Source organism: Quercus lobata, chromosome 2 (assembly GCF_001633185.2).
Source record: "Quercus lobata isolate SW786 chromosome 2, ValleyOak3.0 Primary Assembly, whole genome shotgun sequence".
NCBI lineage: Eukaryota > Viridiplantae > Streptophyta > Magnoliopsida > Fagales > Fagaceae > Quercus > Quercus lobata.
Window position 1 is genome coordinate 59,482,370 of NC_044905.1, and position 72,089 is coordinate 59,554,458.

Genomic DNA, 72,089 nt, shown 5'->3' on the forward strand with positions numbered 1-72,089 from the left:
CAGTTCACTACCACCCCCACCACAGCCCACTCCACCACAACCAACCACTGTTACAAACCCACCACCACATGCCACCATTGTTACAAACCATTACTAATAACCAAAATCAACCAACTAACAACAACCAAAATCAACCAACCACTACTACAAACATTGCCACAAGCACCAAGAGAAAGAGAGATCGGCGAGGTGGAGAGAGGAGAGGTCGGCGGCTTTAGGCAAGGTGGCTCCAAGTGAGATCAGCAGTTCCAGGCGAAATCGGCAGCTCCAAGCAAGATCGATGGCTTCACGCGAGACAACTCCAAGCGAGATCAACAGCTCCAGGCAAGGCAACTTCAAGTGAGATCGTTGGCACGGCAGCGGCTCAAGGTCAACGGAGTAGATTGAGGATGAGAAAGGAAGAGAATGAGAGTGAAGAGGAAGAGATGAAGGCAGACAGGAGAGACAGCTTCAGAGGTGTGAGCGAAGAGAGGAGACAGGGAAGAGTTGATTAAAAAAGGGAAAAAAAAAATTTCCCACATTTGTCTAGGCCCACTGCAAATAAAAAAATAATATAAGTTTTGCAATTCATGAATAGTACGCTTTCAAATTTGAGATTGCATTGTTCATCCATGCCAAATATTTTGGCATTTAAAACACCTGATAAGAGTAGTTTTTTGGTGTTTGATGTGCCAAATGCCAAATATTTGGCATTTGACCCACCTGATGCTAGTGCTCTTACCTCATTTACCATTTTAACCATTTAAAGGAAATAAAGAGGATTGTATTCTCCATTAAAAAAATTACTGTATTTAAAAAAAAATTAAGGTAAATAGTAACTTACACTAGCCTCGCCTCTCCACGTATGTGCATGTGCATAGGGCTCTTTTTTTGGGTTTAGTATCTTAATTTTCTACTCATCTCATTGTAGGCTATGCATGGAGATAAAAATTCAAAATATTTTCATAGTCGGGCTACACAAAGGCATCGAAAAAATTCTATCTACAAAATAAGGAATTCAAATGGCAGGTGGTGTTCAAACTTGAAGGAAATGGCTAATACACTGGGAGATTTTTATAGAGAGCTTTTCACTTCAATACCCTTAACTAGCCTAATGGTTCAATCACTGGGAGATTTTTATAGAGAGCTTTTCACTTCAATACCCTTAACTAGCCTAATGGTTCAATCAATTCCATCCAACATATCATTACGGATGATGATGGTGGAAATCGTCAGTAAGCCACACGATACCCACGTGCTCGATACGATACCTACGAGAGAAAAACAAGGAAAAACCCTAGGAGAGTACTGGTGTGGTACCGGCCAAAGACCCTCTGAAAGTTAAGTCATAAAATATTTCACAACTCTAGAGTGCCAGAGTTGGGATGAATTATGCATACCTTGGTTTGTGAGGGTCTAGAAGTTTTTACAGTAGTGTAGGGCCGACCTTCGTTTCTTACGTAGGAAGGCGTTTCCTTATAGGGAAGATCATCATTAATGGGCGTATATTACGGACTCCTCCTCATGTTAGAATTCTATTCATATTGGGACTCTATAAGTTAGGGTTAACTATGAGACGCAAGTTGTTTCCATTTAGGATTCCTTGGAGATTACTTAAACCAGGTGGATGCTACATGGCCTCTAGACCCGTCCACCTTGTGCTTGTGCACTTTGGTTCCATCCACTATCAGCCTACTGATCCAAAGCCGTTAGGTTTATTTAAATGGATTCGTCACCCGTAATTTTACCCTCTTTAGTTGCCCCCTTACTCTATGGGTCTATGATCTTTGAGTGTACAGACCTATGGAGTGATGGTTTGATTTGTCTTCTGAGAAACATACCTAGCCTGACAAGCTGGCCTAGGGTCATTAATGTCGTAGGGACACGTGGCATTTACTTAGTAGTCCATCTCCTGGAACGAAGCATCCCTTTGTCTTCTGTGCCATTCCCTCAATATAAACCTACCTCCTCCTTACTCATTTTCCACTTTCCTCAGAAATTTTACGATTAGAGCCCTACTGTCACCCTTGTTAGATAAACATATCGTTCACTGGTGTATCTGTCATTTACACCTTTTTGCTGCTCATCTCCAAGTGGTAAGTAGCCTTCTCCTTTCGTTCAAATCTCTTGTCATCTTTTAGACTTTATAATGTCGTCATCTATTTTAGATCCGTCAATGTCTTAGGATGATTCTACTAATGGTCTAGTCGATGCTGAGCCCTCAGTCCAGTCCGTCATAGGTCCTGATGGACTTAGGGAGTTCATAATGCAACCCATATCGACGGTTAACAATTTTACTTCTACAATCAAAGAATCTCACTTCAAGACACTTAAGGAGAAGTACCAAATACCCGTCAACATACCCATGCTGACACCTTACATGTCGAAAAAGTGCTACTATGAAGGTGTCAGGGTCTATGAGCAGATGCTGAAGGCAAGGCTCAAGTTCCCTTTAAGTTCACTTCTCCGTCGCCTCCTTTAATACTTGGGTGTGGCCGTCACCCAGATCTCCCCAAATGCTTAGAGGGTCTTCCTCGCCACGGAGGTCTTATATAGGGCTATGTCCAACAGAGCACAGAGGTTGACGGTGGAAAAATTCTTCAATTATTACTGTCCGGCTGAGATTGCTCAGTCAAAAGGCATGTATAGCTTTGTGCCCAAGAGCCCATTGTTGAGGCTCGTGTATTAAACCCCCGACTCTAACAGAAACTAGAAGAGTTGGTATTTTTTCTTGGAAGGTGACAAGTGGATGTGTCATCCTGGTGACCATGAATACATGCCTGTCGACATGACATGGGGTATAATGCCCCCGTCCAGTATACGTCTGTCTATATTCAAGCTTTTAATTATTTGTGCTAGACGTTACTCTAACCGTCTTCTTTCTCTTTCCTGTACAGTTCAGGACCGTCCACAAGTCTCATTGGAGTAGTGGAGTTTTTTGGAGAAAATTTTCAATAAAACTAAGCTAGGGGAGAGGACGTGGGCTAAATTAGTCACCCTAAACACCCTCTTTTGGTACTGTGACGGACTAAAGCCCACAACAGCCACTCATCGTTATAATCTTCAAATTCTTCAGCGTAAGCCCGTCACCTAATATGTTTTTATTTTTATTTTTTTCAAACTCCTGACCTCTGTCCTCTTTGTGCAGAAATGGACGCTGCCAGGAGAAGGGTCTATATGCAAGCCGCTTTAAAGAAGCAACAGGAGTGTCAGACCCCTAAGGGGACGAGCTCGGCCAACTCGTCCACCAAAAGGAAACAGTCGAAGAAGTCTGATCGTCTTCCTAAGAAGCCCAAGACTCTCCTCAAGCTCGTTGTGGGGTTAAAGGCTGAAACCCAGAAGACGGTCACTCCCCTTGGCCATGGAAAGGGCAAGGGTTTTATGAAGGGCTCCTCTATCACTGAAAAACCACCTGTCCTCCTCCGTGAGGATTCAAAGTATGCATTGGAGTAGCTCTCGTCCATCATTACATCCGACGACTATGAGGACTTAAGCAACCATGCTACTGAAGCCATGGGGGAGACGAAGCTTTTTAACATTGCTCAGGTAATCATGTACGTCCCCTTCCTATTACTCTTTCCTTTGTCTTGCCTGGTTACACTAACCCATTTTTTTTCCAGGAGATGTTAGTGATAAAAGGATTAATGGGTCGTTGTCTAAACCATGAGACAGCACTGAACTGTATTAGAGCGAAGGTGAGCTCGACAGAGGATGAACTGAACGAGTTGAAGGCCTGGAAGATGGTCTAGGAGAAGAAGCTTGCTTTATTAGAGGAAGCCAGGGACGAGCTAGAGAAGCAGACGGAGCTATTAAAGCAGGTCCTGGAGGACAAGGAGAAAGAAATCCATGACGCTAGGGACCAGCTCCGTCAGGCAAAGGAAGAAGCAATACATGAGTATCATGATTCCGACGCCCTTCTAGCAGAGCTTGGAGGCTCCTTTGCTGAAGGCTTCGTTAAGTCAAGGCTTTTTATCTTAACCTGGACATATCTCATGTTAACATTAACGCCCAGGCCCAAACCTCAGTTCAACCCGTCCACTCCGAGAGCACGGACGAGTTATTCGCTGATGATGCCCCTGTCAATGACCCTACTGCTGAAAGCCAAGCTAAACCCATTGTAGATAGCATCCGTCATTCTAATGACGTTCAAGTAGAGGAGGAGAAAGAAGAAAACACCTCTGTTCAGCAATAGTATTTTTTTTTTTTTTGAATGTAAAGATTTTAAAGAACAGTTAATGTTTAATTTAATCGTTGTCTTCTATAACTAAACTTCTTCCTTTATGGGCTTCAGCAATATTAGATTACCCATTCTGTATTGTCCATCTACTTTTATTCTTATGGATAGATCCGTTTAGTTTATGGCTATGTATGGATATAACCGTCTTTAGGATGAATCCGTCCTCTTTTGGACTTGTAATGTCAATGCAACGTGTTGTTGAACCTGTCCACTTCGTGGACTTTATAATTGTCATCTTCTCGGATGAACCCATCCTCTTATGGACTTGTGCTTTCAATTCAACGCGTGGTTGAACCCGTCCACTTTATGGATAATTTTAATTCAACATGTTGTTGAATCCGTCAATTTTATGGACTTTACCATGTCATCATCTTCTTGGATGGACCTGTCCTCTTGCTTTTAATTCAACGCGTTGTTGATTCCATCCATGTTATGGACTCAATTATACTCACCCTCATGTGATGGACCCGTCCACTAATGTATACTTGTGGACTTAATTATACTTCCCCTCATGGGATGAATCCGTCCACTAATGTATACTTGTGAACTTAATTATATTAACTCACCCTCGTGGGATAGACCCGTCCACTTATGGACTTAATTATATATCCGTCCACTTGTGGACTTGATAATTTCAAAGCATCCTTATAGGATGAACTCGTCCACTTATGGATTTAATAACGAAAGTAGTTCAGTAGAGAAAATATAAATAGCTTGTATTTGAATAACTCCTCTTATTTTTGGTAAACGCATGCATAAGTAAAAGATTGTTCTCAAAAAAGATAAAAAAAAACTCGCCCTTTGGGCTTAAGAAGTAGTAAGCAAAAATATGACTAAAAGAAATAAACTAGAAATGAGGAGTGTCACTTCTTCATGTCATCTTCTACTGGTAGTACTTTCGGAGATGCTCTCTGTTCCATGGATGGTGTAACTTCTGTTCGTCCAATGTCTCCAAGTGGTAGGTGTCTTTCCTCTGCCATGACGTGATTCTATAGGGTCCCTCCCAATTAGGGCCGAGCTTTTCTTGGGTAAGGTCTCTAGCTGCACGCATTACCTTCCTCAAGACGAGGTCTTCAACCTTGAAGTCTCAGTGTTTGACTCAGGAGTTGTAGTGCTTGGCCATGAGGTATTGGAATCGTGCGAGTCTCTATTCAACTATTGCCCTGAGTTCGTCTAGTAGATCCAGCTGTAGACACATAGCTTCATCATTCCTCCCCTCATTATGATTATCCACTCTATAGCTGGTGAGTTCGACCTCTACTGGGATGACTACCTCACTTCCATACGTTAATCGAAACGGTGTTTCCCTGTAGGTGTCCTTGCTATCGTCCTATATGCCCATAGCATGCTTGGCAGCACTTCTGGCCATACACCATTTATCCCCTCGAGCCAAGTCTTGATGATTTTAAGCAAGGATCGGTTCGTGACCTCCACTTGCTCGTTGGCCTATGGGTGGGCGGGGGAGGAGTAGTGGTTCTTAATTCCTAATTGTGAGCAAAAATCTTTGAAGGAGTCGTTGTCAAACTGTTTCCTGTTATCTGATACCAAGACTCTGGGGATTCCATACTTGCAGATGATGTTACTCCAAACGAAGCTTCTTACGTTTTTCTCCTTAATGGTAGCCAAGGCTTCTGCTTCTACTCACTTAGTAAAATAGTCTATACCGACTATAAGGAACTTCAGCTGTCACGTTGCTATTAGGAATGGACCCTTGATGTCGAGTCCTCATTGAGCAAATGGCCACGGGGCTATTATCGGGGTCAATTCTTCTGTCGGTTGTCCGATGACGTTGCTAAACTTTTGACATTTGTCACATACTATGACATAAGTCTGGGCATCCTCTTGCATAGTAGGCCAGTAGTATCCAGCTCTAATTAGTTTATGTACCAATGATTGCGATCCTGAGTGGTTGCCAGAGTTCCCTTTGTGTACTTCTCTCATGACATAATCTGCTTCTTCGGGACTTAAATATCTCAAGTACGGTTGAGAGAAACCCCTCTTGTATAAGACGTCTTTCTTCACGACAAACCGCGCTGCTTGAACCTTCAACTTCCTTGCCACCCCTTTATCTTTGAGTAGTATGCCGTCTTTCGAATAAGAAAGTATTGGTGTAGTCCAATTGTTTTTTTAGTTTACTTCCTGCACGCTGATGTCATCTATCAAAGGTGAAATTTGAACAAAGGAAAGTACTTTACCTGGGAGAAGCATTTATTCGGCTGACGCAGCTTTGGCAAGGCGATCGGCCTGCTTGTTTTCTTCTCTTATGATTTGGAAGAACTTGGCTTCCAGTTTGTCGACACGTTTCCGCACCTAATCCAAATACTTCTTCATCCTTTCTCCTTTGCACTCGTAGTCGCCATTTATCTGATTGGTGACTACTTGAGAGTCACAGTATACGATCACACTTGTTGCTCTTACAGCTTTGGCGAGGTCTAGTCTTGCCAATAACACTTCATACTCTGTTTCATTGTTTGTTATGGGGAAGTCGAGTTGAACCATGCATTCGATCTTGTCTTCTTCTAGAAAGTAGAGCACTACACTAATTCCACCAATGTGCTTGTTAGATGACCCATCAATGTGGATGCTCTAGTGAGGAGGCTCTTCTGCCCCCTGGCCTTCCATATTAGTGAACTTCGCAATGAAGTCGACGACTGCTTGTCCCTTTATGGCAGTACGCAAGCAGTATTGTAGGTCGAACTTGCTCAATTCTATTGCCCATAGCGCCATCCGTCTGGCAACTTTAGGACTGCTCATTGCTGGTCGTAGAGGTTTGTCGGTCAGGATGACGATAGTGTGGGCCTGGAAGTATGGCTTGAGCTTTCGAGCTATTGTAACTAAAGTGAAGGTGAGCTTCTCCATTGATGGGTATCTTTCCTCTGCGCCTCGGAGCGCTCGACTTGTGTAGTACACGGGCTTTTGTACCCTGTCTTCTTCCTTGACTAAGGCTGCGCTGACGACTGCCAAGGATACTGCTAAGTAGAGGAATAGTTCTTCTCCGGGCTAGGAAGGACTCAACAACGAAGGGGATGAGAGGTAGGTCTTCAAGTCCTCAAATGCCTACTGACATTTAGGCATCCATTCAAAAGATTTCTTCAGCTTACGGAAGAAAGGTAGACACTTATCTGTTGCCCTTGGCACGAACCTGTTCAGTGCCGCTACCCTGCCGTTAAGGCTTTATACTTCCTTCACGTTCCTTGGGGGTGTCATTTCTATTATAGCCCGGATCTTTTCTGGGTTGGCCTCGATACCCTTCTTAGACACCATGAATCCTAGGAACTTTCCTGCCGTCACTCAGAAGGCACACTTACCCAGATTGAGCTTCATGTTGTAGGAACGAAGGGTGTCGAATGTTTCTCTGAGATCCTCCAAATGATCTTCCTCTCTTCGGCTTTTCACCAGCATGTCATCTACATAGACCTGGACATTTCTCTCAATCTGCTTTGCGAACATCTTGTTCATGAGCCTCTAATACGTCGTACTCGCATTTTTGAGGCCAAACGACATTACTTTATAGCAGAAGAGAACCTAGCTAGTGACGAACGAAGTCTTCTCCTAATCTGCTTCATTTATTCTGATCTGGTTATAGCCTGAAAAAGCGTCCATAAAGCTTAATAGCCGGTGTTGAGCCATAAAGTCAACTAAGATATCAATCTGTGGGAGGGGATAGCTGTCTTTGGGGCATGCCTTGTTCAGGTTGGTGAAGTCTACACACATCCTCCACTTCCCGCTTGCTTTCTTGACCATTACCACGTTTACCAGCCAATTGGGGTAGTAAACCTCCCTAATGATGTTCGCCTCCTGTAGCTTGTGAACTTCTTCTGCTATAGCTTGGTCTCGTTTTGGGGCGAATACCCGCTTCTTCTGATGAATGGGTGTAAAGGAGGGCGACACGTTCAGTCTGTGCACCATGATCGAAGGGTCTATCCCCGGCATGTCTTCACGGCTCCAAGCAAATATATCTCGGTTATCTTTAAGAAAAGTTGTAAGTGCTTGGCAAACCGTCGGGTGGGCGAGGGCACCAATCCTGGTCGTACGATCAGGGTTGGAGTAGTCGAGAAGTATCTCTTCAAGCCTTTTAACGGGCTCTATCACCATCTAGCGTTCTTCTATGTTCATAGCCTAGAGATGGTCGTCTATCTCTATCATAGCTATGTAGCATTTACGTGTAGCCACCTGATTTTCGCGCAACTCCCCTACTTCATAATCTATAGGGAACTTGATCATTAAGTGGTAGGTTAAGGTTACAGCCTTTCATGAATTAAGAGTGGGTCGTCCGAGAATGGCATTGTAAGCGGACAAGCAGTCGACCATAAGGAATGTTACATCCTTAGTGATCTGTTGGGGGTAGTCGCCAACCGTCACGGACAATGTGATGCGCCCAGGGGGAATACCCTTATTCCTCCAAAACCAGCGAGCGGAGCGTTCGTCGAAACTAGTTGCTCTCTGTCAATCCTCATTTGCAAGAATGCTGGGTAGTATAGGATGTCAGCTGAGCTACCGTTGTCAACCAAAACTTGGTGCGTGTTGTAGTCCCCTACCCATATGCTAACAACAAGTGCATCGTCATGGGAGTGGTGAACACGTCGAGCACCATCTTCTGAGAATTCAATAATAGGGTTGTCGACTCGCACCATCTTTGGTACCGACCCCGTCAGCTAGATGTTCTAGACCATTTTGAGGTAAGTCTTACGAGCCTTTTTATAGGACCTAGTAGCCGTTGTGCCTTCTACAATCATTCTTATATCTCCTATGGGTGGTTTAGGACGCTCGTTCTCCCTACGGGGAGCCTGCTCTTGAGGTGGATCCGTTCTCTCCTTGCAAACGAACCTTTGCAGCTTTCCTTGCTTGATAAAAGCTTCAATTTGTTGTTTTAAGTCATACCAGTCGGCTGTGTCATAACCATGGTCACGGTGGAAACGACAGTACTTGTCACTAGACCTCTTATTGGGATCTCTCTTTAACTTGCCGGGAAATGTCAGAGTTCCTTCGTCTTTGATTTGCATCAAGACTTGGTTGATTGGGGTAGTTAGCGGGGTAAAGCTCATGAATTTTCCCGTGCGGGGCTTGGAACACCTGTCCTCCCGCCGTTCTCCTGTCCTAGCCATCTTTTGCCCCCTATCCTGCCGTATGTCCTCTTGTCTTTTCCTTTTCCTTGGCTTTTTTCTCAGGCCAGCAACACATCTTCTGCGTTCATGTACTTGGTTACCTTGTACAGCACATCTGACATAGTTTTTGAGTCATTCTTGTATAGGAAAAACAGGAGTTTACCCTTCTGTAGTCCGTTCGTGAAGGCAGCCACGAGTATCTTGTCGTTTGCTTCATCAATCAAGAGAGCCCCTTTGTTAAAACAGGTGATGTGGACCTCAACGTCTCATCCTCCCACTGCTTAATGTTTATCAGGCATGCAGTGAACTTTTCATACCTGTGCCTACCGATGAAGTGTGAGGCAAACTGGGCACTTAACTCCTTGAAGGTAACAATGGAGTTGGGCGTTAGCCTGCTGAACCAAATCCTTGCGGATCCCTTCAGCATGGTAGGGAAGTCTCTACACATGATCTCGTCTGGCACCCTTTAAAGGTGCATCAAGGTCTTGAAAGACTCCAAGTGATCTAAAAGGTCTTTGGATCTATCATAATTTTCCACCTGCGGCATATGAAACTTCAGTAGAAGGGGGAATGAAGTGACGGACGCTGTGAATGGTGAATCAATTCGATAGACCAAGTCATCGAGGTCACTAGACACTCGTCCTCTAAGGGCATTCATCATAAAGTCCATCCGTTCCTTCGTCATCTGCATCTCGGTGACTATATAAGGTGGAACCATATCTATGACGGATGGGCAACTCGTGTCCTATCGCTCTGGCTTGCTCGGGACGTTACTACCTTCCGGCCCTTCTTGGTTCCTTCTCTCAACGTTGGTGCCTTCTTGGTCTTCCTTTTAGGTATCCATCGCTGCGTTATTCTGGCGCAGCTGTTCCTCTAGATCATGATTTTGCTTAGTGAGACATTCCACTGTTGTTGTGAGGGTTTGGACTTGCCTTTCCAGGGCAGTGGGTTGCAGTTCGTCGCCCTGATTGTTGGTGGTGGTTGTCATCGAACGGGTAAGTACCATGTAACTTTTTGTTCGGGAAGCGATGAATATGGCTTATCTCCTAATCAACGTTCTTCCCACAGACGACGCCAATTGATGATGGTGGAAATCGTCTGTAAGCCACACGATACCCACGTGCTCAATACGATACTTGCGAGACAAAAACAAGGAAAAACTCTAGGAGAGTACCGGTGTGGTACCGGCCAAAAACCCTTCGAAGGTTAAGTCAAAAAACATTTCACAACACTAGAGTGCCAGAGCTGGGATGAATTATGCGTATCTTGGTTTGTGAGGGTCTTGGGGTTTTTATAGTAGTGTAGGGCCGACCTCCGTTTCTTGCATAGGAAAGCGTTTCCTTATAGGGAAGATCATCATTAATGGACGTATATTACAAAATCCTCCTCATGTTAGAATTCTATTCATATTGGGACTCTATGAGCTAGGGTTAACCGTGAGACGCAAGTTGTTTCCATTTAAGATTCCTTGGAGATTACTTAAACTAGGTGGATGCTACGTGGCCTCTAGACCCGTCCACCTTGTGTTCGTGCACTTTGGTTTCGTCCACCATCAACCTACTAATCTAGAGCCGTCAGGTTTATTTAAATGGATCCGTCACCCAAAATTTTACCCTCTTCAACGGATGAGATGAATGCTCAATTATCTTATCCGCTCATGGCTTGGGAAGTTCAGGAAGCAATTATACAAATGGCTTTACTCCAAGCTCTAGGACCGAATAGCATGTCCTTTTCTATCAAACTTTTTGGAATTTACTAGGTGATGTTGTATCTCAATCTGTCCTTTATTTTCTTAATTCTGCTACTTTCCCAGCCCACCTTAACGACACTTTCATTACTTTTATCCCTAAGGTTAAAAGCCTAAAGCTCATGTCTAAATTTAGACCTATTAGCCTCTATAATGTTCTTTACAAAATCTTTTCGAAGGTTTTAGCCAACAGACTCAAAAAGTTTTACCAAAAATTATCACTAAGCACCAGAGTGCATTCACTAAGAGTAGACTTATTTCTAATAATATTTTGGTAGCTTTTGAGTCTCTTCACAATATGTAGAAGCACAAAGGGAAAGATGATTACATGGACATAAAGCTTAATATGGGCAAAACCTATGACAGAGTTGAAAGGTCTTACTTGAAGATGGTAATGAGAAAGTTGGGTTTTAATAGACAAGGAGACACTTTATCTCCTTTCCTCTTCTTATTATGCACAGAGGGTTTACATGGTCTTATTTCTTAAGCTGTTGTATGTAGAAATAACCCAAGACTAACCCACCTTCTCTTTATAGTTGATAGAATATTTTTTTTGTAGGGATTTTGTGCAGGAATGTCAAAAAATTCTTGATATACTAGATGTTTATGGCAGATGCTCCAATCAACAGATCAACAAAAGTAAAACAACAATCTTTTTCAGTAAATCTACTATAGAAGAGATGAGAGAACACATCAAGCATGCTTTGGGAGTTCCAAAAATAAAACAATATGAGAAGTATTTGGTTTTACCCTTCTTCGTGGGTAGGAGGAAGAAGGATAGTTTCAATTATATCAAGGAAAAGGTGTGGAGGAAATTACAAGACTGGGAAAAAAAGCTATTATCTCAAGTAGGGAGGGAGATCCTAATTAAAGCTGTTGTCCAAGATATCCCTACTTACACGAAGAGCTGTTTCAAAATTCCTTTGTGTCTTTACAATGAAATTGAGAGCCTAATAAAAAAGTTTTGGTGGGGATAAAGAGATAACTGGCAGAAAATTCACTAGGTTAAATGGGAAACTCTTAGCCAAAAAAAAAAAAAAAAGGAGGTATGAGTTTTAAGGATTTAGCTATCTTCAATAACGCACTCCTAGCTAAACAAGCTTGGTGACTTTTGCATGAAAAGCATTCTTTTTTTTTTTTTTTTCGTATTTTCAAGCTTAAGGGTCCATTTAGTTGGAGGAGTGAGAAAGTGGAAAGATGGAAAATATTTAGTTTTCCCTCTTGCGTGTTTGGTTGGAGGGGTGGAAAAGTGGGAGAGTGAAAAACTCTTTTGTTTGGTTAGAGAGAAAAAGGGAAGGATGGAAAATGTAATTTATATAAATTGACTATTATACCCTTGTTACATAATAGGTAAGAAATAGATTTATTTGTACTCATTAAATAATATAAAATTTACCACATCATTACTTTTACAAAACACTCACATCAGTTTATCTATTATACACACTTTTTTATTAAAATAATATTTTTTTCAAAATTTTTTTATTATTTCCCACCTAACCCATAAAGTGACTTAACTCTCACTTTCCCCTAACCCACAAAGTCTCCGCCCCTCTCTCATCCCTCAAGTCTCTGCACCTCTTTTTTTTTTTGACAGTTCGAAAACTACAAGGAAGAGAGAAGATGATGATGATGATGATAAAGAAGATGAAGATGATTGAAATATAAGGAAATCTCTCATCTCTCTCCTTAATTCTCAGATCCCTTAAGTCTCTACCACCATTGGGTTTGTATTTGATTTTGATTTTGGGTTTGGATTATGGGTTTTAAGTTAATGGTTTAATTTTGAGTTGATTTTTGGGTTTGATTTTGAGTTGATTTTGTTTTTGGTTGATTTTGAGTTGGGTTTGGAATGGGTTTTCCAATGGGGTTTGAGTTGATTTTAAGTTGTTTTGTGTCGATTTTGAGTTATTTTTGGGTTGCGATGGTGATAGTTGGGTTGTGCTGAGTTGGTGGTTGGAAAATTGTCTTCTTCTTCTTTGCTGAGTTCTTATGACTGTTGGGAAAGAGAGGTCATTTGTGTAAAAGTGCTATGAGAGCACTTTTCTCTCTAGCCTTTTCCTCTCGATTTAAGAGGATGAAAATTGTGGGCCTAGTAGAGAAAACTTTCTCCCGGCTTTTCCTTCCTCCCCATTTTCCTTCTTTTGCCAAACAATGGAAAACACTGTTTTCCACCCTATTTTCCTCCCTCTGTTTTCCATCCTCCCTATTTTCACCCCAACCAAACACAGTGTAAGTTTTTTCCAAATTGCTCTATTATGGAAGCTTCAAGTTCAATATCTGGATCCTACGATTGGCAAAGCATCTTGAAAGGCAAGGATGTGTTGATGAGAGGAGCTAAATGGAGAGTAGGGTGTGGAGATTCTATTAGTGTTTGGGTTGATGCATGGCTCCCTTCAGTGGAGCACCCATGAATTTTTTTCTACAATAATTGAGGGCTTTCAAGACATTTGAGTATGTGATCTCATAAACCCAAACCCTATATCCTGGAACTCCAAGCTGGTGTGTGGTTTATTTTGCCCTCAAGAGGCTGATTTAATTCTGAGTATCCCTTTAAGTAATAGACGTACAAAGGATAAATTGATTTGGTTTTTTAACTCTTCGGGATTGTATTCTGTGAAATTCGGTTACAATTTTCTTGTAAAAGAGAATATTTCTCCTAACCTGTCCATTAGAAGTCCGACCCCTCAACAAGATCTTTAAAGGAAAATTTGGGGAGCTATGGTTCCAAACAAAGTCAGAAACTTCATGTGGTGTTCATATAAGCAATCCCTGTGAAGCTGAATTTGGTTCATAAAAGAGTCCTATTAGAGGACATTTATGAGCATTGTCAAAATTGTGTTAAGACAGTCCTACACACTATAGGAATGCCATGAACTCAATTCTATGTGGGAATCAGACTCCTAATGGTTGATTTGTCGGACCATGCACTTTCATGGAATTAGTGCAACATATCATGAAGGAAGGAAAGAACCCGGAATTGTTTGCCACAATAGCTTGGACCATTTGGTATTGTAGGAATTACCAGTAGCTCAAGTTTTGGTCCATGCGTCCCAAGTGTTGCAAGATTTTCTTCAAGTTCTTCCTGCATCCTCAAGACAGAATGTAGCCCATAATCCTCGGTTGGTCAGATGGCTTCCTCCTCCAAACTCTCGATTCAAGGTAAATTTCGATGGGACTGTCTTTAGATATCAACAGAGGTGGGATAGGAGTGGTTATTCACAACCATGATGGCCAAGTTTTGGCCTCCATGTTTGAAACTACCCACCTCCCTCCTTTAACAGATGTTTAGGAGCTTTAGCTGCAGTCAAAGCAATTACTTTTGCTTTTGAACTGGGTTTTTCTAATATTGTGGTTGAGGGGGACTCCAAACAGTTATCAAAAAATTCACAAGTGAGGAGGAATCTTTTGCTTCTTTTGGTCATTTAATTTTTGTTGTTAGGCCAATAATTGATTCTTTTACTCAAATTTATTTTTCCCATATTCGTAGAGTAGGTAATGTTGTAACTCATAACCTTACTAGACATGTTAGTTGTTATTCTGTGTGAATGGAGGATGTTCCACCACACTTTCTTAATGTTCTATTGGCCGACTTTGGTTAATATTTTAATGAAAGTTCGAGGTATTCATTCTAAAAAAAAAGGTGTATGTTTGATCATATTATGCATTTAAGAAATATTAATACAGTTAAAAGTGTCATTAGGCTAGCCACAAAAAATAAACACCTAAAAAACATTGAAATCATATGTTCGTGTGTTAATGTGTTCATTTTTTAGAGCTAGCCTAATACACTCATGACTGTATCAATGTCTCTCAAATGCATAATAGGATTAAATATACACTTAAACCTCAAATTGAAATGAATAGAAAATTATGACACTAAAAAAAAAAAAAAAAAGGGCGCCTCATGCATACATGGAGCGCATGTGATGAGACTAATTTTTATAAACGACATTCTACTATTTCCATTTGAGATCTTGATTTACACAACAAATAACCTCTTATGAACATTTATGCCTACTAGTGTGAGCTGCAAGTGCACGTGCTTGCCAATACATTGGGTATTTGTAAATATATCCTGAAATTAAAAATTTAAAGTTAACGCCTTATTTTGGTATTAAATTTTTAATTTCCACCCCATTGTCTAATGTCTATATTAGTGTAAAAATTTAAAAGTGTAATGGGCAAATACCCAATCCAAAATAGCATTTTGATCCATTTGTATTAGCAATATATGCAGTAAAACAAGTCCTTAAAATCCCATAATAATCTATGTTGTAAACCCAAAGACCCCATAAAAGAAGAAGAAAACATGATTCTAGCTGATCATTGATGAAATTTAAAACACCTTGACAAAGTATCACTAGACACATCCATGTTGACACCTCATTTTGCAACCTACATTTAACCTCACCTCGAAATATGCATATTGATTCTGGTCATTAGATCCTTAATCTCATTTCATCAAAATGATTTTGATGTTGCAACGATCAAATCGACTGGTCATAAGCCCTAATCGGACCACTAGATTGAAAGTTATCATCAAATCAAGTTTTAATAGCTAAGATGCACTATCACAAATTGAGTCCGACTATATGTGATTATGAACAATTGATTTCAATTGGTTATAAGTATAATTAATTTGAGATCGATGATATGTCATAATTTGATTGGTTAGGACTACATTTTATGGTAGGGTTACACACATCTAATTAACTAGATAGTTAAACATTAACCATTCAATGAGTAATTTGTACAATTATCTTTTAATTAGGGTAAATTTAAAACTAATTAAGTCTGAAATGGGAGTGATTGGAGCCTATTAATGTTAATTGAGAGCTAATTTGGGACCTATTAATGTTAATTGTACTGAAATTATTTTCTTACAAATGACCTATGCTCACCATTTCATTGATATCTCTCAAAATATTTTGAATCTATGAATGAGGTTAATTTTCCCAGAAACTAGACATCCAGGGCTTCAATTTGAGCATAAGAACGAGACAATTCTAATCAGAATTGAGTAAGATATGATTTTTTGAAATTGGTTCTACAGATTGTTACAGTAGCTACAGGAAAACCGAACTTTGCTTGCTTCTCACTCTCACCAATCTCCATATTTGATGTACCAGATTTCCTCAAAGACTAAAATGAGGTCTTGGTTTATGATTCTTTGTCACCCCTCATTAAATGGCCTCTCATTCATATTTCCTCCACCACTACTATATAAACCCCCCCTCTTCTTCATTCTAAGACACAAAAAACCTCATTTCTTCTCTCTTGAGTTCTAATGCAGTAGACTAGTCTTATCATATCTTGGTCTTCCTGAGATTCAAGGTATTGAGTGAGACTCGCTCTTCCTCTCCTAACTCTTCTTCTCCTCCACCTTTAAGACCTCTACTAAGAGTCTTCTCCTCCACCGTATGAATGTTGCATGAAGGTATAATTCATTTCCCTAACTTGTTTTTTGTGTTGCCATAATGAGAATTTAGGATTAAAGCATGATAGTAATTATTTAAATTCTTTTGAATATGTTTGAATATTCTTAAATGTTCTTCACATGTTCTTGGTTGTTCACGCATGAACACTAGATTTGATCTTAAATCCACATCACAAATATGAAAAACATGTTTATTTCATAATTCTTTCAAATCTTTGAATCTAGGATATCACCATACACACACATTCACTAGAATATATTTTTCAATCCAAATGAAATGCTTAATAAATGGAATTAGGGTTTATCATATGCACACACTTTAAATTCAATATGCAAATTGATTGATAACATATTGGATGATGTAATATGAATGTTAGCTACCATAATCTAGAAGACCGGTTTCATCGGGCAAGGTGGGTGCCTAACACCTTCCCACCTTGTAACATAGCCTCCGAACTTAGATCAAGGGTTAGTAGAACAAATACTTATTCATATAATTTTTTATGATCAATGTAAATTCAATTTGAAATTAATAAAATGAGGAATTTTTCAATTTTGGTTTTCTTATTTATCCCAATAATTAAATAAGTGATGACTCCATTGTAAAACTCTTAATCTAAAGGGGAAAATATAACTAGTTGAACCTCTATTTTGAGAGCCAATAACATGACTCCACCCATTTACGTAGGTTTGGCCCAACATCCTATAAAACGGGTTTGGGGTGCGGTCTCTCACAATCCACTACCAAGCATTGTCTACCTTGTAATCATAGTTGACTTTAGCCAATGGTTCTTTACAAAATCAAACAAGGCATGTTTTCTAGCTAAATTCAACCAATGTAGAAACTAAGCTTTCAAATATGGCTCTATGCTAGTCTTACTAGAAGGTGATAGTATGTAATACACGTTAATATTCTAATGAGTTTGTTTATATCTCTAACCTTTAATAGCACAATACTAAGATTTTCTATCATTGTGAACCACTTGATTTCATTGCACTTCATCCTCCCACTCTTGTAGAAGACCAAAGCTTAGTATCAAGCCAAGGAAGGGTACTTCCACATCTACTATGAGAGGAATCTTCTTAATGGGGTCTTTCGGTGGGCCCCACTCATGTAACAAACTTTTCTCATAGACCAACCTCTCTTTCTCTACTTCACTCTGCCTCTCCCCCATAGTCGACTGACCTTTCTCTTTGCCTCATATTCGATCATTACTCATTCCTCTCAGACCTCCCTCTCTCTCTCTCTCTCTCAAACACACATAAACAATCCCAGACTCATTCCCTTCAGAGCTTTCTTTCTCTACCTCACACTTTATTCTTCTCAACTCAGCATCATCAGATATCTCTCTGCTATCTAAATCTTGTTTGGTAATTCTTCATCTTCTTCTTCTCCTTATTATCGTTATTTATTTTTTGGCGTAAATGCATTTTTAGTCCCTACATTTTGTACTTTTTCCATTTTGGTTCCTACATTTTATCTTTACCACTTTTAGTCCCTAAACCAATTAACGTCTGATATTTAGGTCATTTCCGTCACCCAACTAACAGCAAAAGCTGACGTGGCTGACGGTAGAATAAAAAAAATAATATAATCACTCACACATTAATTAATTAAATTAAAAATAAATATTAAAATAAATTAAAATTTTAAAAATTAAAAAAAAAAAAAAAAAACTCTAAAACTTGAAGATCACAAGAACTCGAACCTAGATCAATGAACTCAAGAACACACGTCTCTCTCTTCCTCTCTCTCTATCCATCATGCTCACGACTAGTAATCACCACCACCACCAACCCACCAAAGCCAACAACAACCTAAACTCAACCCAACCACCAAAAGCTAGCAGCCACCACCACCGAGACACCACATAATCCTAAATTTTTACAGATACCCACATAAAAAAAAACACATTTGATCCGAATTCCATCAACACACTTCCCAGACATCTTACAATGGAAATCACACACAAAAATAAAAACAAAAACATGTCAGCAGCTCAAATTTGAACCCAAAGACAGCAAAAAATAATAATAATATACAAGAAAATGAATTTTCTAGGAGTTGATAAATATTGTTAGCAAATCTGGGTTCGTGAAAGAGAGAGAGCAAATCTGGGTTCGTGGATATTGTTAAGGATTTTTGTTGTTTTTTATTTTTCTTTGTCTCAACTGGGTTCGGTTGGAAAAGAGAGAGCAAATATGGGTTCGTGAGAGAGAAATCGCGAAGGGAAAAAAGGGTAGAGGGGTTAGAGTGTTGGACTGAGCGGCGGCGGAGCAGCAACGAAGCATCGATTTGAAACCTAGAAAAACTCAGAACAAGCACAAAAGCATCGATCTATATCCAAAACCCATGCGAGCAAAACCCAGAACAACCAATCTTCAAGTCACCGCCGCTGTCACCTTTAGTCTTCAAGCCTCTGTTGTCGCTGCCATCGCCTTCACCGCTTTCATCACCCTTGCCGAGAAAGCGAGATCGAGAGGTAGAGATAGAGGTTTGGAGAGATTTAATGGGGACTGTGGAATAGCTCAGAGATAGGAGAAGAGAATTTTTTTTTTTTTTTTTGATAAGTAGAGAAGAGAAATTGGTTTATAAGGATTTGTTTGGTTTTAGTTAGGATTTGTAATTGGAAATGGAATTGGAAGAAAGAGATAGTCTGAACATGTTTCCAACCAAAGATTGGGGAAAAACACATGTTTTTTCGAATTTTTCAAATATTTTGTTTTTTTTAATTTTGTTTAAGATACTTTTTAGATCTTAATTTTAGTGATTTTTGAGTTTTAAAATTTTTTTTTATTTAGTTAAAATTAATTTTTAAAATTTTTATGCTGACACGGCATTATATTCTGTGTGATTATATTATTTTTTTATTCTACCGTCAACCATGTCAGCTTTTGCTGTTAGTTGGGTGATGGAAATGACATAAATGTCAGGCGTTAATAGGTTTAGAGACTAAAAGTGGTAAAAATAAAATGTAGGGACCAAAATGGAATGCAAAATGTAGGGACTAAAAATGCATTTATGCCTTTTTTTTTTTTGTGTTGTACTATTGTCTATATATGTTAGTTTGTATGGTAAAAAGTTACTCTGTTACATCTATGCTACATAAAATTTTGTTTAGCAGCCTAGAAAATTTTGAAAGAATTATAATTCCTTGATTATGTTAGATATTTCTGAAAACTTTTGGAACTTCATTTTGATTTTTTGACTTTCTCCTCCTAAGGTAAAATCTCTCTTTCTCATTCAGCCAATAGGTTTTGATATTCTTCTTCTTGTCGTGTTGTTTTTGTTATTTTTTATTTTTTTGTTAATATTATTCTTCTTCTTGTGTTCTAATCTAAATCTTGTGCGTTAACCAAGAAAATTTTAAAAGAAATATAATTCTGCTCAAAACTTGATCTAAATCTTGTTTGTTAACCAAGAAAATTTTGAAAGAATTATAATTTTACTCTCAAAAGTTTAACTAATGTCTATATATGTTAGTTTAATTTTGTTTGCTATTATCATTACCGATGGGGATGAGTAAGCTAGTATTGTGATATTGATATTCAATTCAATTCTTTTATTTACCATAGAATCAATATCACTAGAAATTTTTTATTACTCAAAATATTATTATTCAATTCTTGCAGATATAGATCGATGAATGAGAGGATGATAATCAAGTTCAAGATTTACTGGATGTGATTCATCCTATAGATCGGCCTTGGACCATCCATATTTCTGATCTGAATTTAGTTAAATGTTATTTGCTACACGAACATGAGGTTCAATTTTCACCATTTTTAGAGACAGTTCAAACTGAAATCCCAAATCCCAAAACCTTAGGTGGACCACTCTTAGAGTTTTTTGGTAAATTCGAAACTGTGTACTTTTCGGTTTTTGATTTCACAAATCTTCCCACCTATGGCGCCAATTTAGAGTGGTATGTTTGTGTAGTTGATGATTATGTACATGAGAATGACAAAGTATTGGCTTATAAAATCCTATACTTTCTGTTTGACCACATGCTGCAAACAAACATGAATTGGAAGTTTAAGCTCTTTGCAGATCCATCAGCTCCTAATTCCAATATTAGGTTGATAAAAATGTATAGAAAATCTGATCCACATCCGCAAGAAGGATTGGAAGTTTTGGAAGGCAATGCCCAGGGTGAGATGCATTTGGAAGGGTTGAGAAATAGGTTTGTTTCCGGTGACATTCAACCTAGATGGGAATGGGAGATGAGGTTACCTGTTTAGCGTCATTCTTATATATCATGACTATGGGAGAGGATCTTGATGGTATAGTTAGGTTTGGAGGCTCTCATCCTATAGCAGTTTCTCCCATTGTCTTAGTTCATCCACAAGATTTTTCCGGGGACCCTAGACAGTTCGAAGGAGATTTGAGGGACATATATAATCAGTTGGACATCCTAGATTTTTGTATGAAAGACAGTCCACAATTACATTATGCCAACTTCCATTGGCACAAGTGCGTACATGAGTACAAAATTATGGATGACAATGTGATTTTCTTACACATGACACAATACTATCAATATGATCGTGACAATAACTGGTCAAGTGGGTGGTATATAGATATACTTACCTTAGTACCCAGCCAGCTTTGGAACAATGTAGTTGATTCGAATTGGAAAATCATTTAAATATATAGGAAAGATGGCGAACTAATTGGGAGACATGAGTTTGGAGGAGAAGATGAAAATGAAGATGATCATGAGGAATCAGAGTTGGCTGAAGATGATTCAAGTGGAGATGATTCCAATCCTGAAGAAATTGATTCGAGTTCAGAAACAAGAGATGATTCCAATTCCGAAGCACTTGAAGAAGATATGATGCTGCCCTAGGTATTAGATTCTTAAATCTAAATCATGAACATGTTTGTGCTAGAGTGATATTGTTGTTCAAGTTGTTAATAATCAGTACATGAATAGAATGTAACTGCGTATAGTCACTAATCTTGTGATTGTTGTCAAACAGTTTGAATAAGAGAGGTAGATGGTCCATACATGTAGAATGAAAGGGAATGCCTTAGTTATAAGAACTTTTTGTCAACTTTGACCAAATTTGATGAGGGTTGACTTTTGAGGTGATCAAAAGTTGACTTTTGATCTAAACGTCTAATTGGGGTAAAACCAACATCATTGCAAAGAATATTGAATTCCCTTTCAAACAACTTCTCATGAGTTGAAATCGGACTTAAAACGGTTGAGATATCTAAAAATCCATGTTAGGCTCATCAGCTCGTTTCCCGAGACCATAACTTTTGATCCAACTGACTGATTTTCAAAATTTAAGTGATATAGAAATTAGACATCCATCTCTTTCTAGTGCCACCAAAATTAGGTCAATCGGAGTCTGAAAAGGCCTTCAAATGAGCAACTAAAATTGGAACTGTAAAAGCTAAAAAAGACACGATTGCTAACATCAGCATGACCACTCGGCTTACACTTAGTAGTGCATGCCGGAAGCCAAAACGTCACAAAATCAATATAAATACTCCCCCAGCTCTTAGATTTTTTTTTTTTAAAAAAAAAAAAAAAAAAAAAAAAAAAAAAAGGGGGGGGGGGGGAGGCATTAAAGCATTTTTTTGGAGCAATGCTCTCTCTTTTTTCTCCTAAATTATCTCCCAAACACACACAAATAAATCCTTGATTCTGTCATCTCTCATACATCAATAGGTAGTGTTCATGCTTCCATTTCCTCCTCCTTGACCCATTTACCTTGGTTTTGAGGTTGGCAGGGTGTAGATGTAGCTTTTTAGTTGCAATCTACACCCATTTAATTTCTAGCATGTTTTACTGTTTTATCTTCCTCCCTAGCATGTTTTATTGCCTTATCTATCTCTCTAGCATGTTTTTATTGCTTTGATGATGTTGGCCTAGTTTTCTTGGGCTAGGATATGCCTAAGTTTCTTGATTGTGCTCTTTATGCCATATCTATATGTTTGGATGCTATGCTTAAGTGCTCTATAACTTTGAATATTTGTTTATGCCTTTTCTTGTGTCTTTTTTCAATGGGTAGGATGTAGATCTTGATCTATTGCTCAAGGTCCACATCCAAACAGCCAAGTTTAATAAATGGTTTGGATTAGAGTCTTATTTGCATGTTTATGCTTGTTTGGTCTTTTTACATGCTTTTGTGTGTCTTTTTCATAGATCTCTCATTTTGTGTTGCCATGTTCGGATGCTCCATGCTTAGCTCTCTCTCTCTCTCTCTCTCTCTCTCTCTCTCTCTCTCTCTCTCTCTCTCTCTCTCTCTCTCTCTCTCTCTCTCTCTCTCTCTCTCTCTCTACACACACACATATATATATAAGTTGCAATGGCTTAAACCACGTGTCCCTCAAGTGTAAACTTCAAGGAGGTCTTTGTATATAGATTGTAATGTAGGCTAGGATTTGGGTGATGAAATGAAAGATATAAAAGACTCAAAAATGTCTCCCACAAAATGAAGTCTTAAATTTGCTTTCCTTCTTCTCTTACGGCAGTCATATGATTTTCATCTTTTAAGTTTCTATCAATTCATATTTTCCTCTCATATTTTTCCTTTTTTTTCGCCACTGTTAGATTTTAACATGAATTTCGTCCATTGATAGATTTTGTAGATGAGAGTCAAGACTTCAAACTTGTGAGAAAATTGATGGACTTTGTAGATCTGCTGTCTTATTAGCCCAAACGGCATGCTTATTTGGGACAACATTGGCCTTTGCCCATTTCTATTAAACAATCCAGCATTTTGCCCCCTTTCCCAAACTAATTAGGAAAATGCTCATCTTTTGAAACTCGACTTTCTCAAAATCAAGTTATAAAAAAATAAAAATTCTAGAGCCCTATAATGGTGTTTTAAAGAGCCTATAATAACGTTTTAAGGACCTATAGTGGCATCTTGGAACTCGAGTTCCATGCAAGTTTTTGTTTTTGTTTTTTTTTTTTTTTTTTTTTTTTTTTTTACCTATAACTCGAGTTAATGGAGCTTGAATTCCAAAACGCCACTATAAGCTCCTTAAAATGTCACAATAGGCTCCTTAAAATGCCACTATAGGACTTAACTCGATTTTGAGAAAATCGAGTTTCAAAAGAATGGCATTTCCCTAATTATTTTGGGAAAAGGGGCAAAATGCTGGATTGTTTGATAGAAAGGGGCAAATGCCAATTTTGTCTTGCTTATTGGTGAATGACTTAGGAGCTCGTTGAACAGAAGAGAATTTGGGCAAGAAAGTCCAAACCGATTATTTGGGCTCTTGAACATAAGTTTAGCCCAATGTCACAGGATTTTTTTGGCATTTAGCATAATTTTGCTAACAATTTTGTTAGTTGACAAGTTTTGCAAACTATTTTGTTAAGTAGCATCTTGAGCCTTAAAGCCCCAATTTAATAACTGAACTCAAGTCTCAAAGACTTGATTTCAAAGTAGTGGCAAAGTTGAGGTGGACTAAAAATTCATGTGGAACTCAAGTTTTAGAGACTCAAGTTCCTACAAAGCATCCCAAGAAATAATACAAGAAAAGATGATTCACATTAGTGGAATGGGGGACCAAGAAAGCTGAAGTAGGTAGCATGAGTTGTCAGTTGTCATCTAGAAAAAGACAAAAGTGAATCATTTGGCTAGGGACCAAGAAAGCTGAAGCAGGACAAACCTCTAGCTATTGATTTGTTGCTCTAGCAAGTTTGTTTTGATGGGACATCAAATTTAATGGTGGGACATGTGATGGGAGGCATGGACTTTTCTTCTTTTCTTAGCCTTTGAAAATTTTTTTCCTTTGTGGAACTCTAGTCTCAGAGTTCCATGTGATTTTTACCCACATCAGCTTTGCCACTTCTTGGAACTCGAGCCTCTAAGACTCGAGATCCTTCATGGAACTCGAGTTTTAGAGAATTGAAATGTTAGTTTACAAAATGGTTTCAAAAACTTGCCAACTAACAAAATTGTTAATAAAATCATGTTAAATGGCGAAAAATCCCAATGCCACACTTGTAGTGTAGCACGCATTGATTGGTGAATAAGAACATGCCACATGGCAAGAAAAAAAATGAACTCTAGGTTCGTGCATTGTGATTGTTAGATTAATGTCTTATCAACCTCTCTCTTTTTTCTTTTTCTTTTTCTTTTTTTTCAAGAGTCAAGAGTAGCTCATACTGAGAAATTGTCAACAAGTATGGTCAATAGTATGTCTAATTTCTCGAATAAAGTTTTATTTTAGATATTTCCTATAAACACAAAGGTATCAGTTGGAAGTCTCGTGAATTTAACCAACTTCCTTTTGAAAGTGAGCGTAATCTTCATTATTATTATTATTTTTAGGTGGCAAAATCTTCATTATTAATTTTAAATACCCATGACAAATAAATACAAAATATCTTATTGATCAAATATAATATACTATGTAATTAAAGTATATTAGAAGTTGATTCTCCAAAAAAAAAAAAAAAAAAAAGATATTAGATGTTAATAGCAATACATCCAAGAGCCTTGTAGTTCAACTTATTGGCCCCTCATGATGTTTCCAAGACATCCAAGATTCAAATCTCCCCTCTTTATAACTATCAAATTATCAACAACAACAACAACAACAACAACAACAACAAATAAATAAATAAATAAATAAAACCTACCTACCATGTAATTGCTAAAAATCTTGTAGCTTAATAGTTAACCAACTCTCTTTTATTAGAGAACCATTGTTTGAACTCCAACACAAAACCTACTACAAAACTATCTTTTTCCCAAAGCTGAAAACCATCTCACTTCTCGCCAAGCTTATTGGATGATTTTAGTGAAACTGTCTCCTCATTCCTATCCAACCATACCTTTGAGTAAAGGTAGCAATTTGTGTTAGCGTGTCGAGTTCATGCATGGTTTTAAAAACCGAACCGGGCATCAAACTTTTTTTTTTAAATTTTCGGTTCAACCTCGGTTTTTGCCCGATTTTTGACCGGTTGTTGAACGATTTTGGGGGGTTTTAACCGGTATGACCGATCGGTCCGATCCAATTTTTAAAACTATGGGTTCATGTCGTGTTAACTCATAAGTATCCAACAATATGAGTCAACACTAACTGACATGTTTATTAAACGAGTCAAGATTCCTTAACCTTAACACGACCCTTTTTATTTGTGTCGACCTGTTTATCAGATTTGATTGATACAGGAACAACAAGGTGGAAAACTGAAGTGATTGACAGCCTTTTTATTCCTCAAGAAGCTGAATTAATTAAGAGTATTCCTTTGAGTGCTACTCTACCAGCGGATAAAATTGTTTGGGCTGAAACTACCAATGGAAATTTCACTGTTAGGAGTGCTTATAAATCAGCGGCTAGTTTGTTTAAATCTACAACCTGTGGAACTACTTCTGATGGTAGTTTATTGAGGAAGTTTTGGAAGAAAATTTGGTCTTTGCCCGTTCCTCATAAGGTGCGACACTTTTGTTGGCGTGCTTGCCGTGACACTTTACCAACCAAAGTTAAGTTAAAGAGGCATAATGTCATTGCTGAAGACACGTGTGTTTGCTGTCATGAAATGGCTGAGACAACTGGTCACGTTTTTTGGGGCTGTACTAAAGCACAGGAGACTTGGGTTGCAACAAAATTACAACTTCTGCCTGCGGATGTTCATATTGACTCGTTTCAAGATCTATTATGGTTTGTCATGATGACTAATGCAGTTGGTGTGGAAAAATGTTCACAACTTGTAATTACTGCATGGGCACTCTGGAGTAACAGGAATGAGATTCATTATGGTGGTGAAGCCAAAACAGGTCCGGCCTTGGCTCTTTGGGCAGCAAATTATCTTCTGGAATATTGGTCTGCAGTGGATTTAGATACTGCTGTTGCATCAGACCGGATTTTGCACTTACCTGAAGCACAGCCACGGTTTGCAGTGGATTTAGATACTGCTGTTGCATCAGACCCGATTTTGCACTTACCTGAAGCACAGCCACGGTTTGCAGTGGATTTAGATACTGCTGTTGCATCAGACCCGGTTCTGCACTTACCTGAAGCACAGCCATGGTCTCTGCACTCGGCCTGGTTACCTCCTTCAGCGGGTTTAATAAAAATAAATGTAGATGGAGCTCTATTTACATCAAAGAAGCAAGCGGGAATTGGTGTTGTGCAGAAAAATTAAAGCTCCATTGGGGACACTTGAAGTGGAAACTAAAGCCTATTGAGGCAGATCTGTTACTAGCAAGAAATTTGGGGCTGCGAGATGGGGTGTTGGAAGGTGATTCCTTGACAATATCCAATGCTGTCAAACGATCTGCACTATTGCCCACCTCTGTTGCTGCTGTTGCGGAAGGCATTCATGAGTTAGGTGCTGAAATTGGTGTTGTCAATTTTTCTCATGTACGCAGGACTGGCAATAAGCCAGCTCACATTCTAGCAAGACAAGCTCAAAACCTTGTCAATGATATCATTTGAATTGAGGAGATTCCTTATTATATTCAACAAGCTCTTATCCAGGATGTTCTTGTATTGTGATGTTGTTCTAATAATAGTTTCAGTGTGTTTTTAATAATAATAATTAAAAAAAAAAAAAAAAAAAAACTTTGATATGAATTATTGTTAGGAGTCTTAATTAGGATTGCTAAATGTGATAACCTTTGCTATTTTAATTGGTTAAGTGCTTGGCTGCATGCTAAGGTACCTAATTAGCTAAGATAGCATAGGCAAGTATGTAGGAACTACAATAAGGCTATAGGGATGCTGGTACCCGAATCAGGTGTGAAGGTTTGGGAAGTTAGTTGTGACAGCTAGGACAGCTGGAGTGTGAGTTAGTTAGACAGCTGTAAGCACAGCCATGTGCAGCCACTTACCAAAGAGAATCCGGGTATAAGGAGGAGAGAATGTAACCATATGAGGCATGTATTGAGTAAAGCTCCATAATCTTTCTGTTATTTTATTCTTCTCTCTGTTACTTTCTCTTCTTCTCCATTCTTCATTCATCCAAGGAGGCTTAGCTAACCTCGAATTCAGCTATTATCACCTCATCAATTCAGCACTTAACAATTGGTATCAGAGCAGAGATTCTGTGACTAATGGCTGAGACACGATCAACAGCTGCCATGGCAGCCACTAATGAAGCTATTTCTTCTCTTCGAACTACCTCTGATCATCATGGCAAAAGCATACAGGAAATTCAAAAGATTCAGGAGATTCATACCAGAACAATGAATGAGATGAACCAACATCTTATTTCAATTCTTCAGAAGTTGAACACGGATGACAATAGATTACAGGAACCTTCATCTACAATTCATAATTCCTCAACAATGACCCTTGGCAAACCTGTTAGGCTTGATTTCCCTCGCTTCTCAGGTGATGATCCTGCTAGCTGGGTTTACAAAGCTAATCAGTATTTTGCTTATTACCAAACTCCAGCTATGGAGAAACTTTTGGTGGCTTCCTTTCACATGGACCAAGAAGCTCTGGTGTGGTACCAGGACGCAGAGGGTGCTGGAATTTTCTGTAATTGGGAGGGTATGGTACAAGCCTTGTATGTCAGATTTGGATCAACACCATATGATGATCCAATGGAGGCCCTTACCAGGTTGAAACAGACTTCAACAGTAGCTGTTTACAAAGCTGAATTTGAGGCCTTATCTAATCGAATCAAAGGCTTATCATCAACACACAAGATGAGTTGCTTCTTAAGTGGTTTGAGAGATGAAATCCGTTTGCCTGTGAGAATGTTAAATCCACCATCATTGAATGCAGCCTTTGGTTTGGCTAAGATTCAAGAGGAGTATTGGAGCAGTTGCAAAAGGAGTTCTAGAATCCAACAAGAATCGGGTAAGCCATCTATTTTGGGTCCTCCTAGAGTCAACACATTTTTAGAGGCCAAGTCTAGAATTCCAATTAAAAGAATCTCTCCTGCTCAAATGGAAGATAGGAAAAAGAAAGGATTATGTTATAATTGTGATGATAAATGGAGTCCTGGTCATAAATGTAAAAGTGCTAAGATATTTCTGCTTGAGGGAATTGATTTAGGACTTGATCCACAGTCGGGTGTCAAGATTACTGAGTTGGAAGAAGACAGGGAAGGTTCAATGGTTGAGGAAGAAAACACTAATGCCAATCCTGAGGAGGTTGAGATAACCTTATATGCTTTAATTGGTAACCCCACGCCTGGTACTATGAGGATTAGGGGTAAAATCAATGGAGTAAGTATGGTAGTGTTGCTTGACACAGGCAGCACCCATAACTTCATTAATGCAGCCTTAGTTCCTGGACTGAAACTAGCAGTTGACCAATCACAGACACTGGAGGTCAGGGTAGCCAATGGTGCCTTGATCAGGACTAAGGGATTCTGTGATCAAGTACCAGTTTGCTTGCAGGGAAGGGAGTTTTCTATTCAAATCCATGTGTTACCACTTGGAGGATGTGATGTGGTGCTAGGAACACAGTGGCTAACTACATTGGGTGATATTCAATGGAATTTTCAATTCTTAACTATGGAATTCTGTCATCAAGGGCACAACATCAAGCTGCAAGGATTGAAGCAAACTGATTCACATCTCATTGATGGTGACCAATTTCTTAAAACCCCAATCAAAAAGGGTTTGTTGGTTCATATTTCAAGCCCTTCATCACTGGAGAAACAGGCTGCATTACCTGAGGCAGTAACTGATTTACTGCAAGATTTTTCTCAGGTTTTTGATACTCCAGTAGGCCTGCCTCCTCTCAGGGGTCATGAGCACCATATTACCCTTAAAGATGGAGTTCAACCAGTCTGCCAGAGGCCATACAGGTATCCTTTTTATCAAAAGAATGAGATAGAAAAAATAGTTAAGGACTTGTTGAATGCTGGTTCTATAAGGAATAGTTGCAGTCCCTTTTCATCTCCTGTTTTGTTGGTAAGGAAGGCAGATGGTTCTTGGCGTATGTGCATTGATTATAGGCAGCTTAACTTGAATACCATTAAGGATAAGTTTCCAATACCTGTTATTGATGAATTGCTTGATGAGCTGAATGGTGCTTGCATTTTTTCTAAACTGGACTTAAGGTCAGGCTATCATCAGATTAGGATGAGTGAGGAAGACATTCCTAAGACAGCCTTTAGGACTCATGAAGGGCATTATGAATTTCTGGTTATGCCCTTTGGACTCACTAATGCTCCTTCAACATTTCAGTCCCTAATGAACCAAGTGTTTCGACCCTACCTTAGAAGGTTTGTTCTTGTGTTTTTTGATGACATTCTGGTGTACAGCAAGTCCCTGGTTGAACATGTTTCTCATCTCAAGACTGTATTGGAGGTGTTAACTAAGGAGAAGTTATTTGCAAAGAAATCCAAGTGTGTCTTTGCTTGTGAAGAGGTGGAGTACTTGGGCCACTTGATTTCTGGTGAAGGAGTAAGGACAGATCCTAGGAAAACAATGGCAATGCAGCAATGGCCTACTCCAAAGGATGTTAAGGCCTTGAGGGGATTCCTAGGTCTCACAGGGTATTACAGGAAGTTTGTGAGAGGGTATGGGCAGATTGCAGCCCCACTGACAGCCCTTTTGAGAAAGGATTCTTTTACTTGGACTGAAGAAGCTGAGATGGCATTCCAGAATCTCAAGTCTGCTATGTCCAATCCACCTGTCTTAGCTCTTCCAAACTTTGATAAACTATTTGTGGTGGAGTGTGATGCTTCAGGTGTTGGATTGGGAGCTGTGTTGATGCAGGAAGGGAGAGCTATAGCCTTTCACAGCCAAGCTCTTAAAGGCAGGAGTTTAGCTTTATCAACTTATGAAAAGGAACTGCTGGCCTTGGTCACTGCTGTGCAGAGGTGGAGGCCATACCTGGTTGGAAACTCCTTTTTGGTAAGAACAGACCAGCAGAGCCTCAAGTATATTCTGGAACAGAAAATTGGTACTCCAGCCCAACAAAAGTGGATCACCAAGCTGCTAGGGTATGCCTTTATTGTGGAATATAAGAAGGGTAAAGAAAATGTAGTAGCTGATGCCTTGTCCAGACAAGTCCCTAGTGATGAAGTCTCATCTCAAAATGGGGTTTTGTGCATGATTTCTTTCCCTACTCCTGACTGGTTAGCTCAACTTAAAACCAGTTATGCTACTGATGCCCATGTTAAGAGTATTTTGGAAGTTTTTTCATCAGGTAAGGAAGGTCCTAAGGGATTTAGTATGCACAATGGGCTGCTGTTGTACAAGGGTAGGATGTATGTGGGGTCATGTGAAGCCTTAAAAACAGCTATTCTGCAGCAAGTACATGATGGGCCATGGGGGGGACATTCTGGGGTCCTTAAAACCTTGCACAGGGTTCAAAGGGACTTCTATTGGCCCGGATTGAAGTCAGATGTGAGGAAATATGTTAGGGAGTGTGACACTTGCCAAAGACTCAAGCATGAAACATGTCATCCAGCAGGTCTACTACAGCCCTTGCCTATTCCTGAGAGACCTTGGGTGGCTGTGAGCATGGATTTTGTTGAAGGCTTGCCAAAGTCTCAGATGAAGGAAGTAGTGATGGTAGTGGTGGACAGGTTCACAAAGTTTGTTCACTTCATAGCCTTGTCACATCCTTACACTGCTTCTAAAGTGGCAAATTTGTATCTGCAACATGTGTTTAAATTGCATGGGATGCCTACTTCAATTGTGAGTGACAGGGACCCTGTTTTCACTTCTCACTTTTGGCAAGAACTGATGAAACTTCAGGGCATTCAATTGGCAATGTCCTCAGCATATCACCCTCAGACAGATGGCCAAACAGAGGTTGTGAACAAGAGTCTTGAACACTATCTGAGAGCTTTTGCAGCTGACAGACCAGCCACTTGGGTGGAGTGGTTGCCACTTGCTGAGTATTGGTTTAATACCAACTTCCACACCTCACTCAAGCTCACTCCTTTTGAAGCAGTGTATGGCTACCCTCCTCCACGATTGATGGACTACATTGCTGGTACAACAAAAATTGAAGGAGTGGATGCTCATTTGAGGACTAGACAGCAATTGACTTCCCTATTAAGGCAGAATTTAGTAGCAGCACTAAACAGAATGAAGCTATATTCTGACAAGCAGAGGACTGAGAGAAGCTTCTCTGTGGGGGATTGGGTGTTCCTGAGGCTCCAACCTTACAAACAGAAGTCCCTTAAGCACTATCAGTTGAAGAAATTAGCTCCTAAGTTCTATGGACCATTCCAGATTTTGCAGAAGGTTGGGGAGGTGTCATATAAATTGGATTTACCTCCAAATTCTAAAATCCATCCCACTTTCCATGTATCTTGCTTGAAAGCTAAGTTGGGTCAACATGTGGTTTCAATCCCCACTCTACCACCTACTGATATGGAAGGGGCAGTCATCACAGAGCCTGTAGCTGTGCTGCAGGAAAGGTCACACCAGCTTCGAAATAGGACCATCACTCAAGTCTTAGTTCAGTGGCAAGGAGAGGGTGTTGATGATGCCACTTGGGAGAACTTATATGTGATGCAGCAGAGGTTCCCTCACCTTGTGGGCAAGGTCTTTTAAAGAGGGAGGTATTGTTAGGAGTCTTAATTAGGATTGCTAAATGTGATAACCTTTGCTATTTTAATTGGTTAAGTGCTTGGCTGCATGCTAAGGTACCTAATTAGCTAAGATAGCATAGGCAAGTATGTAGGAACTACAATAAGGCTATAGGGATGCTGGTACCCGAATCAGGTGTGAAGGTTTGGGAAGTTAGTTGTGACAGCTAGGACAGCTGGAGTGTGAGTTAGTTACACAGCTGTAAGCACAGCCATGTGCAGCCACTTACCAAAGAGAATCCGGGTATAAGGAGGAGAGAATGTAACCATATGAGGCATGTATTGAGTAAAGCTCCATAATCTTTCTGTTATTTTATTCTTCTCTCTGTTACTTTCTCTTCTTCTCCATTCTTCATTCATCCAAGGAGGCTTAGCTAACCTCGAATTCAGCTATTATCACCTCATCAATTCAGCACTTAACAATTATGAAAAACCAAACAAATAAATATTTTTAATATAAAATTTAAAATTAACAAGTAACTGCATCACAAATAATCATTCTAAACTAAAACAAATCTCATTATCATAAATAATCAATCATAATATGTCAAAGAAAATAAACCACGACAACTAATAAATTTATATACCTCGGGCTTGAAGAGTAAAATATCATTTAATTAAACGGATTAGACAAGTTAAACGAATTCCATGTGATGGACACTAATCCAACCCGTTTATTAAATGGGTTAGTCGTGTAAACCCAAATATAACATGAACTCATTAAACCTCAACCCATAACCTGTTAATTTCGTGTTGTGTCATGTTGGATTCACAGGTCATGTCTAATTTTGCCACCCCTACATTTGAGTCTAAAATGTATCAAATGAATCTCAGGTTCTTTAAAATATAAGTGTTGAGTAGTGTCTAGGTTATTTGTCTATCATCTTTGCAGCTTGTGAGGTTGTGCCCACGCATGGAGCTGGTAATAAAATAAAGCAAAATAATGTGGTTGTATATTAACTGCGACAATTGAGTAAAAGAGATCTGTGTCAAAAAAACAGCATCGGATAATCTTAATGAAGATAACTTTACACACTTACATAAGTGAAAAGAAGTTTCTAATTTGACGCCCTAAATTTTGAATTTATATTGCCTGCAAAAATGACACTAACCATTGGTATAACATATCGCAAAAACCCATACTCAAAATGTTCCTAAAGCTATAACATATCGCAGACTCATTGGTAACAAAAACCCTAGTAAGGAAAAAAAAACAAAAAAAACCAATGGCTACAAACCAAAGTCCAGTTCAGCTCGCTTCAGCACAGATGTCACTCTCCTAAAAAATTCAGGTTCCTTTTCTTTGATATCATCAAGTGTGCTTGATTCATGCTCATCTGCCTAATTAGACAAGAAAACATAAAAAGAGAGTCATGAGATTTTCTAAAGCAAGCTCTTCAGGAAGGGAAAAAATAAAAAAGAAACAGCCAAATACTAGAACTGGCAAAAAAGATTGTCACACTGTAAAGAGAAAATCGGTGCAACATTTCCTATATTGGCAAATAAATTCAATTAGCCACTACATTCCATTTCGCATCACCTCAAATGGTGATTGATTTAATGTAGTTTGTAATGTCAATGCCTAAACAATAATGACCAAAACAATGTCACCCTCAACCTCTAGAGCTTAAATACTCTCCTCATGAGAGACAGAGACAGAGACAGAGAGAGGCATAGGGAAGGGTAAATATCTTTCCATTATATTGAGCAGAATAAAAATATAAGAAAATGATGACTATAAGATAATTGAAGCATAAGTCCCAAAAAAATAAGACCATTGTAAAATATAGTCCCCCCGCCCCCTCTTTCCCCCGGTCGATAAACCCATTGTGATATAGTGAGACACTTAAGTTTTCAGCTTTTAGGAAAATGAGTTAAGTGGCAAAACAGTAATAAAACACACAAAATGGAACCCATGCGGGTGACTTGTCTCGCTGAAGTCAGACAGCAGTAATTGTCACCAACAGCTCCTTGGTCCTGCACTCAAACTCATTTACTAACAGCCTAACACAGTAACACTAGAAGCAGAAACAGAGTCTCATTGATTTTGCTTCATCTCTCTTGGTCTATCATCTCCCTCCGGCTCTCGGTCTTTCAAAGTAACACATCCACCGGATCCTCCATTATTTGTATTTACCAGAAAACCCACAAACACATACACAACACTCCAGACAACCATTTTCATCCTCCAAAATCCACAAATCTCTTCTCCAAGTACAAGTCCACAACAATGCAATCTGCTCCCAACACACACAAAACCCAGAAGCAGGAAACCCACCAAACCTTTGAGGACAGAGAGAGAGAGACAATGAGAGAGAGTATCAATTTGGAAAAATCCACACCGCGGGGAGAGAGAAAGGGCTGCCTGGAGAGAGAAGCGGCTGCCGATCTGTGGGTCTAGGGAGAGAGAAACGCATTGCAGTGTGGATTTCTGTGGGTTTGGCTTCTTTGGTTCAGTGGGTTTCTGTGGGGAGAGGAAAGAGGCAGTAGGCATACATGCAGGTTTTGAAGATAATGGGCAAATAGCCATTCTGACTAGTGGGACCCACCAAGTGAGTTAAAGTAGCTTTTTTGAAAAAGAAAACCAAGGGGATTTGGAGTGCCAAATACACTGTGAATGAGTTAGGAGAAAATAGATAGGCTTAAGGGGGATGGAGAGCTGTCTTCGAATCCGGAGGACATAGCCGAGTGTATTTCTCGCTTCTATAGGCAGCTCTATTATGAAGATGTGGTTAACAGACCTGCCCTTGATGACATGGAATTCTCTAGATATTCTGAGGATGCTATTTGGTTCGATAGGCCGTTTGATGAGGAAGAGGTGTATGGGGTGATTAATGGTTTTAATGGTGATAAGGCTCCTGGCCTAGATGGTTTTTCCATGGCTTTTTTCTAGTCTTGTTGGAGTGTGTTGAAAGAAGAGATTATGGAAGTTTTTCAGAACTTTCATATTCAAGCCGTATTTGAGAAGAGTCTTAATACTGCATTTCTTGCCCTTTCCTAAAAAGGCAAATGCTGTGGAGATCAAGGATTTCTGGCCAATTAGTTTAGTTGGTGGGATGTACAAGATTATTTCGAAGGTGTTGGCTAATCGGTTCCAAAGGGTGGCATATGGGCTTATTTCAAATTCACAAAATGCATCTGTAAAAGGTAGACAAATCTTAGATTCCGTGTTAATTGCTTCTGAATGTATTGATAGTAGATTGAAGGCGTATGATCATGTGAATTAGGGTTTTCTAATCTATATGTTGCAATGTCGTGGGTTTTCAAAAAAGTGGAGAAAATGGATTATGTTTTGTATTTCTACTGTTAAATTTTCCATTTTGATTAATGGAAGTACTTTAAATTTCTTTGGAAACTCTAAGGGGATTATGCAAGGTCCTCTATCTCTGTTGCTCTTTGATGTTGTTATGGAGGCTTTGAGACATGGCTGCCATTGCTGGATAGTTTTCGGGCTTCTCTGTAGGTTCTACACCTAGTACTTCGATGTTGGTGTCTCATCTTTTATTTGCAAATGACACCCTTATTTTTTGTGATGCTAACCCTAATCAGCTGGTTACTTTGAGGGAGATTCAAACTAGATTTGAGGAGGTTTCAGGGTTAAGAATTAATTTGGGGAAGTCAGAGTCGGTACCAGTTAGTGAGGTACGTAATCTGGATGTGTTGGTGGGGCTATTGGTTTGTAGGCATTCTTCCCTTCCTTTGAAATATTTGGGATTTCCTTTGTGGGCTAAATTCAAGGAGTTGTCAATCTGGAATCCTATATTAGAGAAGATGGAACGAAGACTAGCAAGGTGGAAGAGGCTTTATTTATCTGGGGGGGTTAAGTAACTCTTATTAAAAGTACTCTCTCCTCCTTACCTACTTATTTCCTTTCCATTCTTCCTATACCTAGGAAGGTAGGTAATCGCATGGAGAAATTATAGAGAGATTTCCTTTGGTGTGGTGTGAGTGGTGATTCTAAGTTACATCTGGTGAATTGGGCTAAGGTTTGTAAGCCAATTCAGGTTGGGGGACTAGGTATTAGACGATTGAGAAGCTTTAACTCTGCTTTGTTGGGCAAGTGGTAATGGAGGTATGGTTTAGAGACAGATACGTTATGGAGGAGGGTTATAGGGGCGAAATATGTGAATACTTGGGGTGGTTGGTGCACAAAAAAGGTGACAAGTGCATATGGTGTTAGGCCTTAGCCTTTGGAGGTTTATTAGAAGTGGCTGGCTGAACTTCTCTAAACTCCTACGATATGATGTAGGTGATGGTACTAGAGTGAAGTTTTGGAAGCATGTGTGGTGTGGGGATTGTATCCTTAAAGAGGCTTTTCCAGATCTTTACTGACTTAGTAAGGCTAGGGACTCTTCAGTGGCGAAGGTTATGTGTTGGTCTGGTGGGAGAATTCATTGGAATTTCCACTTTTATCATTCACCGCAGGATTGGGAGGAAGATTCTTTTAATCGGTTTATGGACATTTTTTACTCTTCGAAAGTGCGGGGGGTTGGCCCTAATAAGGTTTATTGGAAGCCAGTAAGGATTAGAGGTTTGAAGTTAAAGGTTTCTATCTTTCTTTCTACCCACCTATTCTTTCTTTCCCTTGGAGGTTGGTGTGGCAATCGAAGGTCTTTTCAAGGGTGGCTTTCTTTTCATGGTCAGCTTCGTTAGGTATGATTCTTACAACTGATAACTTTCGTAAAAGGCATATTATTGGTCTTGATTGGTATTATATGTGTAAGAGGTGTAGGGAGTCGGTGGATCATCTTTTGCTTCATTGCCCCATTGCTTTTGAACTGTGGTCTTTGGTGTTTTGTATGTTTGGACTTGATTGAGTTATGCCACATAAGGTATTTGAGTTGTTTGAGTCTTGGCAAGATAAATTCGGGCAACATCACAATATAGATTTTTGGAGACTTGTGCCACATTGCTTGATGTGGTGTATATGGAGTGAAAGAAATGCTAAATGCTTTGAGGGATGTGACCGGTCCTTGCTAGAGATTAAGTCTTTTTTCTTACATACTCTCCTTGCATGGAGTGTGGCTCTATCGCATTTTTCTTATTTATCTTTTACTTGGTCATTGTAATTTTGGTTCTTGATTTTTGCCCCATAGTACATCCTCAATGTACTCAAGTTGGCTATTTTTTTTCTTAATAAAATTTTTTCATTACCTATCCAAAAAAAGAAAAAGAAAAAGAAAATTCTAATGGATAAAGCATTACCTTGAAACATCCAGATATAACACTATGACATGTTTTGCTAGAAAATTGGTGGCAGGCATAAGCCATCTGCTTAGTGGAGCACATTTAGAAAATTCAGGTCATGTACTTATTGCTCAAGCACCTACATTTTGAGCTTTAATAGTTATGTGTGCTTTGATATACGAAGTGACAAGGGAGGAAAAAAATGCAAGAAAAACACGACTAGGTAGTATTTTCTGTTTTTTGGGATGAGTTGCAATTAGTGTTATCTTCCATTGTATTAATGCCGCCAAAGTTACGTAATCTATTGATGGCTTCAAGATATCATGAGCACTCACTCATTCAATAAAATGTCAATAAATGATATATACCTCGCTAAACTTTAATAGAATTAAGTTTGACACTGTCGCGGGCTTTTCCTGATCCCACCTGAAGAAATGGAGACAAGCTCAAAAATGTCAGTGATAAAATAGTCTACATTCACCATCAGGGCAACATCAATTTCGATAAGAAAGATAACGCTACATGACAAACATGGTAGACATGGTGAAATTCAACAGGTTTAGATGATCATAGTTTAATAGCTCAATGCTCTTGTGCACATACTTAACCGCAATGTACTCTAGTTCAAATATTTGAGAAAGATTGCCTTAAGTAAAAATGATGGTATTTATGTTCAGAATAGAATCTAACTGCACCAAACTGCTCAATACAAGATTCCAAATCAAGGTGCCATAACTAAGAGAAAGACTGGAGAAAGGGCAGAACTCAGGTACACTTTCTTAGCTGCTGCATCATAGGTTCCTATGACAGCATTGACCAAGGCAGTACAAACAATATTACCATTTCCAATGACAATTGTTGGAAAGTAATGTAAATTTCACTTTCCAACAACAATAAAAGTCAATGCAACCATGTGTTTAAATTTAATTGGGGAACCTAAGGTATAACACCTAAGAAACTATACCCGAGTTTTACCAAAGAGAAATCAGCCAATGAAGTGAGAGAAAGAATGACAACCAGTGAATGAACAGTAGACAAGGCCCTGATAAGAGATAAATAGCAGAAAAGGAGTGGTCAAGCCAATCCTAATTAAGATCTTAGGCTTTGTTTGCTGAGTTGACTATATAGTTCATACACCAAAAGACTAATTTTATAACTTTAGTATTTCTTTTTAATATTCTCCCCCAAATGCTAGGCAAGGTTCAAAATGGTCAATCACATCCAATACAAATGCAAACTATACCTCACAAGCATTAATTCATTAACAGATCGCCACATTCCACGTCCGACATCTTTTGGAGACTGCTCTCTTGCACTTCGTCCATGCCACAACTCTTTTGCAACGTACATCACTTCTTCAATATCTACCTATAAAAAATGGCAATAGATTACACAAGCATTTAACCAAAAAGTTTAAAGGACTTTCCCATAAAATCAAAATTTAATAACTAGCATATGGTGCCATGACTCTTCTCATTTTTATAGGAGGCCAAACTCATTCCACCTTATACTTGTAACTTTTTCTTCCTGGTATCAAGTCCTTTGGCAACTCTTAAAAGAGGTATCAATTATTAAACAAAAATAAAAAAAATAAAAGATTGATAGCTAGAACCTTTTTTACTGACTAACTTGTAATTGGCCCCTAATTCTCTCCTAAAGTCTTGGCATCTCCTCCCTTTTATTTCAATAAGAGGAGGGTGAGCTCATATATTCATACAGGCAGGTAAAATGTATCTACCTAACCCAAGTGCACATGATGCATACAATAAATTTTACATAAAAGAATTAGAAGAGAGAGCTGATCACAAAATTTGGGACTAAGGCTTGTTGTGGTTGTTGATAAGAATTAGAAGAGAGAGAGAGAGAGAGAGAGTAAGAGAGGTCTTATCTGCTCCAAAGAACTAACAAACTTAATATTAAAAGAGCCTAAAAAGAGCTTTAGGAATTAGTCAGGTGCTAAGTGAACTCTAGACACCTTATTCGCAAATAAATAAATAAGAGCAATTTTGTTTAACAATAACTTATCAAGGGAAACTTCATACCTGGACTTCCATGGCTGTGCCATACAATGATTCCTCATGCTCAATAAGGCGTTGATGAAGCATCCGGTAATGATCCATGTCCAAATTTACCACAGGCTCTGTTTGGACTTGCACCCCTGCTAGTTGCGTCACAACATAGGAGGCCATTACTTGTCCAAAAATTGCAGGGACGGTTCCTAGAACAGGTATTATGCGAACCCTAAACCCTGGTACTATCTGATATAAGGATAAGAAGTTAGAATGTTTACAAATAGGGAGAAATTAATTAATTTTCTTGTACAATATCTAGTTTTGTTTTTTTCTTTTTTTTTTGGTTGATAAGTAAGGAAAATTTTATTTAAAAAAAAAATAAAAATAAAAAATAAAATAAAAACTAGGTACACAAGGGGTGCAATAAAAAAGAATAACAAACAGCTCTCAAACTACAATGCTCAACCAAATCTAAAAGAGGAAAAAAAGGAGTTAATTACTTTTATGGATAAATACGCCAAATATCAGAATTCTTTGGAGTAAATTACTTTTTTGAGGAAAAAAAAAAAAAGGAAAAGAAAAGGTAACATATACTTCAAACTAACAAGTAAAACATTTGCACCTGATAGTCTGAGGGATTTTCTTCTTCTCCACTTGCTCCCTTAAATGGAAGCAGTTTTGCTTTAGGTTTCTCGAGCGAAAACACAACAGGAATGCCACCGTCAATGCCATGATCTCTCCTTAGTCGGTGTCTTACCTGAAACAGAGATTTGGGAAAAAGGAGTTGCATATTAATGCCTGTAATAATAATAACCAAAAAGCATGCAATCTTCACCTAGTAAATAAATGAAGGAAAAAGTAAATTTGTCCCAATACTTTTATATAAGTTGAGCGCCAACAAAAGTAGTTAATGTGAAGTAAATGCAATCATAAACTGAAAATTATCATATACGCATATTACCAAGGAGCCTCCAATTTCCTTTTTTGTTTTTTGTGTGGAATAGAGGGAGGGTGGGGGTGGGTAAGGGGATTCCTTTTAAAGAAGACATATTTAGGTGATTCTCTTCTTTCACAACTTTTTTTATTTTACATGTACTTGAAAGATGCCTTGTCCTCCTCTCTTTTAGATTCTCCTCTCTTTTCAATACTCATTTCCTGTAAAAAATCAACACTACTTTATATATCCTTGGTACCATATGTTGATTAAAAAAATAAAGGGAAAATTACACTTCAACTACAAAAGGTTTGTGTCGAATTTGGTTTGCTAACTTGAAGTTCAACAAGTTGCACTTTACCCACTTATGGTCAACACCATTAGCCGTGTACACTCACTCATTCTCCAAAGTCCAGACATTAAAAAAATTGATATGAAGCACCCAAAGATAATCCCAGTTCTCCATCTCCTTCATGACCTCCAGTCCTTTTCATCAATGAAACTAATACGCTTCACAAGCGAGATCCTTACCAAGTGAACACTAACACCTTTTGTATATTTGAGCCTTTTTTTCTTTTAAATGGGAATCCTTTAATTTTAATTATACAAAGCTTTTGTAAATCTGTTAGTTGGTACTTTCAGATTTAGAGGAATTTGTGGTGACATGAAGGCCAGTTGATGAGGATGATAGGAATTTGTGGTTTTGATAGCTGGCCATCAAAACCACCACAGTCCAACCTTATAACCTGTCAAGACCCATTACCCACTGCTCATAAAACCCCTAATCACCACCCCTAGGCCCTATCATTGGTGGGATAACCCTGAACACCTCACTATCATCCATAGCTACCCTCCCCCCCCCCCCCCCCAAACAAAAAAAAAAAAACCCCTCACCGACAGCACCAAAGTTTCAAACACCCAACTGCAGCCAACACCATGGGCAAAAGTCACCATTATGACACTCACCGCCCGAAAATCCAACACCCACCACCAGCCAATACTCAGTTTCCCCACAACTCCATCATGGCACTAACACCATGTCACACCCATTTGTTTTGAAATGCAAACAAGAATTGCAACCTAGCAGCACTTGACCCCATAGTCCTAAATACCACCATGAACACATGGCCAACCACAGCAAAACACCGCCACCACCAGCAAACCAACATCATTGCCAAGTGTGCCAACCTACACTTGCTACCCAAAATCCATCACCATCACATCTACATTCTGAAAACAAACCAGCCACCAATCCAATGCCCACCACCAGCTGTTACTCAATTTCCCCACAACCCCATCATAGCACTAACACCACATTGCACTCTTTTTTTTTTTTTTTTTTGGAAATGCAAGAAAGAATTTCAAACTAGCAGCACTCAACTCCATAGCCCTAACACACCCCATGAGCCAATGTCCAACGACAGCGAAACCAACATCACCAGCTGCCTACGCCTGCTACCCAAATATATCGCCACCCATCCACAATAACAGTGGAGGCTTATGAGGCTTACAAGCAAATAAAGCTTGAGTCAAAAGCTATATTATAATGCCTATGGTGGGTGGTTCAAGGGTTCTGGTTTGTGGGGGCAATGGTAATAATCTTAGGTGGGGTAAAGAGCAAACTCAGACCATACCACAAGCAGAGAAAGTATAATTACCACAAAAATAAAATACATAAACAAGATGGCACATATCCATATTTAGGAAGTCTAACAGATAAATTATAGCACACCTGAGATACACAGAATACTTAAATCAAGTTTGTAACAAAGATACATGCATATGTACACACGGTGCACACATTCAAAAAAAAGAATTGCATTTACTTATTTATTTTTTATAAACACTCAAATACAAAGATATTGATTATATGTATATACTAAACGATTATTTCATTTTATTTTTTTTAATTGATAAATATGAGCTACAAAATATCTAAGTTCCAAAATGCATAAGACCTTAGTTTTCATGTTTTATAAATGGGCATCTTTTACGCAACATGGTTCTGCAAAAAAACAATCAGACAGAAGCATATTCAAAACTGCTGAACAGCTTAAAATTTGTTGATAAGAAAAATGAAAAAATCATTACCGCACGAGATAGCGGGTCATTTGTTGACTCTTTCAAATCAGCAACACGTATTCTTGTTGGATCAGCTCTTGCACCAGCTCCTGTTGCAGATAGAACTTTCAGACCCCTACGTACACATGCAGCAAGAAGTGCCACCTATTACATATAACAAATCAACAAATTGAAAATTGAAACTTCATTACTATCATAATTCTTGTTTGGAACACAGCAGTGAATTATAATGACAGAGGGGCGGCTGGAGAAAAATAATTTTTTGGCTTGTGTAGACTTGTAAAGACACTGTTTTCAGGTGCAGACCAAATTTTGTAGAAAATGTCCAATGTCATTCTCACATCATTGTCATATGCATCTAAATCAAGTCTTGCTAGCATGGCCCTTCCCAAAAAAATTAATCCATATACAAAAGGAAGAACCCATATCCACAATTCGGATACAATAGAATTTTTTTTATCAGTGCCTCCATATCATCAAATCATAAAATTTGCAAAATTTCTTACACTCAAGGCTGAAAACAGCATCATATTACATTGGATCAAATGATCATATAAAGCACATATATACGTACAAACCAATGTTACATGGACTCTGTGTCAGGTGCTGGCATGTCCCCAAGTGTATAACCCACTTAATAATCCAGTTAAAGTTACATTTCCTCTCTCTCTCTCTCTCTGCAAGGAGGTGTAGGGTTAGGGGGCTAGTATATGTTGAATTTGTTTGAAGTTCAGGTTTTATTTGGTTTTAAGTGTGAGTGAGAAAGAAAGGAGATTGGAGATGATGAGGAGGTGATTGGGATGGACATCCAAGCTAGGTAGAGGGGTACACGGATGTGGCTTATGGAGAAGTATTCAAATGGGATGGGAGGAATTTAGCAAAAATATTCGGTTCCAGGTAGGGGTGGGCAATAGAGTTAAGCTTTGGACAGATCAATGGTGTGGGGAGTCTCCACTTCAATTGTCTTTTCCGAATGTCTTTGGGGTGGCTTCCGATAAAGAGGCATCAGTGGCCTCTTCTCTTGAAAGATTGGGGATAGAAGAACGGAGAAGTTGGGATGTTCATTTTATTCGGAGACCAAATGATTGGGAAATGGGTGGTGTGGATGATTTTCTCCGCACCTTGGGTTCGAATCTACCTCCCACTGAGAATGGAGATCATGTGCGATGGAAGTTGACAAAGAATGGGGACTTTGATGTTCAATCATTTTACAATAAGTTAAGAAGTCCTTTGCCCATAACTTTTCCTTGGAAAGGTGTATGGAAGATTAAGGCTCCTCGGCATGTTTCCTTCTTTGTGTGGATTGCTGTGTGGGATAAGATCCTTACAAGTGGTAATTTGAGGGATAGAGGGATGGATTTTGTTGACTGGTGCATTATGTGCTGTTGTAATGGGGAAACGGTGGATCATTTGCTTCTTCATTGCGGTAAGGCTCATAGGTTGTGGAGTTTGGTGTTTAGAACTTTTGGGATTTCATGGGTCTTGCCAAGAACGGTTGCAGATACTCTATTTGGTTGGTGGAATTGGCTTGGAAAACATTCGTCTAGCATTTGGAATTTAGCTCCTTTGTGCTTAATGTGGTGTCTTTGAAGGGAGCGAAATTGGAGGACTTTTGAGGACTTGGAAAGCTCGGATGACCAATTATTGGCCTCTTTCAGAAGCTCCCTCTTTGACAGGTCTAGGGCTTGGGGAATCACCTCTAGTGACTCTCTCTCTATGTTCCTTAGCTCTCTCCTTTGTATTTAGTATCTTTTCCTTTCTTTTTTCTCTCTTCTTTTTCTTTCCTATCTGTATTTTTCTCGCTGCCTTATGTTTTTCTGCATAAGGCAGTGTTCTTGAATATATATCCTTATTACTTATCAAAAAAAAGATGATGAGGAGGTGAGGAGCTTTTGATAACTGTGAAGAGAGAAGAGAACCCCTAACTGAAAGAAAACACACACACACATATATTTACATATATTTAAGGGCATTTATGTAAATATACTTGAAGTGGGGAAACTAAAACCCATCCCTGCCTCACCATTGAGTCAATATATTTCACCTTGCCCTTACCCTGCCACTACATCAAATTGGGGAAAACCCGCTGCCTTCACGGGTGGAAGCAAGGGGAAAAATTGCCGCCCCCCTAAATGCACGTGTATATTACTAAGAAAAAACCAAACTATTCCTATTCATGCTTGCAACGATGGAATAATCTCAAAACTAATAGATTGCATCTTATAGTGTTCAAATATGATTTTTACATATGACGAAGCTCAATTTGCAACAATTGAATGAAAGAGTGTGTTCCATATAAGCAAAACTGGAAGATTTGTCTTTTATGCAAGAAACTTTGGATAAGTAGCAGTTGCTATTGTGGCTAAATATCTTTGCCAAAATAAAGTTGATCAAGAACTTAGATGTTTTAAGTTAGATATAATTTTATCCCGACCATTGTTGAAAAACATTGCACCCGTTACCCCTTCAAAATCTGATAGATGTGGCCCTGCCTAGTTGCTGTTAAACCAACTTCGATCGGGTGTTAGTTCAATGCAACAAGGAGTTGCACTAAAGAGAGAAATCCAGCCTTACATTTCACCCCATGTTTGATTTCAAGACCAGCTAAAAGAATGCATTACAAGGGCAACGGAGATCACAACTGACCAAGGTGAGCATAAGGTTGATCATGGAAAAGTCAAGACCATGGAAGATACTTAAGTTATGGCTATGGATCAATTCAAGAAGGATTTAAAGTTGAAAAGACTTTCAAGCATTGATTTTATTATTCCAAATGAATTTAATGATATGGAGTGAAAAATAGATTCTTTATCTTTAATGCTTCCGTAGGTGTTTGAAGAATGGGTGCAAGTTTCATGTTTAATAGTTAATACTTTAACACTTCAAAACCCAAGGCCAAGCTTTTCCCACCTGCGGAACAATGATGAAACGATAGAAGATTGATTTGCTACTACTTTGCATATTCACTAATTCAAGACATATTTATGAGTCTTTTAAGGTTAAAACAGTTTTTAATTTAGATTTTATTATATTAGTTATGGTCCATTTTGTATTCAAGGGTTAAACTATAATTTCTGCAATTCTTGTTAATTAAGGTCCAAAAACTAGTATTAAATTATTTGAGTATTCAACAGTAGTAATTTTGGTGCAGGTAAAACTAAATTCATGAATGTTAATCATAGTTATAGGCAAGAAAAGTTACCTTTGTATCAATGTTATCGATGCAGTCCAAAACAAAATCAGGGTTTCCCGAAAGAATTTCTTCTTCAGATGATGCATCATATAATAGCACTTTTGCATCTATATGGCACTCTGGGAAGATTGATAGGAAATGCTCTTTGAGGCACTGGGCTTTTGGAATGCCAACATCTGCTCTTGTTGCAACAGCGTGTCGGTTAAGTGATGAAAGTGATACCTTCTCATGTAATTAATGAATGAGTACATATATCTTATGAATCTAATCAAATAAATTCTAATCAATGCAAATATGAAAGCAAAAATCAATACTCCTTTTATTATTTTTTTTCTACTAATGTCAGTCTTCTATCATTACTAGCATTCTTAAGAGTTAGGAGGGACCATTTTGTCCACAACAAATAAAAAATTTATAAAATTACTGAAAAGTAATTAAAAGTAAAGTGCTTCATGGAACCAGTGTGCCGTATGTTCGGAATATTATCAAAACACGATTAATCATCCAGTTAATGCAAGCTATCATGTGAAAAAGTCATCTTTGCTGGTAGATTTGAACAGCTTTTACCGTATATCAAAATTTTGGTCAAAGTTTCATGTTCTGGATAGTGTTGAAAGAGCAATAAAGGTATGAAATTGAAACAATCAATTCCATAAATTTTTTCCAATTTTCCAACTTAGGGGGGAAAAAAAGTGGATGTGTTTTTTCCTTTTCTTATTTTCAAGAGTGGTACCCCGGGGGGGTGGGGGGGGGGGGGGGAGAGGAGGGAGAGAAAAAAATTATGAGAAACTGTTCTAGAGAAGCACTCAGAAATTCACAAGGTAGGGAGGAAAGTTTTAGTTCCTCTTCAGTTGGGTAGCTTAAATCATATCATATCATAAAGGAATCCTAAACAAATAAGTCAACTAGAAGTAATTTAAAGTTCACCTTCAAGTTAAACTATGACACTAATAAGGTAAAAAATCATGGATCTTATAGAGTACCATTTTTTTTGTAGTACATCACAACAATAAATTATCATCATTTAAGTGCATTTTAATAACTGGTTACTTTCTAGTTTGGGTATCAAAGATCCATGTCCTATTGCCAAGCTGGATGATGAATACACATCAAACGATTCAAACCACTATTTGATGCAAATATGCATTCATTAAAAACAATAATTAGCCAGTGGTTTAAATCCCTTCTTTACATTACAATTTCTGTAAAATAGACACTAAGGGAAATCTCATCAGATATTTCTCAGTTTAGTAAAATAAACTAAAAGAAAGCTTCATGTGTGGATTTAGCATAGGAGTAGACACACCAACATGGTGAAATGTGTATTATAGGGGTATGAAAAACAATAAGAGAAGACAAACATTAAAAAAAAAAAAGGGACAAAATCAAAGAGAGACATCACAGAATATACCTGGTCAAAGTCCACAAGGAGAAGCCTGCCAACCCCCGATCTCAGAAGCATAGATGCTGCATGACTACCCACCCCCCCAAGACCAATGACCACAACATAGGATGCAGTCACTTTCTGTTGAGACTCAAGGCCGAAGAATTGAATGTTCCTAATAATAGCAGAAAAGTAACAACTCCAATTATGCTAACAGTTAACAACATCAAAATAGCAATCCACTCAGAGAAAGACCCCACTCCCACACAGTTGCCATCGCATTCTATCCAGGCCTTCACATGTTGGTAAATTAGATAAAATCCTTACAATGAATTGATTGAGGAAGCATCACATCAGAGTGTTGGACCAGTGTTGTATGTGTGAAAAGAGCAGGGAAACTACAGATCGCTTACTACTCCATTGTGAAGTAGTCAATGAACTTTGGGATATGATCTCATGTTTACTTAGAGTGCAGTGGGTCATGCTTAGATGGGAGGTGAATTTACTCCCTTATTGGAAAAGAAAATTTGGTAGGCACCATAATGTAAACATGTAGAATGCCATTCCCTTATGCATCATGTAGTATATTTGGGGAAAATGCAATGTGTGTAATTTTGAGACTACAAGAAAACAAGTTTAAAGTAGAAGCTTTTAGTGTTGAAGACCCTCTATGATTGGAAAGCTGCTAATGGCTGTTTTCTTTTTCAAAATTGTTAGAAATTATCAATCTTTTTTTCTTTTCATGATTTCTTGGTGTTTATCTTGTATATTTCATGTGTACATAGGTTGTACCCCTTTGCACTCTTAACAAATTCTGTTTACTGGTAAAAAAAAAATAATAATAACTTAATTGGTGACACCAATAGTACCTGGTCAATTGTTCAGAAACTATCTCATCTTTTAGAAGGTTTAAACCAGCCATCCCATGGTTCTGATTCCCAGAAACTGTGCCGCCTTTAGCATTCTCAGATACAAGTCCATTCCCTTCGATAACAATTATAAGAAATATAGAATTACAGTTGATTAGTCACTAAAAAATAAAAATCACATATAAAAACCATGTAAGAAAAAATAAAAACCAGTTAGTTGTTAGTGACATAGAAAGCCACCATTTTTAGGTGATAAAGGTCAAATTAGGAATCTATCTTCGTGTTATTGTGCTGGGCTTTAGGATGGGAAAAGTTATGTCTTGGACTTTGTTATAGTGAGAGAAAGGCTTTAGGGTTTCTAGATTGAGTTAGGATTGGAAAATATATAATTTTGGTGACTGAAAAAGACTGGGAGTCAAGGTATCCACTCCCTCGTAATTCTCAAGAATCTCAACAGCAACAAGATAAGGATTTTAGGGTTGTTTTCAGGGGTTATTTGATGGCAAATAGTTAGAAAAAAAAAGTAGGCTTTTAGGGTTTTCACAAGGAGAGGAAAGGGTGTGATTTGGGTCAAAAACTGGGAAGAAAAGATAGAAATTTGTTGTAATTCAACTTATCAAAAAATAATTTGTTGTAATTCAGGGGGATGGACTGTTTTAACAATGACATGAACAATAGCAGCACACCAAAGAGGGAGAACACTTTAGGCACTCAACCTCAATCCATGAATCACTTTTGAAAAAATAAAATAAAATAAAAACTGTAAAAAAACCAACTTTGTCATTCCATATCAAACCACGAATTACTTTATATTCTATTAATCAAGTCTAAATTCTTTTTAACAGTGAATAATATTGATAACAACTCATTGACTCTTAATTTGACTAGCAAACAATAGGAAAACCCAATAAAATGTTCCTCAAACTATCATGAAAAATCTGAAAATAATCTACCCCAAAAATAAAATTATGCACATGAATTTATAAAAGTTCAAGATCTGCCCTTACACATAAAAATGTCTACAACTCGTAATTTTTTTTTATTGGTTCCTAGAACTCATAGATTAATAATTTAATAATCGTGTTAAAAGCAATTTTCACCTAGTGACTTGACTTCAAAATCATACGAGACTCATGTCAATCCAATTTTATGCTAAGCTTCACACAAGAAAAGCTTTAAGTCGCCAAAACTGAAATTTACTGCAACTTGACATTTCTTCCATGGCTGCATGATCAGGTCTTTGCACTATGTGTGGGCATAGGGGTTGGCTTGGGGGAGGGGGGAGGGTGAAGAAATAAACAAGAAGAAATACGATGCCAATTAGCTCCAACTCAAATTGCAAATCCTTCTTCCATGATAACAGTGATGGAAGGTGAGGTCCTATGTTCAAGGCCCACAAGGTGTGTGTGTGTGTGTGAAACTTATCAATTAAAGTTAAAAAATAAAAATCTCATACTCCTCCAAATTTTGGCATACATTATACCTAGAATTTTTTACATCCTTCTACTCTACTTCTACTTCTACTTCTACTCTTTAATTTTTTTAAATCATAAAAGGCATGCCAGAACGGTGTCAGTTAGTACTAAGACAACTCCTCATTGTTGAATCTTCTTTTCTTTTCTTTTCTTTTCTTTTTTTGTATAATTTTTCTCCAAAATTTACCAGTCATGTTCTTCCTAACTAAGATTTCACAGTTTTTGAAAGAAAAATAATACAGAAAACAGTTTTTACATGCAAAGACTGTAACTATTTCTTTACAAAACAACAAAGCTGTCAAAGTTCAGAGCAGATAAACTCTTTGTAATACACCAAACTCAAAATGCAATAATACCAAAATTGCTACATATCAAAGTCAAGCAAATACATGTCATACTCATAAATATAGGTTTCATCATATGCCTACATAGCACCATAAGCAACCAAAAATAAAGCCACTTTGACTGGAATATCTAAGTGCAAGGTAGCTCTACAATCTATATCTATTATAATTGCCAAACCTTTGTTTTCGGCAAAAGCTTCGCATAGAGGCCAAACCTATTATTTTAAATCAATTGAATAAAGTTAGTCACTAGATCACTTACTATTAATTTCAATAGCCTTTTCCTCCCATTGCTTTGCAACACTTCTGCAATGATACACAACCAACCTTAGCCAAAAGTAATGAAAATCTGCATATGATGCATAATATAGTAAATTTCTTGATTTTTATAGTTCTTGCAATGCTGGTAGTGCAATTATAAAAAATATAAAAGCAAACAAAATTTGGATCATTTTCTTTCCTATGAATATGATTTTGCCTTTTCTTTTAACACTGAATCGTGAAACTTCATTCAACAAAGCCAAATAGCTCCATTTAGTTTTTTTTCCCAGCAAACTGAAGTAAAAGAAAGAAAAGAGAAGAAAGTTTGTAATTTGATTTTCCTGAGTTTTAGGCTAAGGAAATGAAAAGAGTGAGAATTTGAAGAAAAAATTATATATATTGGCAGCGAAGCGGAGACAAAGTAAAGTAGTAAATGAATGACTAGCCTTGGAAGAAGCTTGAGAAGAAAGACTGTGGAAACAGAGCCCAAAACAACTCCAGCTCCCACCAAACCTAACCATTTTACTCTCTCCTCCATTTTCCTTCTCCTTTTCTACGATCCCAAACAAAGCTGAAAAGCAGGGGTTACTGCAATTGGGGCACTCTGAGAAATTAGTAGGGTTTTGAGATCGTACATGTCACTTATTCAAAAATAAATATATAAATAAGGCCAAAAGGAAAAAAAATTATATTATTAATTATAGTGTGCATTTGACATGTATGAAATTTGTTAATTTATTTTATTATTTAGTTTATTTTTGCTACTATTTATGAGTCTCACTATATTTTTTGGTATTATTCATGGGTCTCACTGTACTATTTCAACTAACTTTTACTTTTATATACAGTAATTTCAACAAAAAATTTTTAATTTCAGCAAAATAAACGAATTCCAAATAAGTCACAATTATTCTCACACCAATTTTACAATTTCTTGAGTAAGTGGAAGTGTTTGATGAAAAGTTGTGAATTCATATAATGATAATGGGCAGAGCACTTCGCTTTTAATTAGGGATGGCAATAGGGCAAGGTGAGTCTGAAGAATAGGGTCTTTGCCTCCGCCTTTCATAGTTTTGTTTTACTCCATCTTCGCCCCACCCCGTATGACAAGGAAAATTTTCTTGCCCCATCCCCACCTCTTGGAGCCCCATGAAGCCCCTCCCCACTTCATAAAACTCTACTTTTTGTTAATTTGCGCACAATTATTACAATTATTTTCAATAAAACATATTTCGTTAATAAAAATATACTTGAAATTAAAAAAAAATTTATCCCATAAAATTAAACTAATCTTTAGCAAAGATTGAATAATATTATTAAAGTATTTAACAAGACAATATCACAAAAAAAACAAAAATCTCATAATACAAAATCAATGATTCAATAGCATATAAATTTGTTTATAATAAAGACAAAAGAAAATGTTAAAATTTGTACCTTATTTCCAAACTTGCTAGGAAAAAAAAAAAAAAAGAGGCAGAAATCCTTATTGGGTAAAATAAAATAAGTTGATGATATGTTCGTATAAATAGTAGGGTTTTAGAGTATGAAAATTTTGCAATTTAACCATTATCAATACGGGGCAGGGCAGGGCGGGGCAGGTTGGGTTTAAAAATTCTAAACCCATCCCCGCTCCGCCTCGTGGTATGGGGCTAAAATCTCACCCTATCCCCACCCCATGACCTTTGCAGTGCGGGGAAAACCTGCGTGGGGCGAAGTGAGGAGGGGCGGGCAAAATTGCCATCCTTACTTTCAATAGCTTAACCTAGGGGTGGCAAAGTTCGATATGACCCGCAAACATAACATGAAATTAACATATTACTATTGTATAACCTTGTATATATGTACAAGTACAAATAAAAATAATTGAAATTATATGGTTTAAATTATACAATTTTTTTTAGAAGAGATTCAAATTATACATAGTATTAGCTCACACTTTTTTTAAACTATACATTTCTAAAATATGTAATGGTTTCTCATTATATATATAAATATATATAATTTAGAATTTAATTGGTTTTATACTCTTCGATTTTTGCACCTAATAATTTATTTGCGACAAAAATTAAAAACTTAAATGGACACGTGACAAAAAATTGGACTTTGATTGAAATCCAATTTAGAATCTAATTGGATTTGGACTCTTCGATTTTTATACTCAATAATTCACTTAACACAAAATTAAAAATTAAATAGACACATGGCGCAAGATTGAGAATCCAATTGAAATCCAATTGAATTTTCTCTGAGTTTTGGTTGTTAATATATATATATATATATGTATGTATATCTATATATATGGGGTTGAGGCTTAATGGCTATGAGAAAATGTTTCATTTTTTCATCTTAAAGATTAAAAGAGCATATTTACTGAGATTTTCTTGTCAACCTCTTAGACCTGATTCTCCTAAAAAGGAAATTAGTGGAGCATTGCGTCAATTTAGTCCTAATTAGTTTGAAGGAAATAAAAATTTGTTAAAACAAATGATAAAAACGATGATGCATTTTGTTTATATTGTTTTTTTTTTTTTTTTTGATAATATGTTTATATTGTTATTTATTTAGGCAAGATGTTGGTAATTGACTGGGAGATCAGTATTTTAATAATTGTTTGGTTGTTTGGTTATGTATATTAAAAAAGATGTAGATGATAGTATTTGTGGGGGTCAAAAACCACTAGTAACTTAAAAATATACAAAAGCTGCTATATAGGGGGTGGTGTTGATTGACAGTCACAATTTATTCATCAAAAAACATAAGAGGGAAAACTCCACAATGGGAAACTCAAACAATTGATTTAACTAACACAACTTGTATTCCAATTGAATCTTGCTCATTACAAAAGAGAAAAACACTTCTTCCCATGCTATTCAACTATAATAAACTGGAATTTCTTTCTACTTTCTCTCTATTCTCTCTCTCTTCCTTTTTTTTGATCCCCTTTCTATTTGCCAGTTCCCCTCCTTATATAGGCATATTTTCTGTCCTTATTCTCCTAACTGTCCTATCCCCAGTTGGATTCTCAAGGATATTTTTCATCTTCTTTAATGGGTTCCCCTCTTCCTTATCCTAAAACAGGACTTTTGGGAGTGTTTTTACTATTCAGGTTGTCTCATATATATTTAATGTGGTAGAAGTTAGATAGAGAACCCCTCATTAATGCGGAGGTAAAGATCTCTATTATCCTTATCTGTCTGGAGGGTTTCCCGGGGTTATATGCGCCAATTGTGGGCACACCGTGGATTACCCGTGTTCATTAACTCAGATAAGACTTTGTTGAATGTAGTGTATCGCCAATTTCGTGGGAACCATCCAAAAGGATTCCCTTTGCCTCCTAGATATATGGGTTGGGCCCATTTCATTCCACAGGATCTTCTAGGTTGTTAGGCCTTACCTTAAGCAGATGGGTTTGGCCTATTCCACTCCACGAGGTGTTGTAGGTATTTAGGCCTCAGGGCTGGGTGAAAACTCTTCCATCCCTCCACAGTATTGTTAATAAAACTATTGTACAACGATTTCAAAATATAAAACTTGTAAAGGAAAATTTTAAAACTTTATTTATTTGTGAGTGTTTTTTTGTTATGTTGATATATTCAAGTTTGATTTTTGCTAAATTTTGTTTAATTTAAGTTTCTTAATGACTACCATAAAAAAAATTCTTAGTCTCCACTAACTTGTACTTGCCACCAAATAATAGATGTGAGGTTCCAAAGAATGAAATTTTATCATATTTATATAAATAAAATAAAATAATGGGTACAACACAAATCAATAAATTGTAAAATCAAGTTTGAAATTGGATTATTAAAAAATCAAATAAAAAACTAAGAAAAATCCACAGTTAAAATGTCACTTAGAATCCGAGCACCAAGTCCTACACTTCAGATTAATTATTTTAGGGGCAAATTATACTTTTTCACTCTAAATTGTCACTTAATTATGCTTAATTCCTTAACTATCAAAATGCTGCACAATTAACTTCTCAAAGTTATAATGTATAACAGAATTTAGTATTGAAATATCAATTTACCCCTCTCTCTACAAACAGATAATTGAGAGTAAATTAGTTTTTTAATGCTAAATTTTGATAGAGTTAACTGCAAAATAGACAATAGTAGATTAAGTGTAACATATTTTTGAAATTAGGGATAAATAGTATAATTCTATAGTTCATAGGATGAAGTATAATTTAGACAAAAAAGAAAAATTGTAATTTTTTTTTCCAAATTTTAAATAATAATAATAAGCCCACGCTTCCAAATCGGAATCCGAATCCCAATCCAAATATTTAATGCCGTAAAACAAAGAACCGGAGTTTATTTTTCTTGGCCGACTCTCTCTACTCTCTACTATATATTCGCAATCCCCAATACACACAACACAACAACAAAAAAAACCCTACACAGCAATCCAATCAGCCTCTCAGCGTTCCTCTTCCTCACTAGTTTCCCAGCGAATCCAACAACTTTGTCAATCATGGCCATCCTCTCTGATTATGAAGAAGATCAGCAGAATCAACAACCTTCTTCTTCTAAGAAAGAGATCATTCTTGCTGAGAAAGAAGCCGAGGCCAAAAAGCCAGAGGAGGAGGAGGAGGAGAAGCAGCAGAAAGAGAAGAAACTTGTTCCCAACAAAGAAAACGGCCTAGATATGGAGAATTATTCATGGGGCCAGTCCCTTCAAGAAGTCACTGTAAACGTGCCAGTCCCACAAGGCACAAAATCCAGCCTTCTTTTGTGCGACATAAAGACGAACTCTTTGAAGGTTGGGCTCAAGGGTCAGCCTCCAATCATCGATGGAGAGCTATTCAAGCCTGTGAAAGTTGACGATTGTATTTGGAGTTTGGAGGATAAGAAGATGATCACTATTCTTATTTGCAAGAGAGATCAGAGCGAGTGGTGGAAATCTTTGTTGAAGGGTGATCCAGAGATTGACACCCAGAAGGCTGAACCTGAGCCAAGCAAGTTGTCTGACTTGGACTCCGAGACTCGTTCTGCTGTGGAGAAGATGATGTTTGATCAGAGGCAGAAACAGAAGGGACTACCAACAAGCGATGAGATTCAAAAAGAAGAGTTGATGAAACAATTCATGGCTCAGAATCCCAACATGAAATTCCCTCCGGGAGCTAAGTTCATGTGAGATTAGGAAGACAATGAAAGATCTAATCTTTTTAGTTATATGCAGTTCTAATTTCTATTGCTTTTGTTTAGGATTAAGGATTTGTTTACAAATTTAAGCATGTGATCATGTGCTATTCAATATCAATTGTGGGCTTTTTAGATTTATTAAACTTCAATTTTTGGTTGGATTTATTATAATCTGTAATCTTTTTAGTTCGTAGATGCTTATTGCAGTTCCAATTTTTATAGCTTTCGTTTAGGATTAAGAATTTGTTTACAGATTTAAGCTCGAGATCATGTGCTATACAATATCAATTGTGGGTTTTTCAGATTTATCAAAGTTCAATTTTTGGTTGGATTTTTTGGGTACTATCATTAACATGGAACAAAGGGCGAATACATCAAGGTTCAGCGGCAATGCTGGATAGGCAGTTGTAGTGTTTGGATTTATAATAATCTGTAATCTGATATATAAGAACGAGTTTTATATTGGCTATTAGAACCATTGTAATCTTTTTTTTTTTTTTTTTTTGGTCTTTTGGCTAAATTTAAGCCTGGTCATTCAATTTGCATTGTATGCTGATTTAATTCTCTACATGCAAATTTTTGTCCCGTGGGTACATTATTATATAAACCGTGTTTGCATAAAATTTGTAGAGAGATGATAGTTACACGAAGTCATGATAGTAGAAGTATAATTTTATTTTTTATTATTTGATAGTTATAATGGGGGAGGAGGATTTATGTCCTGGGCGTCGACAAAATTCTTGATAGTTAGAGTATAATTTTGAATTTCTCAAAACTTAGATGATAGAGAGTTTTGAGCAATGTAAATTTCATACATTCACTTTCAATCATGACTTTAAATCACAATTTTAGTTCAAAAAAAAATTGAGTATGTGTATGATGTGTCTGAGTGTGCACAAAAGAAATTTCCCTAGAGTTTTATCTCAAATAAACCACTCAAACAATCAATAAGACAAATAGGATTTTTAGTTTTGAATACAATTTTTAATTCTTTGAAAGATTAGTAATAGAGAGTTTTAGCTAATTTAATTATCCTAACAAATAATAAAATTAACTAATTTAGTAATTAATGAGAGAAATGGGTCCAACATATTAATTGAATAGGTGGAGAAAAATAGAAAGGGAAAGACAAACATATATATATATATATATATATATATTTTATACAAGATAGAATTTTTACTCTAACATAATCTAAGTGTATATGTGTGTAAAACTCCTTTCTAGAGACTTGAACTCCGACCCTTACCCCCCACACCTCACAAGCATTTATATTTGTGGAATGACCACCGCACCAAGAGTGCGCGGTGGTACAAACATATTTATTAAATTAGTGACATTTGTGTTAAAACCTCATCATCTCCCCCATTATGTGTGTTTTTGTTAAAAAAAGGAAAGGAAAAAAAAATATGTGGAGGTGAGGATAGTTTAGTCAATTTACTTTACTAGGTAAGATCAATTTAGTCATGTTTGGTTTCATTAGGTGAACCCGATCTAGTGTGTGAGCCCATGAGTTAAGCGTTACATGTGGTACATTGTAGCAAAACTCTCAAATTAGAGGATTAATTTAGCAAATTATAAGTTGAGGGGACATTATAATTTGGGTGATAGATTATGACCCCAAAAAAATTATAATTTCTCCAAATTTTTTTGTTAAAACAAATCAAAAACCTAATAATTTCTACCTAAAAAAAGGTTAATTTTAAATTTAGATTATATTACATTATAAGTAGAAAAAATTAAACAAGTTTTTTTTTATTCTTTTTTTAGAAAGAAATTAAACTAGTTGGTAAATCATGCATTGTATGGGAAAGTTTAAAAACATATATATATATATATATATATTTTGCCTTAAATATGAAATTGATAATTATGGTGGTTCTTTTGTTGTTGTTGTTGTTGTTGTTGAGAATATTAAGTATTTTTAACACACACACACACGAGGAGAGAGAAGAAGGTCTTAGGTTTGACAAACGAGGGTGTTCAAACCTAAGATATTAATCTCAGGGATATTATGAGGTTTTAGAAACTACTAAGCCAAACCTTTGGGATTATGGTGGTGTTAATACCCATTTTTGCGACACATTTTTACAAGCCCAATTCATGTATTATGTTTTATTTTATTCTTTTAAGCATGGCTCAAGCTCATGTGACTTTTTGGGGAAATTGAGGAAGTGTGGTTTAGAGGATATGGGTCGGTTCCTTTCGGACTTTTTGCATAAGCTCAGCCCATGCGTGCTACCAAGTAGGCAATGGACACTTGTAGCACCTCAGGCTCATGGAAGAGGACTTGTATCCAAAATTTCCACCCCAAACTAGCTTTTATGCTCTGTGTGACTGTGGCCCAAAGTTTCTATCCGAACCTTTTTTTTTCCTTTAAAAATGGTTGGCTCTCATTGGCCAACTTCAACTGCTAGCTCTCATCTAGTTGAGCCTCCCAATGGTCTGAAACAACTGAAAATGAAGAGCCAATGAGGGTTTAGTCAAGCATTTCCCTTAATGATGATAAAAGTAATCCTTCATTTAATCCAAACAAAAGCAAACCTAAAAATTACTACTTGCTTAACACCTTGGGGTCCAAAACCTTTTCTATTGACCAAAAACCAGTCACTTAGAGCACCCCAAACTCAATATAAATTCCACAATCAGATTCAAAACAAAGGAGGAGGTTTTACTCTGAGGGCAACACCCCAAGCTCAATACAAGAGTCTTTCTTCAACTAAAAAAAACAACCAACCACGTTCTACCTAAAGACTTGAAATTTTAGAGCAAAAACTCATTCAACCAGTCAATAATCTCACAATTCCAAAGTTTGGGAGTGGAAATATGGGTACAGGGGAACCTTCCTTCTATTCCTCATGACCTCCCTCAATTTCCTATTTTGTGTGACTGTGAGTCGAAGTTTCAGACCTGTTATATTTTTATGCTTTTTCTGCACTTTTGTTGTTAGCATTTTGATTCTCTTTTGTCAAAGCACCATTAGCCTTTGTTTTTTTATACACTGTGAACTTTGGGCTTGATTCTCCATAAACAAACACTTCTAAAGAACCCAAGGGGAGATTTGGGCCGTTTTCGCATTTTTGGCCCTTGTCGCAAAACGTCCCCGACAGGTGGTTATTGATAAACATCTATTATGATCAAGTTTGTATATGGAACTATATTGTTGTATTTGTTTATTTATAAGAACTATATATTATAGCATTAAACATTTATTATGATTACATTTGCATATGTAATTATATATTTTAGCATTTAAAAATTATAATATACCAAGATCTTAATGAAGTGTATAAATGTAAAATATAATTTAAATTAAATTAATATATATAGTTTAAAAGTAATAAATTAAGAAAATTCTTAAGTTTAAAAAGTAACAAATTATGACTTAGGAAAGGTTAAATTATAAAGTGTACCTTTTAACTTTACTTGAAATTCAATTTAGTCTTGTTATTTCAATTTTCATTTAATTCAGACACCCCATCAATGTCTGTTAATAATAAACTATTCTCTATTTTATATATATATATATATATATATATATTAATTTTCTAATTTTTTAAAATTTATGAAATTAAAAAAATTACATTTTTTTGGCACTAAGTGCGAGTATGATGGACACTAGCAAGAAAAATAAGTTGGATAAATTTCAAAGTTAGAAAGCTGAATTCAATGCAATTAAAGTTAAAAAGTCTAAATTAAATTTTAGAAAAATTTTAGAGGGTGCAATTTTAATTTTTTTTTTTTTTTTTAACTACCAAATTGGCCATGAGCTGAGCCTGTAAAACAGTTTGTTTCATGCTTGACACAAAAAGGGAGGGAAACAAAAAATCAGGGCAAGCAAATCGGAGATGAAAGTAGAGGACAAGCGCATTGATTCCTCTTCTAAAAGGTTAGTTATTGGACAACACAATTTTCTCAAACTGAAAACTCAAAATTGGAATTTTCATATTGCCGAATTCTATTTCTGATATACTGATGATTGTGTTTTTTAGACAATATTTCTTTATACAAGCTTCAATAGATTTTTCATTTTAATGAATAAATTTAGGGTAAATTCCACAAACCTACCCTGAGGTTTGTGATAATACCAGTTAGGTCCAGAATATTTTAAAACCCACCAATTTGGTCCTAAAAAGACTACTTTGCCCCTAAACATACAAACTCTCTATTCTCTCTCGTCTCTCTCACTCTCAAACCTCTCTCTGACCGAAAATACCCAACCCAAATCTTTGAATCCAAAAGAACAATACCAAAATCCCACTGAAGATCCCCTGAAAATGCTACAAAAAAGCACATAAAAATCACTCTTTCAAAACCCATTAATCCACTTGTAAACCCCATTGAAATCTCCAGAAAAACCCAACAAAAATCCCCAAAAATCAGAAAAAATCCCAACCAAACACAACACAAAAAATCAATACAAAACCACCCAAGACCCCATTGTATACATCAAAAAAAAAAAAAAAAAAAAAAAAAAAAAAAAACCACACCACGAGATTGGGTCATCATCCCCTGAAGAACACTGCCCAAATTTGAAATCTAAAGCCCATGCCGAGATCCATGCCGCCGCTGCAAAGACAATGGAGAGATCTAGATCGAAGCACCATCACCACCACCACCACCACATGGGTTCTGATAAGAGAGAGAGGGGGAGAGTCTGTTGATGGCATCAAACTTGATGGGAATCGAGAAGACCCTTGCATGGTGGTGTTGCTGACACCGATAACCGAGCTTATGGGTTTCGCTGGTGACCAGATTGAAGTACCATCACCACCGCGTGGGTTCCGATTTGAGAGGGACGAGAGTCCGTTAAATAGCACTAATGGCGTCAAACGACTCAAACCTGCGGTGGGAATCGGGAAGTCCTTTGCTGGGTGGTGTTTCTGGCAACCAAAACTCATGGGTTTCATCAGTTAGAGAGAGAGTTCTAAGAAAGAGAACTCAGAGAAGAGAGTTGACAGAGAGGGAGAGTAACGAGACAGGAGAGAGAAAGAAGAGATAATAAAAATTAGGGACAAAATGGTCTTTTAGGATGAAATTGGTAGGTTTTAAATTGTTTTGGACCTAGTCGGATATTATGACAAACCCCAGGGTAGGTTTGTGGAATTTACCCATAAATTTAAAACAAGTTCTTTATCAAAAGTTTTAATATTTGAAAAGAGACGATATTTTCTAAGTATGTGAAGAGTTCATGCAAGACATACTCTTTGATGTTCTAGATTTTTTTTTTTTAGTGATTAGTGCATTTGTATATGTTGGAAGTATACGAGCAAAAACATTTGCAAATTTAAGAATAATAGAAGCTCTAGTTCTATGATACCAGTTTACGTAGCTTGGAATTGTGATGGGGTGAGGAAAACTTAGGCTAGTGTATTTTTTTTTAGAATAGCTTAAGCCTAGTGTAGAAGAAGGGTTTAAGAAGAAATTTCAGCAGCAAACTAGATTAAGGCAAAGAAACAGATTATAAGATTGAAGTTTTTTTTTTTTTTTTTGATAAACATTATAAGATTGAAGTTGGAACCATGAATTATCAATTGCTAAGCTCAAGAGCTCAAGAATTTTCAAATATGAAGTTTCATGCAATAGACAAGAAAAATGCTACCTCCAATGACTAAAAAAGACTTATATATGTATAAAAGGAGATATAGAATACCAACTTGTTTGCGTATTCTTGTTGAAGTACGATATCGGGTCCGATTGGATTGCTCAGGTGGGTCGGGTCCAATGAGTCCATGGACACCCCTAATTTTCACAATTTCAGCAACTATGAGTATCAATAAAACATGACATTGGATGTGTGGTTATATATTTAAAGTAAAATGAAAAACTAAAATCCATCCAAAAAAAAAAAAAAACTAAAAGGGCAGTGTTTGTTCCGCCCACTGTGTACATTTACACAATAGCCAAAATCATATACTATATAATAAAAGTTGGGTTTAGAAGTCATGGTTGTACCAAGTGACTTTACCAAATTGTATAAAATTTTTTTAGATTTTTAGATTATAATATTTTTCTTCTCCTATAATTTCTAAATTGATAAAAATCTTAATTTAATTACAATCCAAATTCTTCATATAATCCTTATTTTTTACGTGTAGTGTATTATAATCTAAATTCTTCATCTAATCCCATTGAATCCTTATTTTTTTAGTGTAGTGTATTGTAAAAAGAAAAAAAAGCAACAACTTTCTTATTGTTTAATTACTACACTACATGTATTTATTTGGTTTTTTTCTTTGAGAGGTAAATTTAGTTGGTTGGTGTCATATAACTACAATCTACAATTGTGACTATCTAAATATTATCAACAAAGCCTAAAATAATAGGATAGAAAGAAAAAAAAATCCAAAGTATAAAATATTAAAATGTGTAGTTGTGTACGGAGAAGTATAGCTAATCCCATGGATTAAAAAAAAAAAAAACAATTTCATTGGGAGGATAAACACATGGGAAGAATTAATAATAAATTTATTATCTTCTTTTTTTTTTTCAAATATATTTTGCTTTAAATTATTTTTTGGGATAATTATCAAATTTTTGGATAACCAAAAAAAAGAAGAAGAAGCTAATAATGTTAACAATTTGATTTTTACGATGCAACAAAAAAATATATTTGTAATTAACTTTAACAACTTGATTTTTATATCAACTTCTTCACAACTTAAATTTTTTGTTTTAAATATAAACAACTTCTTATCAACTTTTTTTTATTTTTTTATTGTTGAAGTTTACCATGGTTGAAATTTTGTTTGTTGGATAGATATAGGAATGATTATGGATAATAGTTTTATTATACCATAACTCTCATCTTTAGATTTTCAAGTCACTATAAATAATAAGGCCAGATTCATGATTTTTCTTATTAATACTTTGAACTTCCAAGTATCTACCATTACTTCGAAAAGTAAACTCCCAATTTTGTTTGTTTGTTTGTTTGTTTTTATTCTTTTTCTTCTTCTTCAGGGAGTCTCCTTGAGGTTTCAAAACACTCAATCAAACAATACTCTTAGTATTGAGTTTTTCTCAAAAAAATTTGTTGAAGTTTATATTTACACTTTTAAGACAAAAATTCAATTCTTATGTAAGTTTATCTACTTTTATTTTTTAATGTTTAATAATTTGGGTTGTTCATAATTCTTAACTATTACATTTAGGTTATCACTTAAATATGCTTTGAATCTTTTTTTATTTTTTTATTATTGAATTCAAGGTTTTTCATTTAAATATGGGCTATAATTATGCAAATTCCTTTTATAATTTTTTTAGGCATCTCATTTTATATTATTTGCATAGTTATTTACCATATTCCATTCAATTAATTTTGAATTTATATATGATTTTTATTTATTTATTAATAAAAGCTTAATCTTACACAATATTAATTCATTATATAACTTTTTTTTTTGAAACCATTCATTATATAACTTAAAGTATAAGATTACTTTGTTAAAAAAAATACAATAAAAGATTACTTCATTTTTATTATCTATTTAATTTTGGTTAATTTTTTTTTTAATTTTCATTAATTTACACATTATTCTTGATTTTGCATAATACTAGTATAATTGAAAACGTGATTTTTTAGTTATGTTTTCAGATCACAAATCACATGTATGTAACAGAATTTTCAAATCAGTTAAAATCTCACACACATCCGAGCCTATACTTCCAAATCGGAAACCAAATCCGAATCCGAATAGTTAATGTAAAACAGAGAACCAACTCTCTTTTTCTTGACCGACCCTCTCTAGTCTCCTATATATTACCAGTAATCCCATCAGATCCTAATACACACAAAAATTCGCAAAACCCTCCCTAGAAATCCTAGCCGCTCCTAGCGTTCCTTAGTAGTTTCCCAACAAACCCAGTGAATCCAAGAGCTTTGTCAGTCATGGCCATCCTCTCTGATTATGAAGAGGATCAGCAGCCTCAACAATCTTCTTCTTCTTCCTTGTCTTCTAAGAAAGACATCATTCTTGCTGAGAAAGAAGCCGATGCCACAGCCAAAAAGCCAGAGGATGAGAAGAAGCAGCAGAAAGAGAACAAACTTGTTCCCAACAAAGACAACGGCCTAGATATGGAGAATTATTCATGGGGTCAATCCCTTCAAGAAGTCACTGTTAACGTCCCAGTCCCACAAGGCACTAAATCCAGCCTTCTCTTGTGTGACATAAAGACGAACTCTTTGAAGGTTGGGCTCAAGGGTCAGCCTCCAATCATCGATGGAGAGCTATTCAAGCCTGTGAAAGTTGACGATTGTATTTGGAGTTTGGAGGATAAGAAGATGATCACTATTCTTATTTGCAAGAGAGATCAGAGCGAGTGGTGGAAATCTTTGTTGAAGGGTGATCCAGAGATTGACACACAGAAAGCTGAACCAGAGCCAAGCAAGTTGTCTGACTTGGACTCTGAGACCCGTTCTGCTGTGGAGAAGATGATGTTTGATCAGAGGCAGAAACAGATGGGACTTCCAACAAGCGATGAGATCCAAAAAGAACAGTTGATGAAACAATTCATGGCTCAGAATCCCAACATGAAATTCCCCCCGGGAGCTAAGTTCATGTGAGATTAAGAAGACAAAGAAAGATCTAATCTTTTTAGTTATAAGCAGTTCTAATTTTTATTGCTTTAGTTTAGGATTAAGGATATGTTTACAAAATTTTAAGCATGTGATCATGTGCTATTCAATATCAATTGTGGGCTTTTTAGATTTATTAAACTTCAATTTTTGGTTGGATTTATCATAATCTGTAATCTTTTTAGTTCATACATGTTTATTGCAGTTCCAATTTTTATAGCTTTCGTTTAGGACTAAGAATTTGTTTACAGATTTAAGCTCGAGATCATGTGCTATACAATATCAATTGTGGGTTTTTCAGATTTATCAGAGTTCAATATTTGGTTGAATTTTTTGTTTTTTGTTTTTTTGGGTACTATCATTAACATAGAACAAAAGGCAAATACATCAGGTTCAGCAGCAATGCTGGATGAGCGAAATTATAATAATCTGTAATTTGATATATAAGAACAAGTTTTATATTAGTTTTTCGTACCATTGTAATCTTTTTTGTTTTTGTTTGTTTGGCTAAATCTAAGCGTTGTTAGATGCACTGATTATCCAATTTGCATTGTATACTAATTTAATTCTTTACGTGCAAATACTAGTACTGTGGGTACATTAAATTTTGAGGGAATAAAATATAATTATACAAACAGTGCTTGCATAAAATTTATAGAGTGGGGTTAGTTACATGAAATCGTGTTTACACGATTTTCTTTTACAATTGTAAAATTGTGTGCCGCAATTTATAACTAACCAGTAAGCATTATGCCTTTATTTAAAAGAGAAAAACGTGTAAAGCTCCATGCAAGGATTGATATTAAATTTTGTTTTAAAATTTTAGGATATATTATGTTTTTTGTCATATCCTTTACATCATTTTTTAATTTAGTTCTTAACCTTTCAATTGTGTTAATTTGGTCCCTAACTTTTCAGTGTCGTGTCAATTTAATTCCTACGGAAACTACTTTTTTATTTTAATGGTTTGCTATGTCAGTAATTTTCATCCAAAAAATAATGGTTAAGATTAAATTGAAACGGCATTGAAAAGTTAGATACCAAATTGACACAATTGAAAGGTTAGTGACCAAATTTAAATATGGTGCAAATGATAGGAACCAAATACACAGTTTACCCAAAATTTTAATAATAGATTTTTTTTTTTTTTTTTGAGAATGTTTAATAATAGAATTTTAGTTGAAGTAAAGTTGTTGTTTTTTTTTTTTTTTGTTTTTTTTTTTTTTGATAACTTGATAGTTATGATGGGGGAGGAAAATTTACATCCCTAGGGTTGTTTTTGGAAACACCAACCAATTGAACTACAAAAATCTTGATAGTTGGAATATAATTTTGAATTTCTCAAAACTTAGATCTTAGTTGATAGAGTTTTGAGCAATGTCTATTTCACACACTCACTTCCAATTATGACTTCAAATCACAATTTTAGTTCAAAAAATTAAGTATGTGTACTTTGAGTAAATGAGTGTGCAATATAAATTCCCTTAGAGTTTTACCTCAAATAAACCATTCAAACAATTAATAAGACAAATATGATTTTAGTTTTGGGTACAATTTTTAATTCCTTGAAAGATTAGTAATAGAGAGTTTTAGCTAATTTAATTAGCTTACACAAAAACCAATTGGTGTATTAGTCTGATAATAAAGAGTAATTATCAAGAACGAATGTCATAAGTTGAAACTATCTTTGAAAAAAAAATCCTAACAAATAATAAAATTAACTAATTTAATAACATTCTATCTTGGCCTGGAGTGGAGAGGAGAGAGACGCCAACTTTAGGGAGAGGACAGAGATAGTTAAGGATTTTAGGGAGAGGAGATGAAGAATGAAGATGAGTTTGGTTGATGGGATCTCAGTCTCATTTTTAATTGAGTAATGCTAGGGACACATAATTTGGCACAACTTTGTGCCACAACTTCTTATGTGACAAATTGTGATTAGTTAAAGTGTGATGGTGGGCCATGTGGGGACACACCTTTACCAATCACAATTCATCATGTAGCGAGTTGTGGCACAAAATTGTGCCAAATTATGTGTCCCTAGCCTTACTCAATTAAAAATGAGATACCGAGATCCCACCAACCAAACTCATCTTCATTCTTCATCTCCTCTACCTAAAATCCTTAACTATCTCTCTCCTCTCCCTAAAGTTGGCGTCTCTCTCCTTTCCACTCCAAGCCAAGATAGAATGTTATCACCAGCTGATAGGATTATTTGGCTCCTCATCAAGAGTCCAAACCTTCTGTCTCATTTTTCCTATTCCACTTTATACTCCACAAATAAAAACTTGACATGTGTACACTCATTTAATTTAAATCTAATTTTCAGCATTTTCTTATTTAGTTTTATAAAATGAATAAAAATCTAAACCACCCTATCAACCACCAGCCACCACCACTGCCACCCCCCACCTTCACTGACGTCATCAACGGTCAGCCACCACCACTGGCCACTACGTCACCAGTCACGGCCACCACTTTCGCTTGATTTACACACCACCGGAAACCCAAGCCAATCCCACCGCCCCTCTCAATCCCATCAACCACCATCAGTCCACCATAAATTAAAAAATAAAAAACCCATCAAGGTCAGTCACGATGCCATTCTCTCTGGATCTGAAGTAGCACCACCAAGGTCAGTCACGCTGGATCTGAAGCACCATCACCAACCTCCAATGTCACCACAACCACAAGACATTACTATCATTCTCTCTCTTTAAGCTCAACCACCAAGCAAAACAGTAACAACTATAGCCAGCAAAAATCCAACCAAAATAAATCTAAGAGGAGTGAATGAGAGAAACAAAGGGTGAGAGCAAATCTGTCGCATGTTGTTCGGTTAGAGCTCAGGAATATATATATATATATATATAAAAGCTTTTTTAAATTTTCCAATTTCTTTAATAGCCATGAGTCACTGGTGGTTGAGGGTGGTGATGATGTTTGTGCCGGCAGCGGAATGGCCATGTTGGTGGCAGCAGAGTTCAGTGGTGATGCTAAGATGTGTGAGGATTTTTATTTTTATTATTTTAGTTAAGTGAAATAAGAAAAAGCATAAAATAAGGAATTGATGGACACATGGTAGATTTTTATTTGTGGTATATAAAGTGGTATAGAGAAATTGGTATAGAAGATTTGGACTCCCTCATCAATGAGTCCAAATCTTCTGTCTCACTCTTCCTGCTCCACTATATACTCCACAAATAAAAACATTCCACATGTCCATCTATTTTATGAAATGCTAAATTTATGCTTTCTATTATTTCAATTTCCTAAAATAAATAACCCATCAACACTTGGTGCATTTGATAAAATGGATGGACATGTGGCATGTTTTTATTTGTGGAGTATATAGTGGAACAGGAAGAGTGAGATAGAAGATTTGGACTCCTCAATGACACTTGGCGATGATTCTTCCTTTAAGACGTCACTAGGAACAGTAGTTTGATTTAAATAAGAGCATTTTCGCTCTTAATACTTTTCCATCTCTTTTAATCTTTCCTTTCTTCTGAGCTTTTTGTCTCTTTCTTTTGTTCTTCTCCTCTCTTTGCATTCTTCTTCTTCACGTTTTTCCTTATCTTCTTCTTCAAGAAGTTTCGTACTATAGGGAAAAACATATATTTGTGAGAACAATTTCCTCAAGTGGTGATTGACAAGAGAGATTTAGGGATTTCATGTGTTTGGTTGGTGGGATTTCAAATGTCTCATTTTTTTTTTTTTTTAATTTTTAAATAAAAAAATCTGACGTGACATTACAGTTGATAGTTAATAGGGCATGAAAAATAATTTTTTATTATTTCGTTTGACATTTCATCTTTTTCCATTCAAGATAAATATAATGATAGAAACAAAATTAGCACGACATTGTAAAGGTTAGGGACCAAGTTAACCAAATTAAAAGGTTAGAGACAAAATTGAAATATAGTGTAAAGGATAGAGACTGACTTTGTAATTTACCCTATTGTTTAAAAAAATATAATGTACCAAGATCTTAATGAAGTGTATAAATGTAAAATATAATTTAAATTCAATTACTATATATATATATATATAATTATATAGTTTAAGGGTAATAAATTAAGAAAATCCTTTAGTTTAAGAAAGTAACAAATTATGAACTTAAAATGTTCAATTATAAATTGCACCGTTTAACTTTTCCTAAAATTTAATTTATTTTTGTTATTTCAATTTCATTTAATTCACTCCTCTAACCTTAAACTTTATTCAATTTAGGCATTCCATTAATATTCCTTAGAATATTTTCGTTAGTGTTCCAAAAAAAAAAAAAGACATAGTTTTTTTTTTTGTTTTTTTAATTTTAATTTCATAAGTTAAAAAAGATTAAAAAAATTAATAATGAACAATTCTATTTTTATTTATTTATTAATTTTCTAAAATTTATAAGTTCATGAAATAAAAAAAATAAAAATTACGTTGTTTTTTTGGCACTAAGAGGGTAAGTGGGTGAGTCTAATGGACACTAACAGGACGACTAAATTAGATAAAGTACTGTGGGGTCCAATAATTTGTGGCCCTGGCCCATTTTTACGTTGGGGCCCAAAGCCCGAGCCGAGGAAGGTTATAGCCGGGGATAGGAAATAAAAGTCCAAATAAGTCTTGAGATATAGCCGAGGATGATTCTGTTCTCGGCATATCCGAGGTCTCCTTGGAAGGAAGGGCAAAAACGGTATAGGAATAGTTTGGGAAAAAATCTAAAATATCTAGGTCAATAAAGACAGGTGCGCTGAACAGTATAACGACTAAGGACAAAGGGAAAGCTGCCCTTACTGCCATTCAATACTCTGCACTTGACAGAGCCATACTCTTCAGCTTTTACAACCACCCCCAACCACTCTGAGTATGGGCTGATGGGACAAGTATCAGTCCTGGAAAATCGAACCCCACACGTGGACGTTGGATAAGGGATACAGTCTAGTATAAAAGGAAAAATAAGCCATCCGGGGAGAGAGGCTGGGAAAAATGGCCAAAAACCAGAGCCTCCCAGCCCGCCTCCAGGAGAAAGACTCCTAGGGCGAACATGATATTAATTACGTATGCCCGACACGAAAAACCGACTATCTTGTGACCAAGGCCTAGCCTTTCAAACCCACGCTCTATAAATGATATCGTTTGGACCTTTTTACGTGCGAACCCAATATTATTATGGGTCGTTACAAATCGTGTCCTCACAATTGGCGTCGTCTGTGGGAAAGGCTTGTGTGTTGGTATAGGCGGTAGGTCGAGACAGTTCCCTTATCATTTCTAACAGCCGGTTGTTGTGTTCTAGCGTAAAGTTCCACTAGGGGCTATGTTTCTTTACTAAGGGGCTACGCTTCGTAGCGTCAGCTGCACGGATGGTTCTAGGGGCTTGGTCGAGGAGCTAATTCCCCTAAAACCAAGGTCTCATGCCATAACCGAGGGGTTAATTCCCCCAACTACTTATCAATATCAAGTTTTGGACAGAACCAAGGTATTACATGGTCCTCGGACTCAAACCTATGGGGAAACCAACTACTTAGAAGAAAAAACTGAGTTTTGGACAGAACCAAGGTATTGCATGGTCCTCGGACTCAAACCTATGGGGAAACCAACAACTTAGAAGAAAAACTGAGTTTTGGACAGAACCAAGGTATTGCATGGTCTTTGGACTCAAACTTATGGGGAAGCCAATTACTTAGAAGAAAAACTGAGTTTTGGACAGAACCAAGGTATTACATGGTCCTCAGACTCAAACCTATGGGGAAACCAACTACTTATCAATATCAAGTTTTGGACAGAACCAAGGTATTGCATGGTCCTCAGACTCAAACCTATGGGGAAACCAACTACTTATCAATATCAAGTTTTGGACAGAACCAAGGTATTGCATGCTCCTCGGACTCAAGCCTATGGGGAAACCAACTACTTATCAACGTCTATCAAGTTTTGGACAGAACCAAGGTATTGCATGGTCCTCGGACTCAAACCTATGGGAAAACCAACTACTTATCAAAATCAAGTTTTGGACAGAACCAAGGTATTGCATGGTCCTCGGACTCAAACCTATGGGGAAACCAACTACTTATCAAAATCAAGTCTTGGACAGAACCAAGGTATTGCATGGTTCTCGGACTCAAACCTATGGAGAAGTCAGCTACTTAAGAAAAATTCTAAGTCGCTCAGTCCTCGGACCAAATACCAGAAAAGGTCAAGGCTATGAAAGTTATTAGGAAGATGGCGAAACGCCTTATTACTCAACGACCAACAGGGGGGTACATTTTGGGTTATATATCCTCGGATGATTACTTCCTACATGGCATCGAGCATTCAGCCATCACCTCGTTCAAATTTGGGGTATACAACCCACTTTCAGGTTAGTCTTATTGTACACGATAGCTCCAATAAGTTCATAGTAGTATCTTTTATCTTGGTAAGGGATTTTGGCCCTAAGTATCGCTTTCTCAGGTCGGTATTATTGTGCCGAACAATATTATTAAGTTCATTATGAACACCTTTTTCTCAGTAAAGGTTTCTGCCTTACGTGCCATTTATTCAAGTCGGCATTATTATGCCAGATAGTTCCAATAAGCACGGAGCAAGATCTTTTTATTAACTGAGATTTCGGCCCCAAGCATTGTTCATAGTATAAAAATAAAAAGAAAGAAGTTACAGGATAGTACGTCTATTCACGGCATAACTATTTCAAAAGAAGAGATAGAATATACGAAATCAAGAAATGACGACCTTTATTAATGTAAAGAGGTGTTACAGTGTACAATGAAGGGCTTAAACAAAGCCTATATAGAAAATGAGTTACAAAAACAATAAAAAAAAAACAAACAAACAAACAGAAATCTTTTTAAGCTCTACTCCCAAGTCTTTCCAAGCTCTGCCCCAGTGGCACCCATATTGAGAGGAGGACCTTCCTTGGTGGGAGAGGAGAAGAAGAGGAAGAAGGAAAAGCACTAGGATGGATTTGGTGGTGGAAAGAAGAAGAAAGAGAGGCAAAAGGAGGCACCAGTGAAGGAAGAGAGGAAGAAGCAAGGATACTTTGTCCCTGCGTCAGTCCTGACTCCTAACACACTGGTGCCATGTTAGCTATGCTCACAAGAGAGCAGCTGGTACTGATAATGGGTGATCCCAGCTCAGCCGCACCAAAAGTTTGACGCGACGAGCCCCTGTTTCGGATTTTGACTGAAAGGAGGATGAGAAGTATCTCGAGTTTCTCCCATCCCTGCCCTAACCGAGCCATTTTGAGTTTCGCAAGAACGTAGCATTTCTGGGAGGGGTACGGTCTCTTCATTCCCACTCCTATCTTGGACTTATCACGATTCAAGGTGTAAGCAAGCGGATAAGGGAAACTCTGGGGGAGGCTAAGGATTTTTAGACTTCAAAAGGATTGAAAGGGTTCTGTGTAAGAGAGGTAACCTCTTGCTTTCCTTCTTATATGAAGGGCAAAACGGGAGGCATTTAATCTATCCATATTTCCAAGAAAATCGGTAAACGAGAATATACCCGTTCCACTTCCCCACACTGTCAATAACTGTCGAATTTAAATGGTCTCGTAAAGGGAAATCATTAAAGGCGCGTTTCGGATAATGAAGCGGCAGGAACGCATCATAAATGAATTCAAAAGAATGTCTAGTAGTCCAGTATGTTTCTTGGATAGATGAAGAGACACCCACATTGATGAAGGGCAGATCTAAACAGACCGCAATAAAGGCGTGGTATTATCAAAACCCTCCTCTTCGACCAAGAGGTCGGACAACAGGATTTTGAGGGGCTATTGTGGGGTCCAATAATTTGTGGCCCTAGCCCATTTTTACGTTGGGGCCCAAAGCCTGAGCCGAGGAAGGTTATAGTCGAGGATAGGAAATAAAAGTCCAAATAAGTCTTAAGATATAGCCGATGATGATTCTGTTCTCGGCATATCCAAGGTCTCCCTGGAAGGAAGGGCAAAAACGGTATAGGAACAGTTTGGGAAAAAATCTAAAATATCTAGGTCAATAAAGACAGGTGCGCTGGACAGTATAACGACCAGGGACAAAGGGAAAGCTGCCCTTACTGCCATTCAATACTCTGCACCTGACAGAGCTATACTCTTCAGCTTTTACAACTACCCCCAACCACTCTGGGTATGGGCTGATGGGACAAGTATCAGTCCTGGAAAATTGAACCCCACACGTGGACGTTGGATAAGGGATACAGGCTAGTATAAAAGGAAAAATAAGCCATCCGGGGAGAGAGGCTGGGAAAAATGGCTAAAAACCAGAGCCTCCCAACCCGCCTCCAGGAGAAAGACTCCTAGGGCGAACACGATATTAATTACGTATGCCCGACACGAAAAACCCACTGTCTTGTGACCAAGGCATAGCTTTTCATACCCACGTTCTATAAATGATATTGTTTGGGCCTTTTTATGTGCGAACCCAATATTATTATGGGTCGTTACAAATCGTGTCCTCACAAGTACAAAGTTAGAAGATTGAATTAAATGCAATTAAAGTTATAAGACTAAATTAAATTTTAGAAAAAGTTTATAAGGTGTCATTAAAAACAATTATAAAAAAAAACTAATTGGGCTGTGAGCTGAGCCTATGAAACAATGTGTTTCATGCTTCACACAAAAAGGGAGGTGAAAA

The 72,089-nt window shown here is 37.0% G+C and overlaps 3 protein-coding genes across 3 annotated transcripts; 2 read left to right on the forward strand and 1 right to left on the reverse strand.

The window, feature by feature from the left end:
• Positions 1–32,988: 32,988 nt before the first annotated feature.
• On the reverse strand, positions 32,989–50,366 carry LOC115975991 (tRNA threonylcarbamoyladenosine dehydratase-like). Its single transcript, XM_031097053.1, has 11 exons — positions 50,187–50,366; positions 49,742–49,785; positions 47,661–47,775; positions 46,819–46,966; positions 45,417–45,629; positions 42,224–42,358; positions 39,821–39,955; positions 39,229–39,444; positions 38,430–38,554; positions 37,555–37,612; positions 32,989–33,340 (listed from the first exon to the last, which is right to left on the reverse strand). The coding sequence occupies exons 1-11, from the start codon at positions 50,276–50,278 to the stop codon at positions 33,230–33,232; spliced, it is 1,392 nt and encodes a 463-aa protein (XP_030952913.1). The 5' UTR covers positions 50,279–50,366; the 3' UTR covers positions 32,989–33,229.
• Positions 50,367–54,069: 3,703 nt separating this feature from the next.
• Positions 54,070–55,218, forward strand: LOC115975994 (protein BOBBER 1-like). Its single transcript, XM_031097056.1, has one exon. It carries the CDS (start codon positions 54,220–54,222, stop codon positions 54,880–54,882), a length of 663 nt encoding a protein of 220 aa, XP_030952916.1. The 5' UTR covers positions 54,070–54,219; the 3' UTR covers positions 54,883–55,218.
• Positions 55,219–62,627: 7,409 nt separating this feature from the next.
• LOC115975993 (protein BOBBER 1-like) lies at positions 62,628–63,604 on the forward strand. The gene has a single exon (XM_031097055.1). It carries the CDS (start codon positions 62,782–62,784, stop codon positions 63,454–63,456), a length of 675 nt encoding a protein of 224 aa, XP_030952915.1. The 5' UTR covers positions 62,628–62,781; the 3' UTR covers positions 63,457–63,604.
• Positions 63,605–72,089: the final 8,485 nt, after the last annotated feature.

What these genes read in the sequence shown, in the direction of transcription:
- LOC115975993 (XM_031097055.1), top strand. Translation starts at nt 62,782, where the DNA reads ATGGCCATCCTCTCTGATTATGAAGAGGATCAGCAGCCTCAACAATCT.
- LOC115975994 (XM_031097056.1), top strand. Translation starts at nt 54,220, where the DNA reads ATGGCCATCCTCTCTGATTATGAAGAAGATCAGCAGAATCAACAACCT.
- LOC115975991 (XM_031097053.1), bottom strand. Translation starts at nt 50,278, where the DNA reads ATGGAGGAGAGAGTAAAATGGTTAGGTTTGGTGGGAGCTGGAGTTGTT. An exon ending in AAAGGCTATTGAAATTAATA is followed by an intron (nt 47,776 to 49,741) that starts GTAAGTGATCTA and finishes TTGTTATCGAAG; the next exon opens with GGAATGGACTTGTATCTGAG. An exon ending in AAAATCCCTCAGACTATCAG is followed by an intron (nt 39,445 to 39,820) that starts GTGCAAATGTTT and finishes TCCTTATATCAG; the next exon opens with ATAGTACCAGGGTTTAGGGT.